The sequence below is a fragment of the Oncorhynchus kisutch genome, linkage group LG25 (genome assembly GCF_002021735.2).
Source record: "Oncorhynchus kisutch isolate 150728-3 linkage group LG25, Okis_V2, whole genome shotgun sequence".
Lineage (NCBI taxonomy): Eukaryota > Metazoa > Chordata > Actinopteri > Salmoniformes > Salmonidae > Oncorhynchus > Oncorhynchus kisutch.
The window spans coordinates 6040520-6101467 of NC_034198.2; the positions used below are offsets into that span (position 1 = coordinate 6040520).

The 60948-nt window shown below is 43.0% G+C and overlaps 2 protein-coding genes and 1 long non-coding RNA gene across 8 annotated transcripts in view; 1 reads left to right on the plus strand and 2 right to left on the minus strand.

Annotated features, from left to right (window-relative positions):
• The window catches only part of LOC109870401 (zinc finger protein 646-like), a 12722-nt gene extending 9227 nt beyond the window's left edge, over positions 1 to 3495 (plus strand). The window contains exon 4 of one of the 2 annotated variants that reach the window (XM_020460892.2): positions 1202 to 3495. In XM_020460892.2, the coding sequence (XP_020316481.1) occupies positions 1202 to 2093 (892 nt within the window). In that variant the 3' untranslated portion in view covers positions 2094 to 3495. The remainder of the gene's footprint in view (positions 1 to 1201) is intronic. The other variant, XM_031804522.1, reaches the window with a different exon arrangement.
• Positions 3496 to 17171: 13676 nt separating this feature from the next.
• Positions 17172 to 31852, minus strand: LOC109870501 (uncharacterized). Of its 4 annotated transcripts, XR_002252168.2 has the most exons (6): positions 31518 to 31848; positions 21715 to 21813; positions 21452 to 21595; positions 21252 to 21304; positions 20987 to 21074; positions 18221 to 18268 (listed from the first exon to the last, which is right to left on the minus strand). It is a non-coding gene; the product is annotated as an uncharacterized LOC109870501 (long non-coding RNA). The 4 variants fall into 4 exon arrangements; XR_002252169.2 differs by having other exon boundaries at positions 17172 to 21074; positions 21413 to 21595; positions 31518 to 31852; XR_002252170.2 differs by lacking the exon at positions 18221 to 18268 and having other exon boundaries at positions 19252 to 21074; positions 21256 to 21304; positions 31518 to 31826.
• A 4081-nt stretch (positions 31853 to 35933) lies between these two features.
• On the minus strand, positions 35934 to 59871 carry LOC109870126 (E3 ubiquitin-protein ligase BRE1B). Of its 2 annotated transcripts, none has more exons than XM_020460485.2 (20): positions 59755 to 59871; positions 58948 to 59116; positions 58674 to 58841; positions 56859 to 57072; positions 56433 to 56630; positions 56150 to 56271; positions 55807 to 55953; positions 55410 to 55484; positions 55129 to 55248; positions 54620 to 54799; positions 51299 to 51434; positions 50843 to 50964; positions 50309 to 50568; positions 50043 to 50160; positions 49725 to 49874; positions 39254 to 39466; positions 38854 to 38979; positions 38455 to 38595; positions 37852 to 37953; positions 35934 to 37694 (listed from the first exon to the last, which is right to left on the minus strand). In XM_020460485.2, exons 2-20 carry the CDS (start codon positions 59086 to 59088, stop codon positions 37518 to 37520), a joined length of 2910 nt encoding a protein of 969 aa, XP_020316074.1. In that variant the 5' UTR covers positions 59089 to 59116; positions 59755 to 59871; the 3' UTR covers positions 35934 to 37517. The 2 variants fall into 2 exon arrangements, with proteins under 2 accessions (XP_020316074.1, XP_020316075.1); XM_020460486.2 differs by having other exon boundaries at positions 58948 to 59103; positions 59755 to 59770.
• Between the last annotated feature and the right edge of the window lie 1077 nt (positions 59872 to 60948).

A 60948-nucleotide genomic window follows, 5' to 3' on the forward strand; every position in this document is an offset into this window, starting at 1 on the left:
AATTTGCACACAAAAAAATATATATATTTCCATTTTGTCATTATGGGGTATTGTGTGTAGATGGGTGAGGGAGACAAAAATCTATTTAATCCATTTTGAATTCAGGCTTTAACACAACAGTGTGGAATAAGTCGAGCGCTGAATACTTCCTGAAGGCACTGTAGATGTGTGAAAGGAAAAAAGATCAAGGACAATAACCACCTGAGCCACTACCCGTTCACCCCGCTTCCACCCTGAAGGTCAGTACAGGTGCATCAAAGCTGGGACAGAGATTGAAAAACAGCTTCTATCTCAAGGCTATCAGATTGTTAAACAGTCACCACCAGCACAGATAGGCAGCTGCCTACCTACAGACTTGATATCATTTGGCTACTTTAATAAATGGAACACTAGTCACTTTAATAATGCTACTTTAAGAATGTTTACATATCTCGCATTACTCATCTCATATGTATTTTATATCATCTATTGCATCTTGCCTATGCAGCCCTGTCACTGCTCATCCATATATTTTATACTTATTATATTCTCATCCCATTCCTTTACTAGATTGTGTGTATTAGGTTTTGTTGTGGAATTGTTAGATATTACCTGTTAGATACTGCTGCACTGTCGGATCTAGAAGCACAAACATTTCTCTACACTCGCAATAACCTTTGCTAACCCTGTGTATGTGACAAATTAAAATTGGATTTTGATTTGCTTAGGTTCAGTTTTGAGGCAATTATCAGGGTGATTATCAACTGGGCAGGGCACCTTTAATTGTCAGGAGGAGGGGAACAGGCCCTACTGTCGGGACGAGGAGCCGTAACTGGGGGGAAACCATAAACAAAAAAAATACATGCCCTCCTAAAACTGGTTATAAGTCCAGTTCTGTTTGTGCTATTGATTGTAACAACGACATTGTATTTATGACTTTTTAAGGACTGAGGGAGGGGTGACTTTAAAAATGGCTAAGTAAGACTTTTTCTATTCATGAGCAGTCCAAATGACTACTTTAGCAGTTCTTGTGTTAATGGCTATGTTTAGTGTTAGGGTAAATCTGTGTAATTATTTCCTCATAGTTAAATTCTATTAGTAAAGATACGCCTGAGATTATCTTGTTAGAAGGTGGACCTTTGGTATAGTAAGAAAAAGCCACTTTATGCCCAATTTAAATAATTTTCATAAACAGCGATTTTAATGAATCGCTCTGCTGCAGGTGTGACCTCTGTGGACGCTCATACCACCATGCTGGCTCCCTGCTCAACCATAAAAAGACGCACTCAGAAAACCTCCACCACTGTACCTTGTGCCTCCAGACTTTCCCTGACCTCCTCGCCCTCCAGATCCACTCCCAGATGAAGCGCCACTGCTGTCCAGACTGTGGCAAGACCTTCTGTCTCATCTCGCACCTGCAGAACCACATGGAGGTGCACTCCAAGGACCGCACCCTGGTCTGCAGCCCCTGCCATCAGAGCTTCCCCAACCCAGCCAGGTACCAACAACACCAGGAACTGCACCACCGGGCCCAAGGGCATTATCAACAACACAACATGCAAATGGAGGATGACCTAAGCTGGGAATCGGGACTAGACCAAACCATGGAGCTCCAAGGCATCCCCAAGCTGGTCCCGGCGTTTGCCCACATGCACGATGGCATGCCCAACCAGCAGGAGAGCAACGAGGTGCCCTGTATAGGGGAGAAGAGCCACGTGTGTGAGCACTGCGGCCGCACCTACCGCCATGCAGGTTCCCTCCTCAACCACAAGAACAGTCACAAGACCGGCGCCTTCTTCTGCTCCGTGTGCCAGAAGGAGTTCACCAACCTGATGGCGCTGAAGAACCACCGGCGCATCCACACGGAGCCCAAGCGCTACCAGTGCCTGGAGTGCGGCAAGGCCTTCCGCGTGTCCACCCAGCTCACCTGCCACCGGAGGATCCACACCAAAGAGAAGCCCTTCTCCTGCCTGCTGTGCGAAAAGCGCTTCTCCAGCAAGTCAAACCTGCGCCACCACCAGAAGATGCACCAGAGTGGTGGCCAGGACTACGAGTCCTCCTTCGGCATGGATACTAACAGTTTTATGGACCTGGACATGGGCTCTTTTCTCTGAGTCAGGACTCTGTGTCAAATGCTTATTATATTATTCTCCCCATTCACTGGACCCCTATCGGTAATTGTAAAGTGGCGTGTTCCACAAAGCCCCAGTAGAGACAGCGTTTACTCTTGATGTTGAATTCTTCAAAGCTGCCTCACAAACATTTCATTTTTATGATTATGCTTTGGTCATACACTTTTGGAGTGGTCGAAGGATTTCTTATCTCTAGCAGGGATTGTGGCATTGTTAAACTTCCCAGGTGGGCACAGGTGACTGTGTCTGTCAAATCTTTATAGGATTATTTTCGCATGGAGTGCACATTGTCATTGAATCGTTTAACGCTATAGGAGTGAGAACTATTGGACCTCCTTCCATACTGACTGTATCAATGTCCTCACAAGGTAGACAGTCAATTTCCCAACCAAAGTGAACCGACGTAACTGTTTCAGCCCAGTTCCTGCATTTGAGATTGATTTATACAATGACTCATATTTTTATGAGAAAAGTGCTGTTCTGAAATTGTAATTTCCTCTCGCTATCTATTACTGTGTTCAGTGCCTCCGTCGGTTCAATTCTCTAACCAGCTTATCAAAAGTGAGGGCTGTTCTCAATATTTTGCCATAGGTTAGAGAAAAGTGACCATTTCTGATGTGGCTTCAATAAGCATGACCTCCTAGTCTTACCCAGAGGATGATATCAAAGGTATTTACTGAAATCATGTAATCAAGTTGGTGGTAATCAAATGGTTTTAGTGATGGTGATATTTGGGTACACCCTTTGAGTGACATTTGTATGCTAATTTTTTGGGGGGGCAGATTTTAATTATTTATTCCTGTTCTTTTGACTTATTTTAAATTTTTCTGTGTACTTTGATATATCATTTTCTATGAATGTTACCTTGACTCTTAAGAAATATCCTATGTAGCATTTAAGGGAATTCCTCAATCTGTAATTCCATTCTCAATTGGTGCGACTCCAACACAGGTAGGAATGCATTAGCCAAGGACAGTGGTCTTGCCAGCACTGTGGTTTTGCCACATTAAAATGTCTGATGTGCAAAGCATTGTAGATAATTATCCATGTCTGAATTGGGCATTACTTTATTTTTACAGGTGCCATTTCTCACCCATGTCTTGTTCAAATAAGAATTGTAGCTTTTCTTGTCCATAATCACCCTTGACAATTTTTGAGAAATTTTGCAAACCCTTTACAATACGAAACACATGCTTTTGACTTCTCAAACTTTCAGAGGAAAACTCAGCAAAAAATGAAACGTCCTCTCACTGTCAACTATGGTTATTTTCAGCAAACATAACATCTGTAAATATTTGTATGAACATAACAAGATTCAACAACTGAAACATAAACTGAACAAGCTCCACAGACATGTGGTTAACAGAAATTGAATAATGTGTTCCTGAACAAAGGGGGGTCAAAACTAACAGTCAGTATCTGCTGTGGCCACCAGCTGCATTAAGTACTGCAGGTCATCTCCTCATGGACTGCACCGGATTTGCAGTTCTTGCTGTGAGATGTTTACCCACTCTTCCACCAAGGCACCTGCAAGTTCCCAGACATGTCTGGGGGGAATGGCCCTAGCCCTCACCTCCGATCCAACAGGGCCCAGACGTGCTCAATGGGATTGAGATCCGGGCTCTTCGCTGGCCATTGCAGAACACTGACATTCCTGTCTTGCAGGAAATCACGCACGGAACGAGCTGGTGGCATTGTCATGCTGGAGGGTCATGTCAGGATGGGCCCGCAGGAAGGGTACCACATGAGGGAGGAGGATGTCTTCCCTGTAAGGCACAGTGTTGAGATTGCCTGCAATGACAACAAGCTCAGTCCGGTAATGCTGTGACACACCGCCCCGGGCCATGACGGACCCTCCACCTCCAAATCGATCCCGCTCCAGAGTACAGGCCCATAGGCAACGTTGCTGCCGGTGATGTCTGGTGAGGACCTGCCTTACAACTGGCTTACAAGCTCTCAGTCCAGCCTCTCTCAGCCTATTGCGGACAGTCTGAGCACGGATGGAGGGATTGTGCATTCCTGGTGTAACTCAGGCAGTTGTTGTTGCCATCCTGTACCTGTACCGCAGGTGTTATGTTCGGATGTACCGATCCTGTGCAGGTGTTACACGTGGTCTGCCACTGCGAGTATGATCAGCTGTCCGTCCTGTCTCCATGTAGCGCTGTCTTAGGCGTCTCGTAGTACGGACTTTGCAGTTTATTGCCCTGGCCACATCTGCAGTCCTCATGCCTAAGGCACGTTCACGCAGATGAGCAGGGACCCTGGGCATCTATTTTTTTGTGTTTTTCAGAGTCCGTAGAAAGGCCTCTTTAGTGTCCTAAGTTTTCTTAACTATGACCTTAATTGTCTACTGTCTGTAAGCTGTTAGTGTCTTAACGACCGTTCCACAGGTGCATGTTCATTAATTGTTTATGGTTCATTGAACAAGCTTGGGAAACAGTACAATGACACTTTACAATGAAGATCTGTAAAGTTATTGGGATTTTACGAATTATCTTTGAAAGACAGGATGCTGAAAAGGGGACGTTTCTTTTTTTTTCTTTTTCTTTGCTGAGTTTGTTTGCGTGTCAGTCCGGCTAAAGTCAAACGTGTAGAATTATCGTGTTGTGAACAGTTAGCGTACTTATATTTATAATACAAAGTATTTATTTCTGTCTATATTTGAGTGGTTATTGTATTTCTGTTAATGTGTCATGGACACAAGTTTCAGTGTTCAAACTTGTCAACATCCAGTTGGTTGCTTCAACCATGTTGGCAGCAGTGTGTATCCAGGAGCAAATGTTGATCACCACTATTTGAGAAATGGTTTGGGGTCTTTGGAAAAAGCAATTTGTGTTCATATAACCTTTCCATAAATGTGCAATTAAGTTAAATCTAGTATTTCTTTGGTTTGCAATGCTTACCAGAAAAGGTGTAGAATAAAATAAGGTGCTTATCATGTACAAAATATTGCATATTTTCAGTCCCACTGTAATGGCACTTTTTTTGTAAAACACAAGTAGCAAGCGTAGATCCTTTAGGTTTAAAACCTTGTTTGAGGGTGTGGTCCCAGTACATTATGAAATGTGTAACTGACACCACAATGTGTTTTTCTTGGCATTCTTTATGCCTTATCCTATATTTAATATACAGTGCATTCGGCAAGTATTCAGACTTGACTTTTTCCACATTTTGTTACGTTATTGCCTTATTCTAAAATTCTTTGTGTACACTTACAAAAAATAAACATCACATTAAACAATACATAAGTATTCAGACCCTTTACTCCGTACTTTGACGCACATTTGGCAGCGACTACAATCTTGTCTTCGTGGGTATGACACTATAAGCTTGGCACACCTGTATTTGAGGAGTTTGTTGCATTCTTCTCTGCAGATCCTCTCAAGCTCTGTCAGGTTGGATGGGGAGCGTAGCTGTACAGCTATTTTCAGTTCTCCAGAGATGTTCGATTGGGTTCAAGTCACGGCTCTGGCTGGGCCACTAACTGACATTGTCCTGTTGGAAGGTGAACCTTCACTCCAGTCTGGTCAGGTTGGATGGGGAGCGTAGCTGTACAGCTATTTTCAGTTCTCCAGAGATGTTCGATTGGGTTCAAGTCACGGCTCTGGCTGGGCCACTAACGGACATTGTCCTGTTGGAAGGTGAACCTTCACTCCAGTCTGGTCCGGAGCAAGTTTTCATCAAGGATCTGTCTACTCGATTCAGACTAGTGTCCCTGCCACTGAAAAACATCCCCACAGCATGATGATGCTGCTGCCACCACCATGCTTCACCGTAGGGATCTTGGTTTCATCAGACCAGAGAATCTTGTTTCTCAAGATCAGTCTTTAGGTGCCTTTTGGCAAACTCCAAGGGGGTTGTCGTGCCTTTTACTGAGGCGTGGCTTCTGTCTGGCCACTACCATAAAAGCCAGATTGGTGGAGTGCTGCAGAGATTGTTGCCCTTCTGGAAGGTTCTCCCTTCTCTACAGAGGAACTCTGACGCACTGTCAGAGTGACCATCCGATTGCTCAGTTTGGCCCGGGCGGCCAGTTCAAGGAAGAGTCTTGGTGGATTCAAACTTTTTCCATTTAAGAATTATAGAGGCCACTGTGTTCTTGGGGACCTTCAATGCTGTTTTGGTACCCTTCCCCAGATCTGTGCCTTGACACAATCCTGTCTCGGAACTCAAGCCACCTTTTTTTTTCACTGACATGCACTGTCAACTGTGGGACCATTTATATAGACGTGTGTGCCTTTCCAAATCATGTCCAATACATTGACTCCAATCAAGTTGTAGAAACATCTCAAGGATGATCAATGGAAACAGCATGCACCTGAGCTAAATTTCAAGTCTCATAGCAAAGGGTTTGAATACTTATGTAAATAAGGTATTTCTGTTTTGTAGCTTTATCATTATGGAGTATTGTGTGTAGATTGCTAAGGATTTGTATTTTTCGTTTAATCCATTTTAGAATAAGGCTGTAACAAAGTGAAAAAAGTCAAGGGATCTGAATACTTCCCGAATGCACTGCATATGCACTGTATATACAAAAGTATGTGGACACCTTTTCAAATTAGTTCATTAGGCTATTTCACCACACCTGTTATTGACCGGTGTGTAATATCGAGCACACAGCCATGCAATCTCCAGAGACAATCATTGGCTGTAGAATGGCCTTACTGAAGAGCTCGGTGTCATTCAACGTGGCACCGTCATAGGATGCCACCTTTCTAACAAGTAAATTCGTCAAATTTCTACCCTGTTAGAGCTGCCCCGGTCAACTGTAAGTGCTGTTATTCTGAAGTGGAAACGTCTAGCAGCAACAACCGCTCAGCTGCGAAGTGGTAGGCCACACAAGCTCACAGAACGGGAACGCCGAGTGCTGTAGCGCATAAAAATCTCCTGTCCTCGGTTGCAACACACTACCGAGTTCCAAACTGCCTTTAGAAGCAACGTCAGCACAATAACTGTTCATCGGGAACTTCATGAAATGGGTTACCATTGCCAGGCAGTTGCACACAAGCGTAAGATTACCATACGCAATGCCAAGCGTCAGCTGGAGTGGTGTAAAGCTTGCTGCCTTTAGACTCTGGAGCCAATGAATCTGGGTATAGAGAATGCCAGGAGAACGATACCTGCTCGAGTGCATAGTGCGAACTGGTGGAGGAATAATGGTCTGGGGCTGTTATTCATGGTTCTGGATAGGCCCCTTAGTTCCATTGAAGGGAAATCTTAATGCTACAGCATACAATGATATTCTGGATGATTATGTGCTTCTAACTTTGTGGCAACAGTTTGGGGAAGGCCCTTTCCTGTTTCAATGCCCCCATGCACAAAGCGAGGTCCATACAGAAATGTTTGTTGAAATTGGTGTGGAAGAACTTGATTGGCCTGCGCAGAGCCCTGACCACAACCCCATCAAACACCTTTGGGATGAATTGGAACGCCAACTGCGAGCCAGGCCTAATCGCCCAACATCAGTGCTCGTGACTGAATGGAAGCAAGTCTCTGCAGCAATGTTTCAGCATCTAGTGGAAAGCCTTCCCAGAAGAGTGGTGGCTGTTATAGCAGAAAAGAAGGGGACCAACTCCATTTTAATACTCATGACTTTGGAATGAGATATTCCAGGAGCAGGCGTCCACATACATACATACTTACTTTTTGGTCATGTAGTGTATTATGAACTGTAAATATTTCTGCGACCGGTAAGAGTATGAAATACCTCAGAGCCATGCCAATCCAACCGATATTTAAAGCTATAACAGTTTATTTAGGAAAGATCATATCAATTCAGTACTGTAATCATTCAAAAGTCAGGTAGGCCTGTATCATAAGCACATTGTTAATAAGGCATCAGCTCCCAACACCTCAAATTCTAATTGCATGTGTGCAGTTGAGATACATGTTGTTCTGCCCAGTCTACCAATATTATAAGCAATATGTTGACATTTTAAGAAATGTTTCATGCTAATTTTAGTAAGTGCACATCTTGATTTTAATTAGTCATTTCTGTCAGACCATTCAAACATGCTTTCCCACTGGGTCAAATTTATATGACTTCATTCAGAAGATGAAACACATTGCCATCCTGACATGGGGAAAGTACAACTCACACAAAATAGCTCTGAATTTTAAAGGTTTACGACAGTAGGAACTACTGTACATTTAGTCTGCCATCACCATAGTAAGCTATTCTACCTAAAAAGGCTGTTTTTGACATGCATCAAATCCAATTTTATTGGATTCACATTTAGCAGATGTTATTGCAGGTGTAGCGAAATGCTTGTGTTTCTAGCTCCAACAGTGCAGTAATATCTAATAATTTCCCAACAGTACACACATTTAAGTAAAGGAATGTAATAAATACATATATGGATGAGCAATGTCAGAGCAGCATAGACTAAAATACAGTGGAAAATGAGATGAGTAATGCAAATTATGTAAACATTAAAGTGACTAGTGTATAAAAAAAAATGGAAGTGGCCAGTGATTTCAAGTCTATGCTCATAGGCAGCGGCCTCTAATGTGCTAGTGATGGCTATTCAACAGTCTGATGGCCTTGAGGTAGAAGCTGTTGTTCAGTCTCTCGGTCACAGCTTTGATGCATCTGTACTGACCTCGCCTTCTAGATGATAGCGAGGTGAACAGACAGTGGCTCGGGTGTTTGTTGTCCTTGATGATCTTTTTGGCCTTCCTATGACATTGGATGATGTAGGTGTACTAGAGGGCAGGTAGTTTGCCCCCGGTGATGCGTTGGGCAGACCGCACCACCCTCTGGAGAGCCCTGCGGTTGCGGGCGTTGCAGTTGCCGTACCAGGCGGTGATGCAGCCCGACCGGATGCTCTCAATTGTGCATCTCTAAAAGTTTGAGGGTTTTAAGTGACAAGCAAAATTTCTTCAGCCTCCTGAGGTTGAAGAGGTGCTGTTGCACCTTCACCACACTGTCTGTGTGGGTGGACCAATTCAGTTTGTCGGTGTTGTGTATGCCGAGGAACTGGAAGCTTTCCAACTACTCCACTGTGGTCCCATCGATGTGGATTGCTGTTTCCTGAAGTCCACGATCATCTCCTTTGTTTTGTTGACGATGAATGAGGGGTTATTTTCCTGACACCACACTCCCAGAGCCCTCACCACCTCCCTGTAGGCTGTCTCGTCATCTGCAAACTTGATGATTGAGTTGGAGGCGTGCGTGGGTACGCAGTCATGGGTGAACAGGGAGTACAGGAGAGGGCTGAGCATGCACCCTTGTGGGGCCCCAGTGTTGAGGATCAGTGAAGTGGAGGTGTTTCCTACCTTCACCACCTGGGGGCGGCCCGTCAGGAAGTCCAGGACCCTGTTGCACAGGGCGAGGTTCAGACCCAAAGCTTAATGAGGAGTTTGGAGGGTACTATGCTGTTGAAGGCTGAGCTTGTAGTCCATGAACAGCATTCTTATATAGGTATTCCTCTTGTCCAGATAGGATAGGGCAGTGCAATGGCGATTGCATCGTCTGGGGAGCTATTAGGGCGGTAAGCAAATTGAAGTGGGTCTAGGGTGTAAGGTAGAGGTGATATGATCCTTGACTAGCCTCTCAAAGTGAGTGCTACGGGACGATAGTAATTTAGTTCAGTGTGCGCGCCTCCTGAGTTGGACGAGAAGTCCACTCCGAGTACCTCTTCACAGCCGGCGATGCTTTGGGTCAGCCTCTGGAATCAGTTCAATTGCCCTGGGGGGTGTGAACAAAGGATCCAATTCGGGAAACGTGTATTGTTAGTCGTAAATGCTGATGAGTTACCGCCGCTCTGATATCCAAATGTTATTCCCGGCTGTATGTAATAACACACATTTCAGGCCTAATAATGTACGAAATAACACGTAAAAAACAATACTGCAAAGTTGCCTGGGGGCTAGAAGCACGGCTGCCCTCTATCAGGCGCCATTACAGTTAAGTTCTGTAATACGACTCGCATATCCAAATTGCAACATGTATTTTCATAAACCATTAACATTTTATGGTCTGCATGTAGTGTTAATGTCAGATCTCAGTTTAAACCTTGCAAGTGGCATTGTCTGATTACTATGGTTCCATCTCTTCTGGCACTTGTTAATGTACACTTAACTTTTTTTGCCAGGATGACAACCCCTGTGTACTGTATGTGTCATGTGCATCTCCCACAGTTGTAAATATGGGAATGAAATATTGGTTGGGTTCTCTGTACATTCATAGTAGGATTCTCCTTTACACAAGGCACTCACCACTAAATTAGCTATAGTGTAATAAAAAGCATATACCACAAAGATGTGAATTTAGTGTTCAAAAACTCATCTGAAATATATTTTGTCACTTTGAAATATATATTTTTACTTCCAGGTTAGGACTATGAACTTAGCTAATTAGAACCTTAGCCAATCAGTTTTTTGAAATTAAATGACTTAAAAAAACACTGTTGGTAATTGAGTTGTCCTTTTTCAAGGATTCCAACCTTTTATTTTGTTTTTAAAGTTTTATAACAAAGCATGCAGAACATGGTTCCAAACCACACCCTGTCTCCTCCACACAGTAGTAACTGCTTCCAAACTGTACTATTTCCTATACCTGGTTCCAAACCACACCCTGTCTCCTCCACACAGTAGTAACTGCTTCCAAACTGTACTATTTCCTATACCTGGTTCCAAACCACACCCTGTCTCCTCCACACAGTAGTAACTGCTTCCAAACTGTACTATTTCCTATACCTGGTTCCAAACCACACCCTGTCTCCTCCACACAGTAGTAACTGCTTCCAAACTGTACTATTTCCTATACCTGGTTCCAAACCACACCCTGTCTCCTCCACACAGTAGTAACTGCTTCCAAACTGTACTATTTCCTATACCTGGTTCCAAACCACACCCTGTCTCCTCCACACAGTAGTAACTGCTTCCAAACTGTACTATTTCCTATACCTGGTTCCAAACCACACCCTTTCTCCTCCACACAGTAGTAACTGCTTCCAAACTGTACTATTTCCTATACCTGGTTCCAAACCACACCCTTTCTCCTCCACACAGTAGTAACTGCTTCCAAACTGTACTATTTCCTATACCTGGTTCCAAACCACACCCTGTCTCCTCCACACAGTAGTAACTGCTTCCAAACTGTACTATTTCCTATACCTGGTTCCAAACCACACCCTGTCTCCTCCACACAGTAGTAACTACTTCCAAACTGTACTATTTCCTATACCTGGTTCCAAACCACACCCTGTCTCCTCCACACAGTAGTAACTGCTTCCAAACTGTACTATTTCCTATACCTGGTTCCAAACCACACCCTGTCTCCTCCACACAGTAGTAACTGCTTCCAAACTGTACTATTTCCTATACCTGGTTCCAAACCAATCCCTTTCTCCTCCACACAGTAGTAACTGCTTCCAAACTGTACTATTTCCTATACCTGGTTCCAAACCACACCCTGTCTCCTCCACACAGTAACTGCTTCCAAACTGTACTATTTCCTATACCTGGTTCCAAACCACACCCTGTCTCCTCCACACAGTAGTAACTGCTTCCAAACTGTACTATTTCCTATACCTGGTTCCAAACCACACCCTGTCTCCTCCACACAGTAACTGCTTCCAAACTGTACTATTTCCTATACCTGGTTCCAAACCAATCCCTTTCTCCTCCACACAGTAGTAACTGCTTCCAAACTGTACTATTTCCTATACCTGGTTCCAAACCAATCCCTTTCTCCTCCACACAGTAGTAACTGCTTCCAAACTGTACTATTTCCTATACCTGGTTCCAAACCACACCCTGTCTCCTCCACACAGTAACTGCTTCCAAACTGTACTATTTCCTATACCTGGTTCCAAACCACACCCTGTCTCCTCCACACAGTAGTAACTGCTTCCAAACTGTACTATTTCCTATACCTGGTTCCAAACCACACCCTGTCTCCTCCACACAGTAACTGCTTCCAAACTGTACTATTTCCTATACCTGGTTCCAAACCAATCCCTTTCTCCTCCACACAGTAGTAACTGCTTCCAAACTGTACTATTTCCTATACCTGGTTCCAAACCAATCCCTTTCTCCTCCACACAGTAGTAACTGCTTCCAAACTGTACTATTTCCTATACCTGGTTCCAAACCACACCCTGTCTCCTCCACACAGTAGTAACTGCTTTCAAACTGTACTATTTCCTATACCTGGTTCCAAACCACACCCTGTCTCCTCCACACAGTAGTAACTGCTTCCAAACTGTACTATTTCCTATACCTGGTTCCAAACCACACCCTGTCTCCTCCACACAGTAGTAACTGCTTCCAAACTGTACTATTTCCTATACCTGGTTCCAAACCACACCCTGTCTCCTCCACACAGTAGTAACTGCTTCCAAACTGTACTATTTCCTATACCTGGTTCCAAACCACACCCTTTCTCCTCCACACAGTAGTAACTGCTTCCAAACTGTACTATTTCCTATACCTGGTTCCAAACCACACCCTTTCTCCTCCACACAGTAGTAACTGCTTCCAAACTGTACTATTTCCTATACCTGGTTCCAAACCACACCCTGTCTCCTCCACACAGTAGTAACTGCTTCCAAACTGTACTATTTCCTATACCTGGTTCCAAACCACACCCTGTCTCCTCCACACAGTAGTAACTACTTCCAAACTGTACTATTTCCTATACCTGGTTCCAAACCACACCCTGTCTCCTCCACACAGTAGTAACTGCTTCCAAACTGTACTATTTCCTATACCTGGTTCCAAACCACACCCTGTCTCCTCCACACAGTAGTAACTGCTTCCAAACTGTACTATTTCCTATACCTGGTTCCAAACCAATCCCTTTCTCCTCCACACAGTAGTAACTGCTTCCAAACTGTACTATTTCCTATACCTGGTTCCAAACCACACCCTGTCTCCTCCACACAGTAACTGCTTCCAAACTGTACTATTTCCTATACCTGGTTCCAAACCACACCCTGTCTCCTCCACACAGTAGTAACTGCTTCCAAACTGTACTATTTCCTATACCTGGTTCCAAACCACACCCTGTCTCCTCCACACAGTAGTAACTGCTTCCAAACTGTACTATTTCCTATACCTGGTTCCAAACCAATCCCTTTCTCCTCCACACAGTAGTAACTGCTTCCAAACTGTACTATTTCCTATACCTGGTTCCAAACCAATCCCCTTCTCCTCCACACAGTAGTAACTGCTTCCAAACTGTACTATTTCCTATACCTGGTTCCAAACCACACCCTGTCTCCTCCACACAGTAGTAACTGCTTTCAAACTGTACTATTTCCTATACCTGGTTCCAAACCACACCCTGTCTCCTCCACACAGTAGTAACTGCTTTCAAACTGTACTATTTCCTATACCTGGTTCCAAACCACACCCTGTCTCCTCCACACAGTAGTAACTGCTTCCAAACTGTACTATTTCCTATACCTGGTTCCAAACCACACCCTGTCTCCTCCACACAGTAGTAACTGCTTCCAAACTGTACTATTTCCTATACCTGGTTCCAAACCACACCCTGTCTCCTCCACACAGTAGTAACTGCTTCCAAACTGTACTATTTCCTATACCTGGTTCCAAACCACACCCTGTCTCCTCCACACAGTAGTAACTGCTTCCAAACTGTACTATTTCCTATACCTGGTTCCAAACCACACCCTGTCTCCTCCACACAGTAGTAACTGCTTCCAAACTGTACTATTTCCTATACCTGGTTCCAAACCACACCCTTTCTCCTCCACACAGTAGTAACTGCTTCCAAACTGTACTATTTCCTATACCTGGTTCCAAACCACACCCTTTCTCCTCCACACAGTAGTAACTGCTTCCAAACTGTACTATTTCCTATACCTGGTTCCAAACCACACCCTGTCTCCTCCACACAGTAGTAACTGCTTCCAAACTGTACTATTTCCTATACCTGGTTCCAAACCACACCCTGTCTCCTCCACACAGTAGTAACTACTTCCAAACTGTACTATTTCCTATACCTGGTTCCAAACCACACCCTGTCTCCTCCACACAGTAGTAACTGCTTCCAAACTGTACTATTTCCTATACCTGGTTCCAAACCACACCCTGTCTCCTCCACACAGTAGTAACTGCTTCCAAACTGTACTATTTCCTATACCTGGTTCCAAACCACACCCTGTCTCCTCCACACAGTAGTAACTGCTTCCAAACTGTACTATTTCCTATACCTGGTTCCAAACCACACCCTGTCTCCTCCACACAGTAGTAACTGCTTCCAAACTGTACTATTTCCTATACCTGGTTCCAAACCACACCCTTTCTCCTCCACACAGTAGTAACTGCTTCCAAACTGTACTATTTCCTATACCTGGTTCCAAACCACACCCTTTCTCCTCCACACAGTAGTAACTGCTTCCAAACTGTACTATTTCCTATACCTGGTTCCAAACCACACCCTGTCTCCTCCACACAGTAGTAACTGCTTCCAAACTGTACTATTTCCTATACCTGGTTCCAAACCACACCCTGTCTCCTCCACACAGTAGTAACTACTTCCAAACTGTACTATTTCCTATACCTGGTTCCAAACCACACCCTGTCTCCTCCACACAGTAGTAACTGCTTCCAAACTGTACTATTTCCTATACCTGGTTCCAAACCACACCCTGTCTCCTCCACACAGTAGTAACTGCTTCCAAACTGTACTATTTCCTATACCTGGTTCCAAACCACACCCTGTCTCCTCCACACAGTAGTAACTGCTTCCAAACTGTACTATTTCCTATACCTGGTTCCAAACCACACCCTGTCTCCTCCACACAGTAGTAACTGCTTCCAAACTGTACTATTTCCTATACCTGGTTCCAAACCACACCCTGTCTCCTCCACACAGTAGTAACTGCTTCCAAACTGTACTATTTCCTATACCTGGTTCCAAACCACACCCTGTCTCCTCCACACAGTAGTAACTGCTTCCAAACTGTACTATTTCCTATACCTGGTTCCAAACCACACCCTGTCTCCTCCACACAGTAGTAACTGCTTCCAAACTGTACTATTTCCTATACCTGGTTCCAAACCACACCCTGTCTCCTACACACAGTAGTAACTGCTTCCAAACTGTACTATTTCCTCTACCTGGTTCCAAACCACACCCTGTCTCCTCCACACAGTAGTAACTACTTCCAAACTGTACTATTTCCTATACCTGGTTCCAAACCACACCCTGTCTCCTACACACAGTAGTAACTGCTTCCAAACTGTACTATTTCCTATACCTGGTTCCAAACCACACCCTGTCTCCTCCACACAGTAGTAACTGCTTCCAAACTGTACTATTTCCTATACCTGGTTCCAAACCACACCCTGTCTCCTCCACACAGTAGTAACTACTTCCAAACTGTACTATTTCCTATACCTGGTTCCAAACCACACCCTGTCTCCTCCACACAGTAGTAACTGCTTCCAAACTGTACTATTTCCTATACCTGGTTCCAAACCACACCCTGTCTCCTCCACACAGTAGTAACTGCTTCCAAACTGTACTATTTCCTATACCTGGTTCCAAACCACACCCTGTCTCCTCCACACAGTAGTAACTGCTTCCAAACTGTACTATTTCCTATACCTGGTTCCAAACCACACCCTGTCTCCTCCACACAGTAGTAACTGCTTCCAAACTGTACTATTTCCTATACCTGGTTCCAAACCACACCCTGTCTCCTCCACACAGTAGTAACTGCTTCCAAACTGTACTATTTCCTATACCTGGTTCCAAACCACACCCGGTCTCCTCCACACAGTAGTAACTGCTTCCAAACTGTACTATTTCCTATACCTGGTTCCAAACCACACCCGGTCTCCTCCACACAGTAGTAACTGCTTCCAAACTGTACTATTTCCTATACCTGGTTCCAAACCACACCCTGTCTCCTACACACAGTAGTAACTGCTTCCAAACTGTACTATTTCCTATACCTGGTTCCAAACCAATCCCTTTCTCCTCCACACAGTAGTAACTGCTTCCAAACTGTACTATTTCCTATACCTGGTTCCAAACCAATCCCTTTCTCCTCCACACAGTAGTAACTGCTTCCAAACTGTACTATTTCCTATACCTGGTTCCAAACCAATCCCTTTCTCCTCCACACAGTAGTAACTGCTTCCAAACTGTACTATTTCCTATACCTGGTTCCAAACCACACCCTGTCTCCTACACACAGTAGTAACTGCTTCCAAACTGTACTATTTCCTATACCTGGTTCCAAACCACACCCTGTCTCCTCCACACAGTAGTAACTGCTTCCAAACTGTACTATTTCCTATACCTGGTTCCAAACCAATCCCTTTCTCCTCCACACAGTAGTAACTGCTTCCAAACTGTACTATTTCCTATACCTGGTTCCAAACCACACCCTGTCTCCTCCACACAGTAGTAACTGCTTCCAAACTGTACTATTTCCTATACCTGGTTCCAAACCACACCCTGTCTCCTACACACAGTAGTAACTGCTTCCAAACTGTACTATTTCCTATACCTGGTTCCAAACCACACCCTGTCTCCTCCACACAGTAACTGCTTCCAAACTGTACTATTTCCTATACCTGGTTCCAAACCACACCCTGTCTCCTCCACACAGTAGTAACTGCTTCCAAACTGTACTATTTCCTATACCTGGTTCCAAACCACACCCTGTCTCCTCCACACAGTAGTAACTGCTTCCAAACTGTACTATTTCCTATACCTGGTTCCAAACCACACCCTGTCTCCTCCACACAGTAGTAACTGCTTCCAAACTGTACTATTTCCTATACCTGGTTCCAAACCACACCCTGTCTCCTCCACACAGTAGTAACTGCTTCCAAACTGTACTATTTCCTATACCTGGTTCCAAACCACACCCTGTCTCCTACACACAGCCTTTGGTTGTGTACCTGGTTGTTGCACAGTTGTTTAACAACTTAACCAAAGGCTAAGCTGTGTTTTGCTAAATTTCACTTGTGATTTCATGAATATGAATATTTTCTAGTAATATGTTTTGACTATGCTATTCAGCGGTTGCTTATGACAATTCTCCCGGAGCTGGGAGGGGTAGTTCTACAAGGTTGATATCAAGAAATCAGCTCATTTTATTCATAACATAATACACAAGTCAGCCAGAGTTCACATGTAACATTGCTTATTACTACACTAACCCATGTACAAAAACCAAACAGACAAGAGAAGTAAATTAACTAACAAATTGTCAGTTATTGCTCAGTAACAAAAGGTTGGTCAGCTGGTGTCACTGGTTTTACAAACAACTTTGCAGGGGTCCCTTTTACAGTATTTATCCAGACATTTAGCTGTTACCACAAACTATAAACATTCAAAAATATAATTTGAAATAAATAATTCTGTATATAAATTGCCCTTTTCTTGCTGCTGCTATCCATATCCACTTAACATTGATAACGAAGTAATTTTGTCAGTAACATGAGGTAATTATGCAGCCATCCACATTCTCCTGACACACAACACTTAAAATTGTGTTCTGACTAAGAGTGAAGCTGAGTACACAGTTATACTACGGTTATACTTGTCAATAGGCTTCAGTTTTTTCGCTAAACCGCAATGTTCCTTCCTGGGTTGAGATTCGGTGACTAATAGTGTTACAAACATTGTCACACAAGCATTGACTCATCTCCATTGTTTCAACTGAGGAAAGGGAATACCGAGTAAGTTGCACAACAATGCATTCAACCAAAATACACGACCGGTCAGAAGTTTTAGAACACCTACTCATTCAAGGGTTTTCCTTTATTTTTACTATTATAATACATTGTAGAGTAATAGTGAAGACAAAACTATGAAATAACACATGGAATCATGTAATAACCAAAAAAAGTTACATCAAAATATATTTTATATTTGAGATTCTTCAAAGTAGCCACCCTTTGCCTTGACATCATTGCACACTCTTGGCATTCTCTCAACCAGCTTCACCTGGAATGCTTTTCCAACAGTCTTGAAGGAGTTCCCACATATGCTGAGCCCTTGTTGGCTGCTCTTCCTTCACTCTGCCGTCCGACTCATCCCAAACCATCACAATTTGGTTGAGGTCGGGGGATTGTGGAGGCCATGTCATCTGATGCAGCACTCCATCACTCTCCTTGGTAAAATAGCCCGTACACAGCCTGGAGGTGTGTTGTGGGTCACTGTCCTGTTGAAAAACAAATGACAGACCCACTAAGCCCAAACTAGACGGGATGGCGTATCGCTGCAGAATGCTGTGGTAGTCATGCTGGTTAAGTGTGCCTTGAATTTTAAATAAATCACAGACAGTGTCACTAGCAATGCACCCGCACACCATAACACCACCACCTCCTCCATGCTTTACGATGGAAAATACACATGCGGCGATCATCTGTTCACCCACACTGCGTCTCACAAAGACACGGCGGTTGGAACCAAAAATCTCCAATTTGGACTCCAGACCAAAGGACAAATTTCCACCGGTCTAATGTCCATTGCTCGTGTTTCTTGGCCCAAGCAAGTCTCTTATTATTGGTGTCCGTTAGTAGTGGTTTCTTCGCAGCAAATCGACCATAAAAGCACACAGTCTCATCTGAATAGTTGATGTTGGGCATGTGTTTTTTACTTTAACTCTGAAGCATTTATTTAGGCTGCAATTTCTGAGGCTGGTAACAAATGAACTTATCCTCTGCAGCAGAGGTAATTCTGGGTCTTCCTTTCCCGTGGCGGTCCTAATGAGAGCCAGTTTCATCATAGCGCTTGCGAGTGCACTTGAAGAAACTTTCAAAGTTCTTAATTTTCCCTTATTGACTGACCATGTCTTAAAGTAATGATGGACTGTCATTTCTCTTTGCTTATTTGAGCTGTTCTTACCATAATATGGACTTGGTCTTTCACCAAATAGGGCTATCTTCTGTATACCTTGTCACAACCCAACTGATTGGCTCAAACATTAAAAAGGAAAGAAATTCCACAAATTTAGAAGGCACACCTGTTAATTGAAATGCATTCCAGGTGACAAACTCATGAAGCTGGTTGAGAGAATGCCAAGTGTGTGCAAAGCTGTCATCAAGGCAAAGGGTGGCTATTTGAAGAATCTCAAAAATATTTATTTGTTTAACACTTTTTTGCTTACTACATGATTCCATGTGTTATTTCATCGTTTTTTTTTGTCTTCACTATTATTCTACAAAGTAGAAAATAGTTCAAAATAAAGAAAAACCCTTGAATGAGTAGGTGTTCTAAAAGTTTGGACCAGTAGTATGTGTTCCGCATTTAACCCAACCCCTCTGAATCAGAGCACAGTGGTAAGGATTCCCTATTTGTGTCCATCTGGGAATGATTTAAATGCTTAGATACAAACACATTCTCACAGAATTCTGGACCACCTAGAACCTTTCCATCACAACAGTTTGGGAACCCCCGTGTTATGCTACTTTATCCTGCATAGGGCACACATTACACAGTGTCTACATTTGACAGCATAATGGTAAAATGACCTGTTAAAGAATGTCCAATATGTTTGAGCAGTTTCATAGTCACGACTTATTTTCCCGTTGCCTCGTGATTGGAAGACTACAGTTCACAAATGTTAACATTCTACTCCTTTAAAAATGATTTGTTGAAACTAGTAACAGGACCCTGAAATAGTTTGTCTGAATAGATATTTGGTTAACTATCTGCATTGACCCCTTTTTGCACTCGCTTTGACTCATCACATATACTGCCGCTACTGTCACTTTATTCCTAGTTATATGTCCATATCTACCTCGTACCCCTTGTATATAGCCAAGTGAGTCACTCATTGTGTATCTATTGTTACTTGTATTGTTTTTTTCCTTCTCTGCATTGCTGGGGGTGGGGTGGGTTCTAAGCTGACATATGATCATCTTAAAATTATCCCATGAGGTGGCTCATTTAGATATTTGAATTTTAGGACCCCTTAAGGTATAAAAATAAATAAAAACATTTGATATAATATTGAATTTGGTCTTTACTACTATAACCCAGAGAGATACTGAATAACACATTCATAAATGGCAAAAAGACATTCAAAAAATAAATAAGAAACAAGGTTACGTGTTTGTCCTATATCTAGAAGATATAAGAAAGCTCAGGAAATTATATACAGTACCAGTCAAACGTTTGGGCACACCTACTCATTCCAGGGTTTCTTTATTTTGACTATTTTCTACATTGTAGAATAATAGTGAAGACAAACTAGGAAATAACACTTGGAATCATGTGGTAACCCAAAAAAAGTTTCAAACAAATCAAAATATATTTTATATAACCGATCGACTGGTTGGTGACCACTCACCTAACATATCACTTGTATACTTCACCAAGAGGTTGTTATATATGACCAGCAAATATAAACCTTTTAGTCTTAGAAGTACAGCAGGTCAAACCTAGGCACAGAAAGCTTGATTGTGCTGTATTCACATTCATCCTGCTTGTGGCAAGTCGAGGCAGTGTGTTTTCTGGTATTCTACCTAATAAGCTAAATGTACAATATGTCTGACACCAATAGGTGTTCAAGCATTGACAGTTAAGGTAATAAATACAAATAATTCAAGATGTGTCTCATGTTCACTACTGTTTTTGAACCTACTTATTGTTGAACAAATGACTTATCGATAGATTGGAATATCTACACTGGCTAAAACTAGCATCACTAGTCAAAGGATATCAACACAAAAAGAGCTGTGAGAGCTACTCTTTACTAACCACACGGTCTTCCTCAGAGTACAGTCTGACTTCAGACAAGACGGGATTGACAGCGTGAGTCAACACAATTCTATGTGAGAGCTCCGTTCTGTGACAGTCTAATGAGTGTGAGCACATCTTTACTAACTAGCAGTATAAATTCAAGATGGTCAAACTCTACTCAAATAATACCCACAGTCCATTGTACAGAAATTCTTCTGACGATTGGTCCTCAAAAGGTGTTCCCTTGGTTCTGTCACATCGATGTCAGAAGGAAGATGAAGCTGAGAAAGTAATGAGAGATTTGTTGGTTAATTCACTCAACATCCCCCATTATTTCAAAAACAATTAGTACAAAACTATTTGCATACTTAGAGGCTACTTACATACACTTAATTATGCATAATAATTGATAGCAGTTGTCAACTGTTCACACATCAACACATTTGTGGAATGCATACCTACTGAAATGTTTAAGCTTGGTAAAGAGGTCCCGTTGTCTCTTCAATAGGTTCTGCAGAACAACAACAAAATGCAGAACATTTTCACTGTATTTTCACCAGAACCCAAAGAGGTCAAAATGCAAAAAAAAAAAAGTGCTACAATAAGTTTCATGACTGACAATGTTAGTTTATCAGGAGATGGTAGCCGTGAGCCCTACCACGAAGGGGCCTATTGTTTGCCGTGCGTCGATGCACCATGACCCCAATGATCAATACTGCAATGAGCAGAACGACTGCCAGCACAGAGAAGCTGGAAATGGCTGCCAGTCTCCAGACATCAGAACTCTCCTCTGTAAATGTGCCTGTAGGGGACATATTGGTCGAAGAGGAGAGTTTTAGGCATACAATAAAGGATTGTTTATGTGCAAGATTTAGGTGTTAAGTTAAATTATTAGCTAAGGAACATTCAAACTTAACTTACAAGTGTTACATGAAGGGGTCTTTGGATACTGCTTGCATGTTGAGCAGGATACACATTGGTCTATGTCTGAACTCCAGAACTCTTTACTGGTGCATAGGCCTGTGGGGAAAAAAACCAATGGAGAGACTTAATCCTCTGACAGCATTTACCCTTTGAATGACCACAATGTGACTCATACTGTACATTTGGGAAAAGTTCCTCTACCTCACCAAAGCAAATTAACTACTGGAATAGAGTGTGCATATATTATTTTCCTTCAACATTGGTCAGTGTCCTGCACAGTGAGAACCATAGATCTGCTTGAAGGTCTTTAAGACAGCAACCTAAATATGTAGATGTTTTTAAAACGTGCCAATAAAAAAATAAATGTATGCACTCAGTCTGTGTGGTCTCTGAAAGGAATTGTTTTGGCCCAATAATAAAGAAATCGTATGACATCAAGTCTAAAGAAATTGAGAAGATCCGAGAAACTGTGGGTTTCCTCTTCTTATGAAATGAGTTGGGGAATTCCTTTGGTTTTGCACTTACACGTACATTAACATTACTCACTTGCTTTGTGTGTACAAGCATGGTGAGACAAGCAGGATGTGTGTCATCAAGAGCCGCTTTGCCACATTGTTTTGGGTGTTTGACTTCTAGAGAAGTTAGTGAGACTGAAAGCATAACGGCATTGAACGTTGGTTCCTCCCTGACTGACACACGTCACAAACTAGATAAAAATGTCTACATCCCTTGAGACACTACAACCTGAAACCTTATATATCCTTTTAGAGAAGCCACAGGCAGCAGTACCAGACTTATATACAATACATGACCATAAGTATGTAGACACAAATGGTGTTCGATGGGGTTGAGGTTAAGGCATTGTGCAGGCCAGTCGAGTTCTTCCACACCGATTGACAAACCATTTCTGTATGGACCTTGCTTTGTGAACAGGGTCAATGTCATGCTGAAACAGAGCCTTCCCCAAACTGTTTCCACAATGTTGGAAGCACAGAACCGAACATTGAATGCTGTAGCGGTAAGATTTCCCTTCACTAGAACTAAGTGGCCTAGGCCAAACCATGAAAAACAGCCCCAGACCATAATTCCTCCTCTACCAAACTTTACAATTGGCACTAGAGGTCGGCCGATTAATTAGGGCCGATTTCAAGTTTTCATAACAATCAGAAATCGGTATTTTTGGGTGCCGATTTGCCGATTTTTTTAAACCTTTATTTAACTAGGCAAGTCAGTTAAGAACACATTCTTATTTTCAATGACGGCCTAGGAACGGTGGGTTAACTTACTCGTTCAGGGGCAGAACGACAGATGTTCACCTTGTCAGCTCGGGGGATCCAATCTTGCAACCTTACAGTTAACTAGTCCAACGCAATAATGACCTGCCTCTCTCTCGTTGCACTCCACAAGGAGACTGCCTGTTACGCGAATGCAGTAAGCCAAGGTAAGTTGCTAGCTAGCATTAAACTTATAAAAAACAATCATAATCACAAGTTAACTACACATGGTTGATGATATTACCTAGTGTTGCATATAATCTGACTGAGCATACAAGCATCTAAGTATCTGACTGAGCTGTGGTAGGCAGAAGCAGGCATGTAAACATTAATTCAAACAGCACTTTCTTTGCGTTTTGCCAGCAGCTCTTCATTGTGCGTCAAGCATTGCGCTGTTTATGACTTCAAGCCTATCAACTCTCGAGATGAGGCTGGTGTAACCGATGTGAAATGGCTAGCTCGTTAGCACGCGCTAATAGCGTTTCAAACATCACTCGCTCTGAGCCTTCTAGTAGTTCCCCTTGCTCTGCATGGGTAACGCTGCTTCGATTGTGGCTGTTGTCGTTGTGTTGCTGGTTCGAGCCCAGGGAGGAGCGAGGAGAGGGACGGAAGCTATACTGTTACACTGGCAATACTAAAGTGCCTATAAGAACATCCAATAGGCAAAGGTTAATGAAATACAAAATGGTATAGAGGGAAATAGTCCTATAACTACAACCTAAAAACTTCTTACCTGGGAATATTGATGACTCATGTTAAAAGGAACCACCAGCTTTCATATGTTCTCATGTTCTAAGCAAGGAACCTGAAATGTTATTGAGTTAAAATAAGTGTTCATTCAGTATTATTGTAATTGTCATTATTACAAATAAATGTGGCCGATTAATCGGTATCGGCTTTTTTGGTACTCCAATAAATCGGTATCGGCGTTGAAAAATCATAAATCGGTCGACCTCTAGTTGGCACTGTGCATTGGGACAGGTAGCGTTTTCCTGGCATCCGCCAAACCCAGATTTGTCCGTCGGACTGCCAGATGGTGAAGCATGATTTATCGCTCCAGAGATCGCATTTCCGCTGAGTCCAAAGAGGCGAGCTTTACACCACTCCAGCCAACGCTTGGCATTGCACATGGTGCTCTTAGGCTTGTGTGCAACTGCTCGGCCATGGAAACCCATTTCCTGAAGCTCCCGACAAACAGATTTTGTTCCTTCCAGAGGCAATTTGGAACTCGTAGTGAGTGTTGCAACTGAAGACAGACCATTTTTACGTGCTTAAACACTCGGCGCTCCCGTTATGTGAGCTTGTGTTGCCTACCACTTTGCAGCTGAGCCAATATGGCTTCTAGATATTTAATTTCACAATAATAGCACTTACAGTTGACCGGGGCAGCTCTAGCAGGGCAGAAATTTGACGAACTGACTTATTGGAAAGATGGATTCCTATGACGGTCACTGAGCTCTACAGTAAGGCCATTCTCCTGTCAATGTTTGTCTATGGAGATTGCATGGCTGTGTGCTCAATTTTATACACCTGTCAGCAACGGGTGTGGCTGAAATTGCTGAAACCGCTAATTTGAAGGAGTGTCCACATACTTTTGTATACAGTGCATTCATAAAGTATTCAGACCCCTTGACTTTTTCCAAATTGTTATATTACAGCATTATTCTAAAATTGATTAAATAAAAAAGGTTTCCTCATTAATCTACACACAATATCCCATAATGACAAAGCAAAACCAGGTTTATAAATGTTTGCAAATGTATAAAAAAAAACTGAAATACCATAAGTATTCAGACACTTTGCTATGAGACTTGATATTGAGCTCAGGTGCATCCTGTTTCCATTGATCATCCTTGAGATGTTTCTACAACTTGGAGTCCACCTGTGGTAAATTCAATTGATTGGACATGATTTGAAAAGGCACACACCTGTCTATATAAGGTGCCACAGTTGACAGTTCATGTCAGAGTAAAAACCATGATGCCATGAGGTTGCAGAAATGTTCCGTAGAGCTCCAAAACAGGATTGTATCGAGGCACAGATCTGGGGAAGGATACCAAAAAATGTCTACAGCATTGAAGGTCCCCAAGAACACAGTGGTCTCCATTCTTAAATGGAATAAGTTTGGAACCACCAAGATTCTTCTTAGAACGGCCAAACTGAGCAGTCGGGGGAGAAGGGCACCTGATGGGCACTCTGACAGAGCTCCAGAGTTCCTCTGTGGAGCTGGTAGAACCTTCCAGAAGGACAACCATCTCTTCAGAACTCCACCAATCAGGCCTTTTCTTCACCTTTATTTAACCAGGTAAGCTAGTTGAGAACAAGTTCTCATTTACAACTGCGACCTAGACAAGATAAAGCAAAGCAGTGCGACACAGAGTTACATGGAATAAACAAGCGTAGTCAACAAGACAATAGAAAAAAGTCTTTATACAGTGTGTGAAAATGGCATGAGGTAGGCAATAAATAGGCCATAGTAGCAAATTAATAACAATTTAGCAGATTAACACCGGAGTGATACATGAGCAGACGATGATGTGCAAGTTGAGATACTGGTGTGCAAAAGAGCAGAAAAGTAAATAAAAACAATATGGGGATGAGGTAGGTAGATTGGGTGGGCTATTTACAGATGGACTATGTACAGCTGCAGCGATCGGTTAGCTGCTCAGATAGCTGATGTTTGAAGTTTGTGAGGGAAATATAAGTCTCCAGCTTCAGCAATTTTTGCAATTAGTTCCAGTCATTGGCAGCAGAGAACTGGAAGGAAAGGTGGCCAAAGGAGGTGTTGGCTTTGGGGATGACTAGTGAGATATACCTGCTGGAGCGCATGCTATGGGTGGGTGTTGTTATCGTGACCAGTGAACTGAGATAAGGCGGAGCTTTACCTAGCATAGACTTATAGATGACCTGGAGCCAGTGGGTCCAGCTGACTAGAGCACACAGGTCGCAGTGGTGGGTGGTAGAAGGGGCTTTAGTAACTAAATGGATGGCACTGTGATACTCAGCAAACTCGATGCAGTCTAGAGTGTTGGAAGCTATTTTGTAAATGACATCGCCGAAGTCGAGGATCGGTAGGATAGTCAGTTTTACTAGGGTAAGTTTGGCGGTGTGAGTAAAGGAGGCTGTGTTGCGAAATAGAAAGCTGAGTCTAGATTTGATTTTGGATTGGAGATGTTTAATATGAGTCTGGAAGAAGAGTTTACAGTCTAACCAGACACCTAGGTATTTGTAGTTGTCCACATATTCTAGGACAGAACCGTCCAGGGTAGGGATGCTAGTCGGGCAGGCGGGTTCGGGCAGCGAAAGGTTGAAAAGCATGCATTTGGTTTTACTTGCGTTTAAGAGCAGTTGGAGGCCACAGAAGGAGTGTTGTATGGCATTGAAGCTCGTTGAGGTTAGTTAAGTGTCCAAAGAAGGGCCAGATGTATATAGAATGGTGACGTCTGTGTAGAGGTGGATCAGGGAATCATCCGCAGCAAGAGCAACATCATTGATGTATACAGAGAAGAGAGTCGTCCCGAGAATTGAACCCTGTGGCACCCCCATAGAGACTGCCAGAGGTCCGGACAACAGGCCCTCCGATTTGACACACTGAACTCTGTCTGCGAAGTAGTTGGGGAACCAGGCGAGGCAGTCATTTGAGAAACCAAGGCTGTGGAGTCTGTCGACAGAGTCGAGAGCCTTGGCCAGGTCGATGAAGACGGCTGCACAGTACTGTCTTTTATCGATGGTGGTTATGATATCGTTTAGTACCTTGAGCGGGGCTGAGGTGCACCCGTGACCAGCTCGGAAACCGGATTGCACAGCAAAGGTACGGTGGGATTCGAAATGGTCAGTGATCTGTTTATTAACTTAGCTTTTGAAGACTTCATAGAGAGGCAGAGCAGGATGGATATAGATCTATAACAGTTTTGGTCTAGGGTGTCACCCCCTTTGAAGAGGGGGATGACCGCGGCATCTTTACAATCTTTAACGATACGAAAGAGGTTAAACAGACTGGTAATAAGGGTTGCAACAATGGTGGCAGATCGTTTTAGAAAGAGAGGGTCCAGATTGTCTAGCCCAGCTGATTTGTACTGGTCCAGATTTTGCAGCTCTTTCAGAACATCTGCAATCTGGATTTAGGTGAAGGAGAAGCTCGGGCAAGTAGCTGCGTGGGGGGCAGAGCTGTTGGCCGTGGCAGCCAGCCATAGAGAAATGCTTATTGAAATGTTCGATTATCATGGATTTATCAGTGGTGACCGTGTTACCTAGCCTCAGTGCAGTGCGCAGCTGGGAGGAGGTGCTCTTGTTCTCCATGGACTTTACAGTGTCCCAAAACATTTGAGTTAGAGCTACAGGATGCGAATTTCTGTTTGAAGAAGCTAGCCTTTGCTTTCCTGACTTCCCTGACTTCCCTGAACAGTTGCATATCGCAGGGACTATTCGATGCTATTGCAGTCCGCCACAGGATGTTTTTATGCTGGTCAAGGGCAGTCAGGTCTGGAGTGAACCAAGGGCTATATATGTTCTTAGTTCTATATTTTTTTGAAAGAGGCATGCTTATTTAAGATGGTGAGGAAGATAATTTTAAAGAACGACCAGGCATCCTCGACTGACAGGATGGAGGTCAATATCCTTCCAGGATACCCGGGCCAGGTCAATTAGAAAGGCCTGCTCACAGAAGTGTTTTAGGGAGCGTTTGACAGTGATGAGGGGTGGTCGTTTGACCACGGACCCATAGCGGATGCAGGCAATGAGGCAGTGATCGCTGAGATCCTGATTGAAAACAGCAGAGGTGTATTTGGAGGGCAAGTTGGTCAGGACAATATCTATGAGGGTGCCCATGTTTACAGATATTGGGTTGTACCTGGTGGGGTCCTTGATGATTTGTGAGATTGAGGGCATCTATCTTAGATTGTAGGACTGCCGGGGTGTTAAGCATATCCCATTTTAGGTCACCTAACAGAACGAACTCTGTAGATGAGGGGTGATCAATTCACATATGGTGTCCAGGGCACAGCTGGGAGCATGAGACAAAGGCTTTTTCGATTACAGATGTGTCAACAAATGAGAGTCACGCAGGGCCTGGGTTAACCTCCACATCACCCGAGGAACAGAGGAGGAGTAGGATGAGGGAACGGCTAAAGACTAGCAAAACTGGTCGTCTAGTGCGTTGGGGACAGAGAATAAAAGGAACAGATTTCTGGGTGTGGTAGAATAGATTCAGGGCATAATGTGCAGACAGGGGTATGGTGGGGTGCGGGTACAGTGGAGGTAAGCCCAGGCACTGAGTGATAAGAGAGGATGCATCTCTGGATGTGCTGGTTATACTGGGTGAGGTCACCGCATGTGTGTGTGTGTGTGGGGGGGGGGGGGGGGGGGGGAATCTGAGGCATGTAGAGTGGGACTAGGGGCTCCACTGTAAACTAAAACAATGATAACTATACAAGGCATATTGACATTTGAGAGAGACATAAAGCGAGGCATAAAGCAATCACAGGTGTTGATTGGGAGAGATAGCTAAGACAACAGGTAAAATGGAGATGAATGGGTAGAGAGGGTCCGTTAACTACACACAGGGCCTGAGTTCGGGGCTAGGGCCGACAGATAAAAAGAAAAAGAAAGATGAATGCCAAGCTTCACGTCTGGAGGAAACCTGGCACCATCCCTACGGTGAAGCATGGTGGTGACAGCATCAGGCTGTGGGGATGTTTTTTAGCGGCAGGGAGTGGGAAACTGGTCAGGATCGAGGGAAAGATGAATGGAGCAAAGTACAGAGAGATCCTTGATGAAAGGTCCTGAGAGCTCTGGAGCAGGGTAAGACTCGGGCGAAGGTTCCCATTCCAACAGGATAATGAGCCTATGCACACAGCAAAGACATTGCAGGAGTGGCTTCGGGACAAGTCTCTGAATGTCCTCGAGTGGCCCAGCCTGAGCCCAGACTTGAACCACATCAAACATCTCTGTTGAAAGACCTGAAAATAGCTGTGCAGCAACACTCCCCATCCAACCTAACAGTGCTTGAGAAGAATGGGAGAAACTCCCCAAATACAGGTGTGCCAAGCTTGTAACATCATACCCAAGAAGACTCGAGGCTGTAATCATAAGCTGCTTCAAAAAAGTACTGAGTAAAGGGTCTGAATACTTATGTAAATGTAATATTTCCACCTTTTCTTTTGTTATACATTTGCAAAAATATCTAAAAACCTGTTTTCGCTTTGTCATTGGGAAGTGTGTGTAGATTGATGAGGGGAATTATTACTTATTTTAAAAATCTATTTTAGAATACGGCTGTAACGTAACAAGGTAGAAAAAGTCAAGGTGTCTAAATAATTTCTGAATTAACTGTATATAGTGTAGACAAGGCACATTTAAATAAATATATGTAAGGTGATGAAGTATTGAAGGAACATGTGTGCAATGTTTAATTAAACTCAGTAAAGAATAAAGCATTATGGTAAATTAAATGTGATCACAGCCCTAAACAAACGTGTAAATAATGTAATGAAAAACCTGTTACTTTACAGAGTTAATAGATCACTTTGACGTCTTCACATCAATAGATTCACTCATTGACGTGATGTAAAGATAGAGTTAAATAAGATGAAGATTATAGTTTGCTCTTTCTTGAGCTCAAAGGTCACACAATGGTTAAAGGTCTAGATATCCAGTGTAATCAGGTGTTGACAATGTAATTTGTTACTATGTAATTCAGCATGTTACCACATGGGCAATGTACTAAATTGAGAAAATGTTGACCATTTTCAACATTCATGGCAAACAGTTGGAAGGATGCATACTTTTTCATGACCTACACCATTATCTCACCATTTCACATTACTTTAATCATGGGTGTAATGTAGGCTATGATTGGTGTGGTGTTGATCAGTCATACTTACAGGATTCTTCTTTTAGTTGCATTTAGCATCAGCTGCTTTGTATCTCAGTGAAATGGTACCAAAAGGTCAGTACTGAGTGACACAATGATGTAAGACAAAGGTGTGAGATAAGAGTGCAGGAAATTGGAGACAAGTCAGCGCTTGCATTAAATCTACAGTATCAAACAGTCAGCCTGGGTTTCCATGGTAAGATACTATTTGTGAAGATAGCAGAAGATGCATGTTATAAGGAAGTGTTTTATTTTAAGGGATTCTCATCTTCGTCTGTCTTCCATGACTGCTAATGTTAGAATTGACGTGTGCTAGCTGTTAGGCCTTCATATTCTGCATGATAAAGTGTCACTTGAAAAGAGGGGGAGGGCAACTAGATTTATATTTGATAAATAATCATAGGAAATCAACACTGGTTGCCTATAGTGTCAGCCCCACCACCTGCACAATTCCAATTCACCCGTTGGTCGAGGGTGCAAGATAAATCTCGGAATACTCTAGACGGGATTCTGCCTTCTCCCTAGTTCTCAACCAGTAATTTATGACTAAACTGTGTTTTATAGTTTCGAAACGTCAATAATCATCGCTTGCGACACGGCTTTCGAAACTTATAGCCATAATATTTCATCAGCGAGAAAGAATCCTTCAAATAACACACTTACTGTAGCAGTTTTGTACAGCTCAATACGGGGCCTCCATCCGACGCAACTACACTTCCCATGTTACGCTTAGGTTCTGGTGTTCAGAGCATGCTTGATACTTAGTACAGGTGGTCGCCTCATGTCTATGTCTTCCGTAAACAATCGCTGTAATATGGAGATATGGCCTTGGGGAACACTAACAAGGTGTATAAATAACGTGTTTTTTTGTACATAATTTATCGCTGAAATGAAAGATCAGGTCCTTATGCTTCCAAACCCGTACCGCAAACGACACTTGTTTATGTTCAGATTGATCTTCGCGGAATCATAACAAAACTCCCCCTTACAGAAGACGCCTTCATCCAATGACTCTTGTGTAATATAATGGAACAGAGTCATGCTCAAGGGCAAGCCTATTTCAGCATTTTCTACATTGTTGACCTGGTCTGGTCAATTAAAACAGGTTAAACAGTCTCACATGCATGCAATAAATAATACAAGTTGTCATAAGCCCCACTCATAACTGAGAGCCACCCTAGGAAAATAAAGGAATTTTGAATGGAATGGGGGAAAAAAATTCTCAAGTTCAAAGTCACCAATTATGCTAATCATTTATCATTTATACATCCTCAAGAAAGTAAAGAAGTTATATTTGTTTCTGTTGTCAACTACAAGTAGGCTACACCATTCAATTAGGTCTGTCCTCACCCATTGGCATGGATGGAGTGAAATAAGGTGATTAGAATGCGGAACCGGTGAGAAGGCAGCTGGTAGAAACTCGATAAGCAACCCTTTTATCAGACTCAATTTGAGAGGCCATGCGATGATTCCATGCTCTTTAGTAAAACACGAATTCCCATGCGATTAAAAGTGAGAGAAAATAAAGTTTTAGCATTTCAAATAAAACATTGCTTACAAGTATTTTTACTTGCCCTTACATAGACATGTCAACGAACTTCGTACAATTACATTTTTAGCACATCCATAAACGTTTAAGAAAAATTATGACTTACTTTGCCCATTCACTCCGTTTAGTTTGACTATAGTCGCAATGATCAGTCCACAAAGCGCACAGAGAATGTATGAAGCCATCGTTCATGTATAAACGCAATTCCCGAAAGTTCATCTCATGAACAGCCCGTGTTGGTTTTCACCAATGAAAGCTAGCCTCGCACTGAGTCATCCCGAGTAGTCTGAGCCTTGTTTAAATAGAGTACACACCCACGCTAACAGTTCAACTCCTATGAGTCATTTCCTATGTACTGTACTCAAATTCTCAGTGTATTGCGCATGAAGCACAGCGGTCGGGACAGGCAGGAAACTTAATGATACTACAATAAACGAAACTGAAATGGCGTAAAGAGAGAAATGTCAATGGATCATCCACAATGTGTATTTTGAACCAGCAGCGCTAAATACCATGACCGCACACTTTCTGATTTGCTCTGTAGCCAATTTGGAGTGAAAACTGTGTATAGTCTGGAATTATTAGTGTTCTCATTGTCATTACCACGCCTGTTGTATACGTCATTCACTGAGCACTGCCAAAAAAGTAAATTGCATACGTCTGGCTCAAGCAGTGGGGGAAAGCACTTAAAACGGGGTTTGAATACGTTTAGGGTTGTGTAAAACCTCAGAAGAACTTTTGTGAATCAAAGTTGTACTTTTCTAAGAAACACTACAGAGATGACATATTAGAGAAAATAATCATTATCTTGATTTACATGATTAGATTGTGCAACTGGAGCGTTCGATATCACGGTTTTTTGTGTCAAAGGGGCTTGTCGCCATTTTCATTTAGTAGCATCAGTAAAGAAATATATACAAAAAACCTTCCTATCAGGGTTTCCTTAATGAAAATGTAGCACTTGGACACTTGACCTGCAGCATCTTAATTTACCGGACCCATATGCATTGGGTGCGTGACCAGATTAGGGCGTCCATCACGGTACTCAGAATGACAGAAATCACATTTAGATAGTGGTAATTAATCTTAAAAGAACATGTAAATCAAGGATGCAATGGTGTCCTTACTGCGCAATTTGAAGATGTTAGAATTACTGTCCACATTTACTTCTCCTCAGCCAACAAGACCAGTAATGAACAGCAAAATCACTACCATATGTATAGGCAGCGTGCGAGTTTCAAGTTTGGGTGAGTACATTTTCACCATAAAAATTTATCTTTATAATACAGCATGCCATCCATCATCGCATTTGCAGACTCATTCAAGGCTTTTTAAAAAGTATACTATTTTCTTCATGTTTAAATAAGACATCAAAACTATGAAATAACACATATGGAATCATGTAGTAACCAAAAAACAAAAATATATTTTAGATTCTTCAAAGTAGCCTTGACAGTTTTGCACACTCTTGGCATTCTCTCAACCATCTTCACCTGGAATCCTTTTCCTCCCAATAGTCTTGAAGGAGTTCCAATATGGGCCGAACACTTGTTGGCTGCTTTTCCTTCACTCTGCGGTCCAACTCATTACACACCATCTCAATTGGGTTGAGGTTGGATGATTGTGGAGGCCAGGTCATCTGATACAGCACAACATCACTCTCCTTCTTTGTCAAATAGCCCTTACAGTCTGGAGGTGTGTTGGGTCATTGTCCTGTTGAAAAACAAATGATAGTCCCACTAAGCCCAAACCAGATGGGATGGTGTATCGCTGCAGATTGCTGTGGTAGCCATGCTGGTTAAGTGTTCTTGAATTCTAAATCAATCACCAACAGTGTTACCAGCAAAGCACCATCACACCACCTCCTCCATGCTTCACGGTGGAAACCACACATGCAGAGATCTGTTCACCTACTCTGCGTCTCACAAAGACACGGCGGTTGGATCCAAAAATCTCCAATTTGGACTCATCATTCCAAATGACAGATTTCCACCGGTCTAATGCCCATTGCTTGTGTTTCTTGGCCCAAGCAAGTCTCTTCTTATTGGTGTCCTTTAGTAATGGTTTCTTTGCAGCAATTCAACCATGAAGGCCTGCTTTATGCAGTCTCCTCAATAGTTGATGTTGAGATGTGACTGTTAATTGAACTCTGAAGCATTTATTTAGGCTGCAATTTCTGAGGCTGGTAACTCTAATGAACTTGTTCTCTGCAGCAGATGTAACTCTGGATCTTCCTTTCCTGTGGCGGTCCTCATGAGAGCCAGTTTCATCATAGCGCTTGGTTTTTGCGACTGCACTTGAAACTTTCAAAGTTCTTGAAATATTCCGTATTGACGGACCTTCATGTTTTAAAGTAATGATGGACTGTCATTTCTCCTTGCTTATTTGACCTGTTCTTGCCATAATACGGACTTGGTCTTTCACCAAATAGTGCTATCTTCTGTATACCACCCCTACCATGTCACAACACAACTGATTGGCTTAAAACGCATTAAGGAAAGAAATGAAGTGAATACTGATAAGTTCAAACAGGTGCCATTAATACAGGTAACGAGTGGAGGACAGAGGAGCCTCTTAAAGAAGAAGTTACAGGTCTGTGAGAGCCAGAAATCTTGCTTGTTTGTTGGTGACCAAAAACTTATTTTCCACCATAATTTGCAAATAAATTCATTAAAAATCTTACAATGTGATTTTCTGGATTTTTTTTCTCATTTTGTCTGTCATAGTTGAAGTGTACCTATGATGAAAATTACAGGCCTCATCTTTTTAAGTGGGAGAACTTGCACAATTGGTGGCTGACTAAATATTTTTTTCCCCTACCGTATGCATATTTCTTTTTAAATAATACAAATTACAGGGTTGTCCAATCAAAAGTCCAATCAATTGAAGCAACATCTCAAGACATCAGGCAGGAAGTTAAAGCTTGGTCGCAAATGGGTCTTCCAAATGGACAATGACCCCAAGCATACTTCCAAAGTTGTGGCAAAATGGCTTAAGGACAACAAAGTCAAGGTATTGAAGTGGCCATCAAAGTCCTTACCTCACCCCTATAGAAAATATGTGGGCAGAACTGAAAAAGTGTGTGCGAGCAAAGAGGCCTACAAACCTGACTCAGTTACACCAGCTCGGTCAGGAGGAATGGGCCAAAAATTTACCCAACTTATTGTGGGAAGCTTGTGGAAGGCTACCCGAAACGTTTGACCCAAGTTAAGCAATTTAAAGGCAATGCCACCAAATACTAATTGATTGTATGTAAAGGTCTGACCCACTGGAAATGTGCTGAAATAAATCTAAATTATTCTGACATTTCACATTCTTAAAGTGCTGCTCCTAACTGACCTAAAACAGGGAATTTTTACTAGATTTAATGTCAGGCATTGTGAAAAACTTAGTTTAGATGTATTTGGCTAAGGTGTATGTGAACTTCCGACTTCAACTGTAAATGTAACAGTTTGGTATATTTATGAAATGTGCAAAAAAAAAAAAAAGAATCCTGATTTTGCTTTGTCATTATGGGGTATTGTGTAGATTGATGAGGAAAATAAACAATTGAATCAATTTGAGGCTGTAACGTAACAAAACGTGTAAAAAGTCAAGGGGTCTGAATACTTTCCGAATGCACTGTATGTCAATTTACTATCCCCCATGGTAGAAACGTTGATCTATTCCATTGGTCAGCTTGTCCAAACAGACTCTTGGACAGTTGTGGGATGATAGATCCCAAATTCATACAACCAGTAGGCCTAAAAACATGAATCTGATGCAACAGATCAGAACATTTAGCTTAAAATGTCCTGAAACTATTATTTCTCAACATTATTAGCGCAGCAATGTGCACAAGGCAGTAGGCTAAGCGCAAAAGTGTGTTTGGCTACCAGACAATTGAAGAAAGTTCCAAACAAAAAAAAACATGAGAGAAATACTTATTTCAATGGCATACGGAATCTTTATAAAATAATTGCCTCCACGGATATGGTAAGATTTTGCCAAGGCTACTTTGAAGCTCAAGCCTGCCTTCCATTGCCAATGCATTTGAATGGCGAGTGGGAAGTGCGCTTCAATTACCAGTTCAGAAAAAAAACAAATTGGCTAATTTTAATCATGGCCACAACTATTAACACACAATTACATTTAGAATTGTTGCGCAATTATTGGGATTATAAAGCACAGACTGGCAGATTTTCCACCCAAAGGCCTTGTATCTGTATGCATGTTATAAATAAGATAGATTACCCTAAATTATGCAAATCAACCCATATACCGATAAGCATGACCAGTCGAATGTTTTTCCATCAGAGAATAGGCTAAAAAGCATTATTTTGCAATTGGATTTTATTCCCTTCTGGACAATTTGCCGGTGCAAATTTTATTTAAAATCGGCTTTACTGTTTATTTTTTATTACAAAAAGCCTGCTATTACCACTCACATCACTTTGTTTTAGCAAGATCAAATGTTTTCCCATTGTTCAACTCCCAGGTCAGAAAACCCCATAATGAGTAAATGTATTCAACAGTCAACAACATGATGCGCAAGTCTGTTTTTACTAGGAAAACTCACCAAATCTACACTCCGTGAAATACAAAATGATCACTATGTTCTGAATGAGAACTGCTTCTTTGTCTATGACATGTATGTTCATAACACAGAGCCCACACTATCCACTTATTAATACCAATCCAAATATCCCGAATCACAAAACTCAAACATTTCATCTAAACATTCTAGAAGTCTTATTTTGAACAGATGCATGATGTTTTTTTTGCCATTGACTTTAGATCACAAGAGTCTCACGGTGGTATTTTGAGGCCAGTTATGATTTTGGTTCGCACAGGTGCTAACGTCAAACACATCACCAAGCTCTCATTAAATGGCTAGCATCATCAGAACTGAGGAAAAGGGGGTTCAGAGATTCCATTAAGGCAGAATATGGTTGTAAGATATATGAGAGACTGTATATGTGACAATTCAACAACGGACCGTCTCTAGTTGTCAAATTGACTGGGGCCAGCAAATCTCATTGTCCAATTGACTGGAGCCAGCAAATCTCATTGTCCAATTGACTGGAGCTGAGTGATTTCTACATGTTTGACGCTTGCCCGGTCAAGAAGTCTGCACCATTAGAATGGAATTTTGTGTGGGGCCAAAAATGGTTTTGGTGAAAAAATATAGGTGAAACTATCATTCCACTATTACTGTAGATATATTAAGGACATTTTCTGAAATTACAATGCAAATTATTACATATAGCTCCTTTAATGTTCCAGTAATCTTTACGTTGTCTTGAAAGAGCTGGATGGGATGGCCCGGCCCACTTAATGACACTCGTGAGCTGACTCTTCCACTGAAATGTCATCAGTAACGAGGCACTAAAACCTGCAGATGTTGTGTGTGACTGAGGCGCTCGATCTGCTAGCCACAGGCAAAGTCAAACTAAACTGCCAACTAAGTTGAATGATTCCTAGGTATCGACAATAGTATTATCCGGTGAAATCTCTGCACAGGTGCATAACGTGATTGTTACGACAATGAAAGGAACTCATTTTCAACTGAATGGAGTCGTAATGTACACAACTCAACATAGCAACTGAACTAGATATGTGTCCAGTAATGGAATCTCAGTTCTGGAGAATGGTCGTCTTTTCTTTGAATATCCAAAACAAGCACATACAGGTATTCTAAAGGATGATTCTGGGTAAGTCTGTCTCCAAATCATACAGCACCACGACAACTTCCCAGTTCACTTTTACAAGGTGATTAACAGTTTAAAAATGGGCTCAGTTAAATGTTAAGAATTCCACATGGGCAAGATCTGACAGACTAAGATTGGCCAGAAAAACAGAAGTAGTAATACCTTTGTATGGGAGCATGAGCACATCTGTTCTTATTACCACCTACCGTACATCGCAATCACTGACAATGCTCTGTTTGGTCACTAGCACCAACCGGCAATGATGCAATTTAAGAAAGTCTTTCCAAAAGGAGCGATTAAAACTGAGAAAAAACAAAACTCTCCAGACACCTCTCCAACCACACCATTTTCCCCCCTTCCTCTCCTTTAGGCTCTGTTCACCGTTGTCTTCTTCTTCTCCTCTCCGTGTAACGGAGTTAGGTGATGTAGATGCGGTGGAAGTCGTTGGCCCCGAAGGCACAGTTACATTTGGGGCACTTCCTCTGTCGGGTGTCGTAGCGCGTCTTCAGACACTCGTAGCAGAACACGTGGAAGCACTTGGTGAGCACGGTCTCCTTGTCGCGGGTGTTGCAGCACGGACAACGCAGCTTCGCCTGAAAGGCGTGGATGAGAGAAAATACAGGGTCCATTTGGATAGAAAGTGTACCACAATAGACAATATGTGAACCTTCTCACATGTACCATCACATGCAATTGATAAAACAAAAGCAAGGCTAGTCCATCAAGATACGCTAAGTTTATTTTTTTCACCTTGTACTGGTTAATCTCCTCCTGCAGGATCTCATCAGCATCAGTGTACACCTCCACTTTCTTCTGCTTCTCCAGCTTTCGTCGTAGCCTGGACAGGTCCTCCTAGAAGTTAGACAGTCAAATCAAAATGTTATGACACATCCGCCAAATTGCTTACTACAAGCCCTTAACCAATAATGGAGTTGTAAGAAAAATAAGAGTTGAAAATATTTACTAAATAAACTAAAGGAAAAAAATTGAGTAACAATAAAATAACGAGGCTATATACAGGGAGTGCCAAGACAATGTGCGGGGGTACAGTCAAGGTAATTGAGGTAATATGTACATAGGAGTAGCAGCAGCGTAAAAAAAAACAGGGGGGGGGGGGGGTCAATGCAAATAGTCCAGGTAGCCATATTATTAGTTGTTCAGCAACCTTATGGCTTGGGGGTAGAAGCTGTTATGAAACCTTTTGGACCTAGACTTAGTGCCGCTAGTAGAGAAAACAGTCTGACAAATTAACATATCAGGGCTCCCTCGAAAAATATATGCTCATCTCAATGGGACTGGTTAAATAAAGGATAAATATCTAGAAAGGACAGACTTGACAGTAGTAGTGTGTACCTGTGCTCTTTTGAGGTTGCCCAACTCCCTCTCTCTGGCGGTGCGGTTCTCGGACACAGAAACCTGGATCTCTCTCAGCTTGGACTGGGTGTGTTCCAGCTGCACCTTCAGGTCTTCAGCCAGCTGGGCTGCCTCCACCGCCTGGGGACATGGCGGGGCAAGAAACACTCAGAGATACTCCCAACAGAACGTTACAAGAAGAGTGACCAGCAATACAATTGCTCGTATTGTCGTATTAGTAATTGCTCGTATTAGTAACCATGGTATTACAGCATAAATAGTAAAAGAAGTAGTATTGGTAAGGTAACTGTGGAATAAGGAGAGTTTAAAAGTATCTTAGTAGTAGTAGTAGTAGTAGTAGTAGTAGTAGTAGTAGTAGTAGAGGTATTGTTTTCCTACCTTCCTCTTGTTTAGTTCTAGTGCTTGTGTGCGGACTCCTAACTCTTTCTCCAGAGTGGCCAGTGAGCTCTGGAGGATGCCCTCCTTCTCCTCCAGCTTCTGTACAACCAATAGCTGAGCTTCCACCTGTGACAGACATCAAAGGGAACCAATCAGACCTCTTCCTCATTGGCTCAGAAACACAAGTATTATCCGGACTACATCAAATGTGTATTTTTATTTCATTTCATTTCAATAGCCAATATGGCCCGAGAAATTTTTTGGGCCCAGATTTTTGTAAAAAAAAAAAAAAAAAGGGTTCCCCTGCCAAATAAGTTGAGCACCTGTTATACAATCTGCTTTGCAAGTTGCCCTGGAAATAAACACACGAAGCGAGTCCATCCTCCACAGTCCCACTCACCTGGGTCTTGAAGGTTAGCACCTGGTCGGCCAGCTCCTCCTTCTCCTCCCTCAGCAGCTTGTAGATCTGGTTGGACTTGATGCGTTCCGACATCAGCTTGAAGTTGGCGTCATCCTTCTCCCTCAGCTGCTGCATCAGCCGGCTGTTCTGCTCCTGCATGTCCTCAAAGGCCTGGCCCGTCACGTCCATCTCACTCAGTAGGGCCTCCTCCTCCTGGACACAATGGAGAGGCACGGGGGGGTGGGAGGTTGGAATAGAGTTGGCATTTGTTTTTTAATTTAACTGTTAGATATGTAGTTTCATGTCATTGAGGTTAAATCTCCGTAGAGAGACAGACACCTGTTACCATATGCCAGACGAAAACACATTAGATCAGTGTTATTTACAGTGCATTCGGGAACGTATTCAGACCCCTTGTTCCACATTTTGTTACGTCACAGCCTTATTCTATAATGGAGTAAATAGTTTCTACCCTCAATCTACATACAATAACCCATAATGACAAAGCAAAAACTGTCTTTTAGAATTTGTTGCAAAGTCTCCTGTAACACTGTCTTGGTGTGTTTGGACCATGATAGTTTGTTGGTGGACACCAAGGAAATTGAAGCTATGAACCTGCTCCACTACAGCCCTGTCGATGAGAATGGGGGCATGCTCGGCCTTACTTCACGTTGAGGGAGCGGATCTGTCTCTGACCTCCTCCCTATAGGCTGTCTCATCGTTGTCGGTGATCAGGCCTACCACTGTTGTGTTGTCTGCAAACTTAATGGATGGTGTTACAGGAGGGGTGAGCACGCACCCCTGAGGGGCCCCCATGTTGAGGATCAACGTGGCAGATGTTTTGTTACCTACCCTTACCAGCTGGGGGTCGGCCCATCAGGAAGTCCAGGATCCAGTTGCAGAGGAAGGTGTTTAGTTCTAGGGTCCTTAACTTAGTGATGAGCTTTGAGGGCACTATAGTGTTGAACACGATTCTCACGATGTGTTGATTTTGTCAAGGTGGGAAAGGGCAGTGTGGGGTGCATAGCGATTGCGTCATCTGTGGATCTGTTGGGGCGTTATGCGAATTGGAGTGGGTCTAGGGTTTTCAGGATGATGGTGTTGATGTGAGCCATGACCAGCCATTCAAAGCACTTCATGGCTACTGACGTGAGTGCTACGGGGCAGTGGTCATTTAGGCAGGTTACCTTTGCTTTCTTGGGCACAGGGACTATGGTGGTCTGCTTGAAATATGTAGGTATTACAGACTCGGTCAGGGAGAGGTTGAAAATGTCAGTGAAGACACCTGCCAGTTGGTCAGCGCATGCTCTGAGTACACGTCCTGGTAATCCGTCTGGGCCTGCGACCTTGTGAATGTTGACCTGTTTAAAGGTCTTACTCACATCGGCTGCAGAGAGCGTGATCACACAGTAGTACGGAACAGCTGGTGCTCTCATGTATTCAGTGTTGCTTGCCTCGATGCGCGCATAGAGGTAAATGAGCTTGTCTGGTAGGCTAGTGCCACGTGGCTGTGCTTCCCTTTGTAATCCGTAATAGTTTGCAAGCCCTGCAACATCCGATGAGTTTCGTAGCCGGTGTAGTAGGATTCTATCTTAATCCTGTATTGACGCTTTGCCTGTTTGATCAAAGCGGGATTTCTTATAAGCGTCCGGGTTAGTCTCTTGCTCCTTGAAAGCGGCAGCCAAACCCTTTAGCTCAGTACGGATGAAGCCAGTGACTGATGTGGTGTACTCCTCAATGCCATTGGAAGAATCACAGAACATATTCCAGTTTGTGCTAGCAAAATGTCCTGTAGCTTCATCTGACCACTTCCCTATTGAGTGAGTCACTGGTACTTCCTGCTTTAGTTCTTGCTTGTAAGCAGGAATCAGGAGGATAGAGTTATGGTCAGATTTGCCAAATGGAGGGCGAGGGATAGCTTTGTACGCTTCTGTGTGTGGCGTAAAGCTGGTCTAGAGTTTTTTTTCCCCTCTAGTTGCACATATAACATGCTGGTAGAAATGAGGTGAAACAGATTTAAGTTTCCCTGAATTATTTTTATTTGATTTAACTAGGCAAATCAGTTAAGAACAAACGCTCTAACCACTAGGCTACCTGCCGCCCCATTAAAGTCCCCGGCCACTAGCAGCACCGCCTCTGGCTGACCATTTTCTTGTTTACTTATGGCCTTATACAGCTCGTTGAGTGCGGTCTTAGTTCCAACATTGGTTTGTGGTGGAAAATTGACAGCTACGAAAAATATAGATGAAGCCTATGTTGACAAATAGACACAGACAGCCACCCCTCGTCTTACCGGAGGCAGTTGTTCTATCTTGCCGATGCACGGAAAATCACAGCCAGCTGTATGTTACCCATGTTCAGCCACGACTCGGTAAAACACAAGATAGAGTTAACGTCCCGTTGCTAGGAGAGTCTTCATCGTAGCTCATAGAGTTTATCATCCAATGATTGCACGTTGGCTAATAGTACTGAAGGTGGAGGCGGGTTACCCACTCGCCATCGGATTCTTACAAGGCACACCGACCCACGTCCCCTATATCTCTGTCTCTTATTCATATGAATGCCAGGGATTTGGTCCTTGTCAGGTGTCTGAAGAAAATCCTTTGCGTCCGACTCGTTAAAGAGGCGAGTGATTGCTGTTCTGATATTCAGAAGCTCTTTTTTGGTCATAAGAAATGGTGGTAGAAACATTATGTACATAAGTTACAAATAACGCAAACACACAATCGGTTAGGAGCCCGTAAAACGGCTGCCATCTCCTCTGGCACCATTAGTCTTACTAATATCACAATTACATATTTGTTCAGACCCTTTAAATCAGTACTTTATTGAAGCACCTTTAGCAGAGATTAGAGCCTCAAGTGTTCTTGGATATGACCCTACAAGCTTGGCACACCTGTATTTGGGGAGTTTCTCCCATTCTTCTCTGCAGATCCTCTCAAGCTCTGTCAGGTTGGATGGGGAGAGTCCGCTGCACAGATATTTTCAAGTCTCTCCAGAGATGTTCGATCGGGTTCAAATCCAGGCTCTGGCTGGACCACTCGAGGACATTGAGATTTGTCCCGAAGCCACTGCGGCATTGTCTTGGCCGTTTGCTTTAGGGTCGTTGTCTTTTTGGAAGGTGAACTGGTGGAGTGCTGCAGAGATGGTTGGAAGAACCTTTCAGAAGTACATCTCCACAGAGGAACTCTGGAGCTCTGTCAGATTGACCATCGGGTTCTTAGGTCACCTCCCTGACCAAGGCCCTTCTCCCCGGATTGCTCAGTTTGGCCGGGCGGCCAAAGAGTCTTGGTGGTTCCAAACTTCTTCCAATTAAGAATGATGGAAACCACTGTGTTCTTGGGGACCTTCAATGCTGCAGAATTGTTTTGGTACCCTTTCCCAGATCTGTGCCTCGACATAATCCTGTCTCGGAGCTCTATGGAAAATTCCTTCGACCTCGTAGCTTGGTTTTTGCTCCGACATGCACTGTCAACTGTTGGCCGTTATATAGACAGGTGTGCGTCTTTACAAATCATGTCCAATCAATTGAATTTACCACTGGTGGACTCCAATAAAGTTGTAGAAACATCAAGGATGATCAATGGAAACAGGATGCACCGGAGCTCAATTTCGAGTCTCATAGCAAAGGGTCTGAATATTTATGTAAATATGGTATTTTTTAAAACTTTTAATACATTTGCAAACATTTCTAAAAACCTGTTTTTGCTTTGTCATTATGGGGTATTGTGTGTAGATTGATGAAAATAAATTACATTTTATTACAATTTTAGAATAAGGTTGTAAAATGTAGCAAAATTTGGAAAAAGTCAAGGGGCCTGAATACTTTCCGAATGCACTGTACCTGAACGTATCTCACAGTCATTTTGCACTGTACCTGAACGTATCTCACAGTCATTTTAACACTGAACCAAAATATAAAAATGCAACCATTTCAAATATTTTACTGAGTTAAAGTTCATATAAGGAAATCAGTCAATTGAAATACATTCATTATGCCCTCATCTATGGATTTCACATGACTGGGAATACAGATATGTATCTGTAGGTCACAGATGCCTTAAAAAAGGTAGGGGCGTGGATCAGAAAACCAGTCAGTATCTGGTGTGACCACCATTCGCCTCATGCAGCGCAACACATGTCCTTCGCATATAGTTGATCAGGCTATTGATTGTGGCCTGTGGAACGTTGTGCGAAGTTGCTGAACATTGGCGGGAACTGGAACACGCTGTCGTACACGTCAATCCAGAGCAACCCAAACATGCTCAATGGGTGAGATGTCTGGTGAGTATGCAGGCCATGGAAGAGATGTGACATTTTCAGGTTCCAGGAATTGTGTACGACTCCTTGCAACATGGAGCCATGCATTATCGTGCCGAAACCTGAAGTGATGGCGGCAGATCACTCACATGACAATGGGCCTCAGGATCTTGCTTATTCAAATTGCCATAGATAAAATGCAATTGTGTTCATTGTCTGTAGCTTATGCCCGCCCATATAATAACCCCACTGCCACCATGGGGCACTCAACACAACATTGACATCAGAAAACCACTCGCCCTCACATCTGCCCGGTGAAATCCGTGAAGAGCACACTTCTCCAGCGTGCCAGTGGCCATCGAAGGTGAGCATTTGCCCACTGAAGTCGGTTATGTCTCTGAACTGCAGTCAGCTCAAAACCCTGGACCAGGACCTCCACATCCGGCTTCCTCACCTGCGGGATCGTCTGAGACCAGCCACCCGGACAGCTGATGAATCTGTGGGTTTGCACAACCGAAGAATTTCTACACAAATTTGCGCAGAAATTCATCAGTTGTGCAAACCCACAGATTCGAATGAAGATTGTGGAGAAAGGGGAAATCAAGATTTTAAAACAATGAGCCAGACAACTAATTGTTAGCTGCAAAAGGCCCATGATCATCCGACATTGGAGAGGGGGACAAAACATGTTAGGCCCTGTGACATTTTGCGCTGCTTTGGTGCTATCCGCTCTTTCTACAATCTATGTTGTTCTCTTGCATTATGTTAATAGTCTAACTAGCATATGTATTAAGGTATGTCGTCCGACAAAGCCACAGATTTATCAGCTGTCCGGGTAGCTGGTCTCAGACGATCCCGCAGGTGAAGAAGCTGGATGTGGAGGTCCTGGGCTGGTGTGGTTACACATGGTCTGCAGTTGTGAGGACGGTTGGACGTAATGCCAAATTCTCGTAAAACAACGTTGGAGCTGGCTTATGTTAGAGAAATTAACATTCAATTCTCTGGCAACTGCTCTGGTAGACATTCCTGTAGTCAGCATGCCAATTGCATGCTCCCTCAAAACTTGAGACATCTGCGGCATTGTGTTGTGACCAAACTGCACATTTTAGAGTGGCCTTTTCTTGTCTACCAGCACAAGGTGCAACTATGTAATGATCATGCTGTTTAATCAGCTTCTATATTTCACACACCTGTCAGGTGGACGGATTATCTTGGCAAAGGAGACATGCTCACTAAGCTTTTTGTGTGTATGGAAAACTTCTAGCATCTTTTATTTCAGCTCATGGAACCAACACTTTACATGTTGAGTTTATATTTTTGTTCAGTGTAATATGTATCAACGGACTTCATCTGAATAGCATTGCGTTGCGATATAGGGTAGGGCAATTTTACGATTGTATTGTCTATTGACATTGTTTGACAGCCATCGTCGATGGTGATGACATTGTGATGTCACAAACGATGGTTTAGTATATTTGAATTTAACTGCACCTCCGGAGTCTGGCAGGACACAACAGTGAGTGAGCACACAGCAAGGCGACATGCCAAATGGCCTATTCCCCATTTGTCATAGCTTAATACATATATGGTAGTTAGACTATTAACATAATGCAAGAGAACAACGTAGAAAGAGCAGATGGCACCAAAGCAACACAAAATGTCACAGAGCCCTAACATGTTTTGTCCCCCTCTCCAATGTCGGATGATCACGGGCATTTTGCAGCTAACAATTCGTTGTCTGGCTCAATGTTTTAAAATCTTGATTTCCCCTTTCTCCACAATCCTCATTCGATTTGAATGTGCCTTGTCCTAGACATAACCTACTCTTATGATCAACCATCGAATTAACCCAGTGGCCTAACAGAGTTCCATCTCAGAAAGTTGTTTGCGATTAGCCTCAATAAAAACAGTATAGTAATAATGAGAACAATAGCAAGATAGGTTTCTGCGTTACTTGACCAAAGTGTAGGCAAAATAAAATTGTGCTGTTGGAAAATCCCCCCTTGCAAACCAAACAGACAATAATATAGGCCTACACCATAGGCTACTGTCCATAAAAGTTGCACTAAACATTACTTTCACAAGTTAAACTAATATTGTCAAAGTGTTTATTAATGTCATTGAATTGCTCAACAGGCAATTGGGCATAAGATCCCACAGCAGCACATTCAATAAGCTGGAACGAAAAATAAATGAATGATGATTCTGTGTTTTCAATAACTTAAAAATTGTGCATTTAAATAAAAACGAACAATCAGATAAAAATACTATTTAGCCTATAACATTCTTTATAACACTTAAATGAACATTGGCTTAGGCTAAAAATCGAACTGTATATCGAACTGTACAAATCCCAAATATACAGTGCCTTCAAAGTATCCACATTGTTGTTACAGCCTGAATTTAAAATGAATTTCTCATACCCATCTACACAGAAAACAGTGAAAACATGTTTGAAGAAACGTTTGCAAATGTATTAAATTAAATACAGAAATCTCATTTACATACAGTGGGGCAAAAAACTATTTAGTCAGCCACCAATTGTGGCAATTTTTTTTCTCATTTTGTCTGTCATAGTTGAAGTGTACCTATGATAAATTACAGGCCTCATCTTTTTAAGTGGGAGAACTTGCACAATTGGTGGCTGACTAAATACTTTTTTCCCCCACTGTATCTACACCGCTCTGCTATGACACTCCAAATTGAGCTCAGATGCATCCAATTTCCTTTGATCATCCTAGAAACATCACTACAACTTGATTGGAGTCCACCTGTGGCCAATTCAATTGTTTGGACATTATTTAGAAAGACACACACCTGTCTATAGAAGGTCCCACAGTTGACAGTGCATGTCAGAGCAGAAACTCTATCATGAAGTCAAAGGAACAGTCTGTAGATCTCAGAGAGAGAATTGTGATAAGGCATATCTGGAAAAGCGTATAAAAACTATTTCTAGTCTTGAAAGTTTCCAAGAGCACAGTGGTCTCCAGCAATGGGAAATTACAAAAAAAAATATGGAACTACCCAGACTCTGCCTAGAGCTGACCTACCGACCAAACTGAGCAAGGTGGACCTTGGTCAGGGAGGTGACCAAGAAACCAATGAAGCCTCTTGGCTGAGATCGGAGAACCTACTAGAAGGACAACAGTCTCTAAGGCACTTCACCAATCTGGGCTTTATGGGAGAGTGGCGATATGGAAGCCACTCCTGAGAAAAACTCCTGGAGTTTGCAGAAAGGCATGTGAAATACAGAAATACTTATGATCTCAGTGGTCTGATGAGACAAATGTAACTATCTGCCCTGAACACAAAGCACTATCTCTGGAGAAAACCAGGCACTGCTCATCACACATCCCTACCATGAAGCATGGTGGTGGCAGCAGGGACTGCTATGAGGATGCTCTTCAGCAGCAGGGACTGGTAAGGGAACCATGACTGGAGCAAAATACAGGCAAATCCTTGATGAGAACCTACTTCAGAGTGCAAATGACCTAAATGTTTCTGGCAAGGAACACCGGCATGTAAACCTTTTCTGCCCCAGAGTATAGAACTCAGCAGAATGATGGACTTGCAGAACATTCTGTCAGCATTTACAAGTGACTTTGGTCAGGTCTGCTGGCTCACCTTTATCATTCGGCCTAAAACTGAAGAACTGACAAAAAGGAGAAGATGTGCTTTTCTTTCCCACCAAATCAGCCATAACTTTTTACTGATTCAGCTTAAGGCAGGCTATACTATAGTGAAATGTCACTTCCTTTTTTTTTTTACAATCTGAAACTGTCAAATGTGCTTACCTACATGATCAACAAGCCTACAATTGAAATGGCTATAATATATATATATATTTAAAGATATGCTAATCCCACTGGGCACATGTCAGTTCAACGTCTAGTTTTGATTTACATTTAACGGAGTTGTCAATTAACATTAAAACAAAAATCACAATTTGATTTAGGTTCAAAGTTGACTTTTTGTAAACCAAATCAGTTTTCCATGTTGATTCAACGACATTGCATAGGTTTTTGGGGTTGAAATTGTGAAAACTACATTGATTCAACCAGTTTTTACCCAGTGGGATATACACTGAGTCTACAAAACATTAAGAACATCTGCTCTTTCCATGCAGACTGACCAGGTGGTGAAAGCTATGATCCATTATTGATGTCACTTGCTAAATCCACTTCAAATCAGTGTAGATGAAGGGGAGGAGACAGGTTAAAGGATTTTTAAGCCTTGAGACATGGGTTGTGTCTGTGCCATTCAGAGGGTGAATGGGCAAGACAAAAGATTTATGTGCCTTTGAACGGGGTATGGTAGGTGCCAGGCGCACCGGTTTGTGTGAAGAACTTGCAACACTGCTGTATTTTTCACACTCAACAATTTTCCATGTGTAACAAGAATGATCCAAAACCCAAATGACATCGACACAACAGTGGGAAGCATTGGAGTCAACATGGGCCAGCATCCCTGTGGAACGCTTTTGAGTCCATACCCTGACGATTTGAGACTGTTCTGAGGGCAAAAAGGGGTGCAACTGAATATTAGGAATGTATTCTTAAATGTTTGGTATACTCACTAACTGATGAGTATATAAACACAGCAAAAAAAGAAACATCCCTTTTTCAGGGCCCTGTCTTTCAAAGATTATTTGGATTTTTTACGAATTCCTTCACAGATTTTCATTGTAAATGGTTTCCCATGCTTGTTCAATGATCATGCCCCTGTGGAACGGTCGTTAAGACACTAACAGCTTACATATGGTGGTCAATAAAGGTCACAGTTATGAAAACGTAGGACACTAAAGAGGCCTTTCTACTGACTCTGAAAAACACCAAAAGAAAGATGCTCAGGGTCCCTGCTCATCTGCGTGAACGTGCCTTAGGCATGCTTCAAGGAGGCATGAGGACTGCAGATGAGGCCAGTGCAATAAATTGCAATGTCTGTACTGTGAGACGCCCAAGAAAGCGCTACAGGGAGACAGGAAGGACAGCTGATTGTCTTCGCAGTGGCAGACCATGTGCAACAACACCTGCACAAGATCAGTACATCTGAACATCACACCTGCGGGACAGGTACTGGATGGCGGCAACAACTGCCCGAGTTACACCAGGAACGCACAATCCCTCCATCAGCGCTGAGAGAGGCTGGACTGAGGGCTTGTAGGCCTGTTGTAAGGCAGGTCCTCACCAGCAACAACGTTGCCCATGGGCACAAACCCACCGTCACTGGACCAGACAAGACTGTCAAAGTGCTCTTTACTGACGAGTTACGGTTTAGTCTCACCAGGGGTGATGGTCGGATTCGCGTTTATCGTCGAAGGAATGAGCGTTACACCGAGGCCTGTAATCTGGAGCGGGATCGATTTGGAGGTGGAGGGTCTGTCAAGATCTGGGGCGACATCTGACTGAGCTCGTTGTCTTTGCAGGCAATCTCAACGCTGTGCGTTACAGGGAAGACATCCTCCTCCCTCATGTGGTACCCTTCCTGCAGGCTCATCCTGACATGACCATCCAGCATGACAATGCCACCAGCCATACTGCTCGTTCTGTGTGTGATTTCCTCCAAGACAGGAATGTCAGTGTTCTGCCATGGCCAGTGAAGAGCCCGGATCTCAATCCCATTGAGCAGGTCTGGGACCTGTTGCATCGGAGGGTGAAGGCTAGGGTCATTCCCCCCAGAAATGTCCAGGAACTTGCAGGTGCCTTGGTGGGGTAACATCTCACAGCAAGAACTGGCAAATCTGATGCAGTCCATGAGGAGGAGCACTGCAGTACTTAATGCAGCTGGTGGCCACACCAGATATTGACTTATTTTTTGATTTTGACCCCCCCCTTTGTTCAGGGACACATTATTCAATTTCTGTTAGTCACATGTCTGTGGAACTTGTTCAGTTTATGTCTCAGTTGTTGAATCATGTTATGTTCATACAAATATTTACACATGTTAAGTTTGCTGTAAATAAATGCAGTTTACAGTGAGAGGACTTTTTTGTTTGCTGAGTTTATTTGTTTTATAACTTTTTACCCATTTTTCATGATATCCAAATTGGTAGTTACAGTCTTGTCCCATCGCCGCAACTCTCGTACAGACTCAGAGGAGAAGGTCGAGAGCACAACCCCGCCAAGCACACTGCTTGCATAACCCTACCCTACTGATAGAGCATATTCAGCACCTCTGCAAAAGATTTGAATGTGTAGTGGAAATACAGTACCTGTTTGGTGGCCGTGAGCTTCTTCTGTAGGTGATCGATCGTCTCCTCTGCCACGCGTATCTTCCTGAGAGCGTCCTCATCAGCCAGCTTCTTGCTCTCCTTCCTCTCCCTCTCCTCCAGCTCTCGAACCCGCACCCGCAACTCATCCACCTGGGACAGAGCGTGGATTTAGGTATAACACACGGACTGAGACACTACTTCAGCTTGTAGTGGGGGGGAAGATTCAGATAACACTAACCATCTCATGAATTGACTTTCAATGATAACCTACAGTTCAGGTTGGAATTTGAAGAAGTCAAAGAGCATAGTTGGACAAACCTCGGCTTTAGACTTGCGCTCTGCTGCCATAAGCTGCACTTTGTCTCGCTGCTCTTTGGGAGCTGATTTATACATGTCCAAAAGTAGCTTCATCTCCTTCTGAGACTCCTGGGCTTTCCTGAGGGGAAAGAAGAATGAACCGTAGAAGGGTCAGCACTACCTAACTCCAGAATATGACAATGAGTTAAGTCCTCTACTATATGACAGTACCCTTAATTCTATATAAAATACAAGTTGTGTGTTCTGTGACCAAAAACTAAACATACTTAAGTTCAGCCCTCAGCATCTTCAGTGTGTCAGAATCTTTTCTCTTCAACTCTTCGCTGCGCTGTCGCTCCCTTTCTCGCTCCCTCTCTCGCTCCCTCTCGGCCTCCCTCTCCCTCTCCCGGGACCGCTGTCTCTCCAGCTCCCTCCTCCTCTCCTCCTCCTCTTCTTGGTCTTCATCCTCTTCTTTCTTCACCTCCAGGCTGTCGCTCACCGGCTCCTCCAACGACAGAAGCCCAGTGTCACCACTCTGGCACCGCAACTGACAAAGGGACAGGAAATGCTTTTGGGACATCGATCGCATTTATCACATTGTCGTACCAAATATCATGATTCAAGTGTCATGTTTATCCTGAATCTCAAGTTTTGTTGAACCATGACCTAACCACCTCACCAGGGCAAACTCCAGGCTGTAGTTAACCTATAATAAGGGTCCAGAGTTTGACCCGGTCAGGTCCTATGGCTCTATCTATGAACTACGCATATTGATGAAATATTCTTAGAGAGCAGAAGAAAGTGCAGGATCAGTTGCCTACCTTATTAATCTCCATCTGTGTTTCCCGGAGCTTCCGCTTGTAACGCTGCACGTCACCTTTCAGCTGGTGGTTGTGGTTCTGGAGGCTGCTGATGAGGTGGCGCATCTCTCTGTTGATTGGGCCTGAGGGAAAGATCAAAAGGGACAGAGGTGTCGATAAGATAATGACCATGGGTTTTCAGTCAGCGCCGTCGCAGTATTTTGTCCAACTATTGTCTGGTGCCGTAAACTTGTGAGCAATATGGATAGGATACATTCCTCCCAAACACACAGTCAACATCCTTGGTTACAGAAAATGATTAAATAAACAAGACATGCATATATTACTAAAGTACATAAGATCACTGAAAATAGTTCATTCAAACATCTCACAGAAAAACATTGGTTTTTTATGAGAAACCTTCAGTGATAGAAACAAGCCTAGGGAGTGGGAGGTGTTGTGGACATGAGACGTTACCTGCTTGCTCGTTGGCCGCCAGGTTCTGCTCAAACTCGATACGCAGCATTTCATACTCCTTGCGCACCTGCGCCAGCGTGTCTTCCAGCTGGATGACCTCAGTGCGGAGCTTCTTCTGTAGTGACAGCTCGTCACTCTGAAAAGATGACGAACACCACCAACTTTGGTTGACGGCTGTCGAACAGCGACATCACACCAAACTCTGACATCATGACTACTAGTGTTGGCCATGTTTTTATAATTTGTGATGTAATCCACTTTCACGGTTGCCACGGCATTACCTTTCCAACCACATATATTCCTTTTTGTATTCATGATATACGTGCCAGACCTGGGTTCAAGTAGTATTAGTTCTCTATCAAATACTTTAGATGTGCCAGGCAAGCTCAATCAAGCACAATGTAACCAATGGAATAGTCCCAAAAGGTCAAAACCCATCCATCTGGTACCCCAGACAGGCACAATCAAGCACAATGTAACCAATGGAATAGTCCCAAAAGGTCAAAACCCATCCATCTGGTATCCCAGACAGGCACAATCAAGCACAATGTAACCAATGGAATAGTCCCAAAAGGTCAAAACCCATCCATCTGGTATCCCAGACAGGCACAATCAAGCACAATGTAACCAATGGAATAGTCCCAAAAGGTCCAAACCCATCCATCTGGTACCCCAGACAGGCACAATCAAGCACAATGTAACCAATGGAATAGTCCCAAAAGGTCAAAACCCATCCATCTGGTACCCCAGACAGGCACAATCAAGCACAATGTAACCAATGGAATAGTCCCAAAAGGTCAAAACCCATCCATCTGGTACCCCAGACAGGCACAATCAAGCACAATGTAACCAATGGAATAGTCCCAAAAGGTCAAAACCCATCCATCTGGTACCCCAGACAGGCACAATCAAGCACAATGTAACCAATGGAATAGTCCCAAAAGGTCCAAACCCATCCATCTGGCATCCCAGACAGGCACAATCAAGCACAATGTAACCAATGGAATAGTCCCAAAAGGTCAAAACCCATCCATCTGGTATCCCAGACAGGCACAATCAAGCACAATGTAACCAATGGAATAGTCCCAAAAGGTCAAAACCCATCCATCTGGTATCCCAGACAGGCACAATCAAGCACAATGTAACCAATGGAATAGTCCCAAAAGGTCAAAACCCATCCATCTGGTATCCCAGACAGGCACAATCAAGCACAATGTAACCAATGGAATAGTCCCAAAAGGTCAAAACCCATCCATCTGGTATCCCAGACAGGCACAATCAAGCACAATGTAACCAATGGAATAGTCCCAAAAGGTCAAAACCCATCCATCTGGTACCCCAGACAGGCACAATCAAGCACAATGTAACCAATGGAATAGTCCCAAAAGGTCAAAACCCATCCATCTGGTACCCCAGACAGGCACAATCAAGCACAATGTAACCAATGGAATAGTCCCAAAAGGTCCAAACCCATCCATCTGGTACCCCAGACAGGCACAATCAAGCACAATGTAACCAATGGAATAGTCCCAAAAGGTCCAAACCCATCCATCTGGTATCCCAGACAGGCACAATCAAGCACAATGTAACCAATGGAATAGTCCCAAAAGGTCAAAACCCATCCATCTGGTATCCCAGACAGGCACAATCAAGCACAATGTAACCAATGGAATAGTCCCAAAAGGTCAAAACCCATCCATCTGGTACCCCAGACAGGCACAATCAAGCACAATGTAACCAATGGAATAGTCCCAAAAGGTCAAAACCCATCCATCTGGTACCCCAGACAGGCACAATCAAGCACAATGTAACCAATGGAATAGTCCCAAAAGGTCAAAACCCATCCATCTGGTACCCCAGACAGGCACAATCAAGCACAATGTAACCAATGGAATAGTCCCAAAAGGTCAAAACCCATCCATCTGGTACCCCAGACAGGCACAATCAAGCACAATGTAACCAATGGAATAGTCCCAAAAGGTCCAAACCCATCCATCTGGTATCCCAGACAGGCACAATCAAGCACAATGTAACCAATGGAATAGTCCCAAAAGGTCCAAACCCATCCATCTGGTATCCCAGACAGGCACAATCAAGCACAATGTAACCAATGGAATAGTCCCAAAAGGTCAAAACCCATCCATCTGGTATCCCAGACAGGCACAATCAAGCACAATGTAACCAATGGAATAGTCCCAAAAGGTCAAAACCCATCCATCTGGTACCCCAGACAGGCACAATCAAGCACAATGTAACCAATGGAATAGTCCCAAAAGGTCCAAACCCATCCATCTGGTACCCCAGACAGGCACAATCAAGCACAATGTAACCAATGGAATAGTCCCAAAAGGTCAAAACCCATCCATCTGGTACCCCAGACAGGCTCAATCAAGCACAATGTAACCAATGGAATAGTCCCAAAAGGTCCAAACCCATCCATCTGGTACCCCAGACAGGCACAATCAAGCACAATGTAACCAATGGAATAGTCCCAAAAGGTCAAAACCCATCCATCTGGTATCCCAGACAGGCTCAATCAAGCACAATGTAACCAATGGAATAGTCCCAAAAGGTCAAAACCCATCCATCTGGTACCCCAGACAGGCACAATCAAGCACAATGTAACCAATGGAATAGTCCCAAAAGGTCAAAACCCATCCATCTGGTACCCCAGACAGGCACAATCAAGCACAATGTAACCAATGGAATAGTCCCAAAAGGTCAAAACCCATCCATCTGGTACCCCAGACAGGCACAATCAAGCACAATGTAACCAATGGAATAGTCCCAAAAGGTCAAAACCCATCCATCTGGTATCCCAGACAGGCTCAATCAAGCACAATGTAACCAATGGAATAGTCCCAAAAGGTCCAAACCCATCCATCTGGTATCCCAGACAGGCACAATCAAGCACAATGTAACCAATGGAATAGTCCCAAAAGGTCAAAACCCATCCATCTGGTACCCCAGACAGGCACAATCAAGCACAATGTAACCAATGGAATAGTCCCAAAAGGTCAAAACCCATCCATCTGGTATCCCAGACAGGCACAATCAAGCACAATGTAACCAATGGAATAGTCCCAAAAGGTCAAAACCCATCCATCTGGTACCCCAGACAGGCACAATCAAGCACATATATAAAGAAACAGGTCTGATATGCTGAAATGTTGATTTTAAATCAGTGGCTCCCTCCTACACTTAAGTCATTTGTCAGTTTATCTTATCCAAAGCGACAACCAGTGCATTGAACTAAGGGAGGTACAACCAAGTTCACCATGACTGCAAGTAAAACCTATCTGCTAAATTAGTGCTTCTGACCTCCATATGCTCTATCTGTCTGAGGTGGGCGTTCTTGGCGGTGAGGAGCAGGGCCCGGGCCTCGTCCAGCTGGGTCTTCACCCCGAGAGACTCGTTGTAGAGTAGTGAGAACTGGGACTGCAGGCACTTGTAGTCCGCGGTCTCCTTCACCACATCCTCTGGAATATTTTTCAGGTCCAACTGAAAAGGAGTTAAGTGAGTGAGTTACCCCCCTCATACGCTGTAAGATGCCTTGGGACCCGCTGAAAAACTATATAAATGCAATCAATTTGGGATAGAGCAAACAGAAAAGTAAATGCATTTAATGATATTACATGCAGAGTATAGATTCAATGATCATAATGACAAAGACAAGTTATTGTGTTTATACATTCTACAATTATTGTCTTCCTTGACTTGACACCTGACTCATCAAGACTGTCTAAATAGTGAGCATATCCTTTGTTAAGCAGACAGAGTATTGCGGTGAGTTTAGTCTTGTATTCCCTCAGAGGAGACGACTTCTGTACCTTGAGCTTCTCACTCTCCCTCACAGCCTCTTGGAGCTCCTGCTGTAGTTTCTCCAGTTCCGCCATGCGGTTGTTGGCCAGCTCCTGGTTTTGCTCCAACTCTGCATTCAGGCTCTCAAACTAACAGACATAATAATGACAGTATGAAGTTAAATTATTATCACTTTTGGCACCAATTCAACTCCATATGACTGGGTTGGAATACAACAATGTATCAAAACAAGACTGAAGGGAAGCTCAAGAACATGGCTGGACAAAAAAAGTGACAAGTCTGCACTCACCTTCTGTATATTGAGAGTGATCTGGCCTCCGGGTAGCCCCCCTGAGCTGCCAGTGGTGTAGTAGCCCGAGTTCAACTGGACAGAATAATCATAAGAGGTGTTTAGCGAACTTGGCCCATACATTAGTTCAGACACTAACCTAGAAATATTACAATAGTAATATTAAATGTGGTTACAGTCTTCATTTAGACTATACAATATCAAAACATGATTTTACCCATGTGCATACAGCAGGACATAGATAAACACACACAGCTGCGATTCAATGGCTGGCATGCTCTGATGCCTTATCGCTGGCCATAGATGCATAATGGAGAGTGCCATCAGCAATGATGAGATCCAGGACTATACACACACAAAGTATACACACCCACCCACGTACACAAATTAAACAAACCTGCTCAAGTGCTTCAGCTAGATGCTTGTTGAGCTTCTGTTCCCTTTTACGGAGCTTCTCGATGTCCCACTGCAGATCCTCCACAGCAGTCTCCATCTCAGACACCTTGGTCTCCGAGCTCGTCACCTTATCCACAAGCTCATTGTACTGAACAAGAGAAGCACAGATGAGAGAACATTTGATTAAGAAATTGACTGGATGAATTTACACAATCGCCATTTATTACCACCGATGAGAAATGGCACACATTCAATTTGAGGATACAAAAGCGTGAGAGGACACACCATGGAGATGTGGGCATTCCCAATCCACCCACACTACATTATAGGGTGAGGCAAAGTACCTCCATAGACATCTTGTGGTGTCTGCCCTGCAGGGAGGAAGCCAGGTCTTGGAGTCTGCTATTCTCCTCCAGCAGAGTGCGATTCAGACGGAGCAGCTCTTCCTGGCCGTCGTCCTCACACACTGACAAAGACAACACAGTTACTAGGGTTACTCAACTGTAAATGTCACAGTAGGGAAATCCTCAACATGTTTATGCCACATTTAGAACCCAAATGCTTCTACAACAAAAAAAGTGAGAAAAAAAATAGTCCCTAGTCATGAGTGTGAGTCTGAATAGTTACCTGCGGACTGGATCTGGGTGCATAGGCCGTCGATGCGGCTGTGCAACCTGTCGAAGACGCAGACCATGCAAGCAGCAGCCTCTTTGCTAAACTGCATCCTGTCCTGCAGCTGCAGGCTGAGCTCCTCCTCACTGCTGTTGTCCAGAATGGAGAGGAAGGCCTTGGCACTCTCACTGAGGGAAGTAGTGGGTGGAGGTGCTACAGATCATGGTGATAAGTAAAAATGGACAGGAGGACTTAGGATGTGGTTGAAAATATAAATGTGGCATAAATGCTAGAAAGGTGTACTGCTTCGTTACGTTTCCATACCTCACATCAGTTATTACAGGTGGCAAAGCAATGGACTTGGAGGTATCATTACTGCAGATCAGAGCTAGATATGCAAAGAGAAAGGTTGAGCGAGCGAGAGAGCAGGGATCATCTTACCTGTTGTCGAGTCCTGCTGTGGTTCAGGAGCTTTCTCCATAACATCAGGTGGGGGAGGCTGTGTCTCCTCGTGTTCTGTTGCTGGAGGAGGGGGTGGTGGAATCATCATACCATCCTCTTCTATTGGGGTAGGGGCAGAGACCGGCATAGCAGGCGGTGCTGGGACCACCGTGGGGTCAATGCGGAGGCGCAGGACGTGAACATTTTCTTCCAACTGGAAGTCAAAGAAAGGGTAATTCAGTATGGGTGGGGGTTACATTTTAGGTTAAGCATACAGTACAAGTCAAAAGTTTGGACACACCTACTCATTCAAGGGATTTTAAATGTATTTTTTTAATAATAGTGAAGACATCAAAACTGAAGTAACACACATGGAATCACGTAGCAACCAAAAAAAGTGTTAAACAAATCAAAATATATTTTTGATTCTTCAAAGTAGCCACCCTTTGCCTTGATGACAGCTTTGCACACTCTTGGCATTTGTCAACCAGCTTCATGAGTTAGTCACCTGGAATACATTTCAACTAACAGGTGTGCCTTGTTAAAAGTACATTTGTGGAATTTCCTTCCTTCTTAATGTGTTTGAGCCAATCAGTTGTGTTGTGACAAGGTAGGGATGGTATACAGAAGACAGCCCTACTTGGTAAAATACCAAGTCCATATATTATGGCAAGAACAGCTCAAATAAGCAAAGAGAAATGACAGTCCATCATTACTTTAAGACATGGTCAGTCAATCCAGAAGATTTCAAGAACTGAATGTTTCTTCAAATGCCATCACAAAAACCATCAAGCGCTAGGAAAGGAAGACCCAGAATTACTTCTACTGCAAAGGATAAGTTCATTAGAGTTGGCCTCAGAAATTGCAGCCAAAATAAATGTTTCAGAGTTCAAGTAACAGACATCTCAACATCAACTGTTCAGAGGAGACTGCATGAATCAGGCCTCCATGGTCGAATTGCTGCAAAGAAACCACTTCTAAAGTTCACCAATAATAAAAAGAGACTTGCTTGGGCCAAGAAACACGAGCAATGGACATTAGACCAGTGGAAATCTGTCCTTTGGTCTGATGAGTCCAAATTTGAGATTTTTGGTCCCAACCGCCGTGTCTTTGTGAGACGCAGAGTATGTGAATGGATGATCTCTGTATGATGTGGTTCCCACTGTGAAGCATGGAGGAGGTGGTGTGATGGTGCTTTGCCGGTTACACTGTTGCCGATTTATTTTGAATTCAAGGCACACAAACCAGCATGGCTACCACAGCATTCTGCAGCGATACACCATCCCATCTGGTTTGGGCTTAGTGGGCCTATCATTTGTTTTTCAACAGGACAATGAGTCAATACATCTCCAGGCTTCTCCAGGCTGTGTAAAGGGATATTTGACCAAGAAGGAGAGTGATGAAAAGCTGCATCAGATAACATGGCCTCCAATCACTTGACCTAAACCCAATTGAGATGTTTTGGGATGAGTTGGACCGCAGAGTGAAGGAAAAGCAGCCAACAACTGCTCAGCATATGCGGGAACTCCATCAAAACGGTTGGAAAAGCATTCCAGGTGAATCTGGTTGAGAGACTGCCAAGAGTGTGCAAAGATGTCAAGGCAAAGGGTTGTTACTTTGAAGAATTTGTTTTAACAGTTTTTTTGGTTACTACACTGTGTTATTTCATAGTTTGATGTCTTCACTATTATTATACAATGTAGAAAATAGTAAAATCAAGAAAAACCCTTGAATGAGTAGTTGTGTCCAAACTTTTGACTGGTACTGTATGTCTATGATCCTTCAAGGCAGCAAACGATTGTGGAATGTACGTACCTGGGACCAGTAACGATTCACAATGAGCAGTGTGGTATCATCAGTGGCTTGTCGCTTTTCCAGCTTCTCGATCTTCTCTCGCAACTCGTCCTCCATGGTCTGCCTCTGCTCCAGACGCTCACTCAGCTTCTTATTCTTAAACTGGATCACTTTCATGTCCATTTCCTCCTGCAGATGTGAAATACATGATAATGAAGATGATAACCCTGTAGGAGGGATAATATACTTCATTATAGACAAGACCAAGATGTGGAGGCCAAAAATAGTGACTAACCGTAGAGGACACTCCCCCAATGCGTATTGGCTCAATGAGAGTGGTGGTGGTCTTCTCCTCTTTTTTACTCTTTTTCTCAGGTGGACCAGGGGGGCTGTCCCCACCTGAGGCTCGCTTCCCTCCCCCGGTGCCAGACATCATTGCTGCTTATGCAACCTAAGTGTGACAGCTGTTTCAGGACACAAAAATTATAAATTGTACATTCGTTAACATAATTCATCAGCTGACGATGTACTCTGTGATGAAAAGAGACATTTAGCAATATAGACATTTAGCGTTGATGACAAGACTGATTATCTCCCCTTGTCAACAACACTAGGGTTTTTTCATTGTGTCACCAACTCGAGGTTAAATTTAGCCAATGTTACTGAAACTAACGACTATCTGGTATCTAACTACAAATAATTTGTGTTGATTTCTTACAATTGTTGGCGAATAAATGTAGATTTGTAAATGTCAATTCAATTAAGGCCAGAATGTCCCGCTAGCTAACTTGCAAGCTATCCAGTTTCCGATGTGAGAATTGTGCACCTAAACTTGCAAAGTGGCCATCAAAAACTTGGCATATATACGTTAGCTACCTAAATAGCGGTAGTTGCGTCTTAGCTATATTTTACTACCTAGTGTAGCTTTTGCAAGAATCTATCTAGCTAACAGGCTAATGCTGCTGTAAAGAATGCTAGCAGATTAGCAACTGTGAGTACAATACGGCGTATTTCCTCGAATCAGTTTTAAAAGTAATCATGTATAGGGTAGTATGAATTAATTCACGTTTTTCTTTCCCGATCACTAAGAAATATGACAAACCTTTCAGAAAGAGACCTCGTACAACATTGCAACTAAACGGAGATGACGACAGTAGCTATTTCCTGTATAGCACGGTGAGTGTACTTCTTCTTCTTCTTCTTCATCTTTTTCTTCTTTGAGGTTTAACGGCAGTTGGCATCCAATTTATTGCATTACCGCCACCTACTAGACTGGAGTACAACTCCCTCACACTTTGCTTGCTAGATAAAATGTCATAAATACCCTACCATCTAACACTACACTCACTCTGTCTGTATGCTACGTCTTGCTTGTCCTATGTTGCTCTGTCTGTATGCTATGTCTTGCTTGTTCTATGTTGCTATTGTCTATATTGTAATTGTTTTTAATAACCTGCCCAGGGACTGCGGTTGAAAATTAGCCGGTTGGCTAAAACCGGCACTTTTACTGAAATGTTGATTAATGTGCACTGTCCCTGTAAAAATAAAAAATAAACTCAAACTCAAACTAATTTCGAAATTATATAAAATAAAATGAACACCACTCTACTCCACTAATTAAATGCATTTATTCCTACCTCATGTCATCATCCTGAAAGGATGAGACATCACCACTTAACACATCCTGTAACTCTTCTGATGTCTAGTCTCGCACACCCAAATACCTCCCTGCAGCTACCACCACAATCTCAATTTTCTGCGACTTCCATTCCATTCCTGCCGTACAGTTGATAACCACTGCTATAAAGGCTAAACGTCCAGTCTTACTGAACTTTATATATCATTTTTTGGGCTTATCCCACTGTACTGGTATATCTCTACTACCCTCACTACTCATGCCCTTCTGCACACTTCTCACACCTTGGACCCTCCCTCCTACACACTGCTGCCACATGCCCATAAGCTTGACATCTGTAATATGGTAATGTATTTGGCACATACGCTCGTACAGGATTACATACAGTTGAAGTCAGGAAGTTTACATACACTTAGGTTGGAGTCATTAAAACTCGTTTTTCAACCACTCCACACATTTCTTGTTAACAAACTATAGTTAGTGGCAAGTCGGTTAGGACGTCTACTTTGTGCATGACACAAGTAATTTTTCCAACAATTGTTTACAGACAGATTATTTCACTTATAATTCACTGTATCACAATTCCAGTGGGTCAGAAGTTTACATACACTAAGTTGACTGTGCCTTTAAACAGTTGGAAAATTCCAGAAAATGATGTCA

Excerpts from the sequence above, each read along its gene's own strand:
- LOC109870126 (XM_020460485.2), bottom strand. The coding sequence starts at position 59,088 with ATGATGTCTGGCACCGGGGGAGGGAAGCGAGCCTCAGGTGGGGACAGC. Across the intron at positions 50,965-51,298 it reads GGCGGCCAACGAGCAAGCAG|GCCCAATCAACAGAGAGATG; the intron begins GTAACGTCTCAT and ends TCTTTCCCTCAG. Across the intron at positions 39,467-49,724 it reads AGCTCACGGCCACCAAACAG|GAGGAGGAGGCCCTACTGAG; the intron begins GTACTGTATTTC and ends CATTGTGTCCAG.